Source organism: Arvicanthis niloticus, chromosome 1 (genome assembly GCF_011762505.2).
Source record: "Arvicanthis niloticus isolate mArvNil1 chromosome 1, mArvNil1.pat.X, whole genome shotgun sequence".
Lineage (NCBI taxonomy): Eukaryota > Metazoa > Chordata > Mammalia > Rodentia > Muridae > Arvicanthis > Arvicanthis niloticus.
In genome coordinates this window covers 72,991,042-73,047,602 of record NC_047658.1, presented here as the reverse complement: position 1 = coordinate 73,047,602, position 56,561 = coordinate 72,991,042, and the positions used below count along the sequence as shown (strand labels likewise).

General features: G+C 35.4%; 5 protein-coding genes across 8 annotated transcripts; 4 read left to right on the top strand and 1 right to left on the bottom strand.

Annotated features, from left to right (window-relative positions):
- Positions 1 to 10,849: 10,849 nt before the first annotated feature.
- On the bottom strand, positions 10,850 to 11,869 carry LOC117723671 (olfactory receptor 52A5-like). Its single transcript, XM_034523236.2, has one exon. The coding sequence runs from the start codon at positions 11,798 to 11,800 to the stop codon at positions 10,850 to 10,852; it is 951 nt and encodes a 316-aa protein (XP_034379127.1). The 5' UTR covers positions 11,801 to 11,869.
- A 7,983-nt stretch (positions 11,870 to 19,852) lies between these two features.
- On the top strand, positions 19,853 to 24,708 carry LOC117696327 (olfactory receptor 52P1-like). The gene is made up of 2 exons (XM_034487142.2): positions 19,853 to 20,257; positions 22,624 to 24,708. Exon 2 carries the CDS (start codon positions 22,813 to 22,815, stop codon positions 23,764 to 23,766), a length of 954 nt encoding a protein of 317 aa, XP_034343033.1. The 5' UTR covers positions 19,853 to 20,257; positions 22,624 to 22,812; the 3' UTR covers positions 23,767 to 24,708.
- Positions 24,709 to 28,286: 3,578 nt separating this feature from the next.
- Positions 28,287 to 31,338, top strand: LOC117697801 (olfactory receptor 51V1-like). Its single transcript, XM_076913129.1, is given in 1 exon segment — positions 28,287 to 31,338. A coding segment is annotated over 1 exon segment (939 nt). The 5' UTR covers positions 28,287 to 28,455; the 3' UTR covers positions 29,395 to 31,338.
- A 4,459-nt stretch (positions 31,339 to 35,797) lies between these two features.
- On the top strand, positions 35,798 to 37,560 carry LOC117693807 (olfactory receptor 51B6-like). Its single transcript, XM_034484565.2, has one exon. It carries the CDS (start codon positions 36,418 to 36,420, stop codon positions 37,369 to 37,371), a length of 954 nt encoding a protein of 317 aa, XP_034340456.1. The 5' UTR covers positions 35,798 to 36,417; the 3' UTR covers positions 37,372 to 37,560.
- An 8,746-nt stretch (positions 37,561 to 46,306) lies between these two features.
- On the top strand, positions 46,307 to 52,837 carry LOC117694673 (olfactory receptor 52P1-like). Of its 4 annotated transcripts, none has more exons than XM_076913034.1 (3): positions 46,307 to 46,609; positions 48,961 to 49,041; positions 50,401 to 52,837. In XM_076913034.1, the coding sequence occupies exons 1-3, from the start codon at positions 46,560 to 46,562 to the stop codon at positions 51,221 to 51,223; spliced, it is 954 nt and encodes a 317-aa protein (XP_076769149.1). In that variant the 5' UTR covers positions 46,307 to 46,559; the 3' UTR covers positions 51,224 to 52,837. The 4 variants fall into 4 exon arrangements, with proteins under 4 accessions (XP_076769149.1, XP_076769134.1, XP_076769162.1 ...); XM_076913019.1 differs by having other exon boundaries at positions 50,219 to 52,837; XM_076913047.1 differs by having other exon boundaries at positions 46,307 to 47,361.
- The last annotated feature ends 3,724 nt before the right edge of the window (positions 52,838 to 56,561 follow it).

The following is a 56,561-nucleotide window of genomic DNA, read 5'->3' as shown; positions in this document are numbered from 1 at the left end:
GACACCATCAATAGGACAAAACTGCCATTTACAGAGTTGGAGAAGATCTTCACTAACCCTACCTATATCTGACAGAGGGTTAATCAAAATACATAAAGAACTCAAGAAATTGCACACCAACAAACCACATAACCCAATTAAAAATGATATACAGATCTAATCAAAGAATTCTCAGCAGAGGAATCTCTAATAGCTGGGAAGTCTTTTTTTTTTCTTCAGTGTTTTGCATTCTTTTTCTTTTAAAATTTACAATCCAGCCATTTCTTGAATGCAGCAAAACGTTACATCCTGCTTGCGTATCCAATGTGTTAGCTTATGTATTTTTATTGGAGAATTGAGTCTGTTGATGTTGAGAGATATTAAAGACCAATGATTGCTACTTCCTGTTATATTTGATGTTGGAGGTGGCATAATATGTATGTTATTCTCTCCTTTGGGTTTGTCGTAAGATGATTAATTTCTTATTTTTAATGTGGTGTAAATACTCTCCCTGTGTTGGAACTTTTCTTTCTAGGATCCTCTGTAGGGATGGATTAGTAAATATATATTGTTTAAATTTGGTTTTGTCATGGAATATTTTGGTTTCTCTGTGCCCTTCCCAAGCCTTGACCAGGCTGGAAAGACCTTGTTTACCACAATAGACCTATATAATAGGACTAGGTAGAGCCATCCATCCTGGCTGCTCCCGCAACTTCCTACAGGAACTTAGAGGAATAGACTGCCCACTGAGCTTCCTCGCTGAAACAAAGGATGGGTTAGGTAAGTGTTTTTCTATATATATATATACAAGTGCTGAATATTAAACTTTGAGCCTTGATCAGAGAACTTTGTCTTGGCTTCATGCTTCTTTCACCCCTCTGTCCCTTTTTCATTTCCAGCCCTCCTTTCAGGTGAACCCAGTTCGTCCATGGCCACTGGTGGCTACATTTCTCCATCTGTAAGTGAGAGTTTTGCTGGATATAGTAGCCTGGGCTGGCATTTATGTTCTCTTAGGATCTGCATGACCTCTGTCCAGGATTTTCTGGCTTTTAGAGTCTCTGTTGAGAAGGACTGTCTTTATATGTTACTTGGCCTTATTCCTTACAGCTTTTAATATTCTTTCTTCATTCTGTGCATTTAATGTTTGATTATCATGTAACAGGAGGATTTTCTTTTCTGGTCCAATGTATTTTGTGTTCTGTAGGCTTCTTGTTCTTTAATGGCCATCTCTTTCTTTAAGTTGGGGAAGTTTTCTTCTACGATTTTATAGAAGATGTTTTCTGGGCCTTTGATCTAGGAATCTTTTCTCTCTTCTAAACTTATTTTTTTAAATTGTCTCCTGGATTTCTTGAATGTTTTGGGTTAGTAGTTTTTTATTCTTTATAATTTTCTGACCACTGTGTAAATATTTTCTATGGAATATTTTATGTTTGACAGTCTCTCTTCTATTTCTTGTATTCTGTTGGTCATGCTTGCATCTGTAGCTCCTGACCTCTTTCCTATGTTTTCCACTTCCAGAGTTGCCTCTATTTGTGATTTCTTTATTGTTTCTATTTCCATTTTTAGGTCTTGGACTGCTCTTTTCAATTCCTTCAACTGTTTGTGTTTTCCTGTATTTCTTTGAGGGATTTATTTGTTCTTTCTTTAAGGGCTTCTATTTATTTAGCTATGTTTTCCTGTATTCTTTAAGAGGATTATTTGTGTCCTCTCTAAAGGTCTTTATTATCCTCATGAGGTGAAATTTTTGTATAGTGCCATGCTTTTCAGGTGTGTTGGGTTTATCCAGGGCTTGCTGTGGTGGGAGAGCTGGGTTTTGATGGCATCAAAGTATATTTGCTACTGTTGCTTATGATCTTGCATTTACCTCTTGTCATCTGGTTATCTCGAAGATTAGCTGCCCTGACTGTTAGCATTTTGCCTCCTGGGAGATACTAGATGTCTCTGTCTGGAGCTTGCCTCCTGTATCCCTTGGTTGCAGCAGATCTCCTAGGAGATCTATGGCCCTAGTTACAGCAGATCTCCTGGGAGACCTGTAGACTGTTGGGTGTTAAGAAGGGCAGACACACAAATTGCCCTGGTGAAGGAGGTGCAGACCAGAAGGAAGATAGGGTTCTTGCAAGGGGGAGGGGGCTTATGTCTGCCCGGCTCTTGGGGTTCCCAACTGCTGTGGTTATTTGAGTGGTTGTCCTACCTGATGCCCTGGATGCAGTAGTTCTCTTAAGAAACCTGCAAATTTATGGTGTTGAGAGAGAGGGGCAGACATGCCGATCTGTGATCTGTCCTGGTGTAGGTGCAGACCAGAAGGTGGTCAGCATTCTTAGTCATCAGAGAAATACAAATCAAAAGGACTTTGAGATTTCATCTTACAACAGTCATAATGGATTGCTAAGATTAAAAATTCAAGTGGCAGTTAATGCTGATGAGGATGTGGAGCAAGGGGATGGTGGGAGTAAAACTTGTACATCTACTTTGGAAATTAAGTAAAAACTTGGCAATCTACTTTGGTGGTTTCTTGGAAGATTGGGGAACCTTTCTTCCTCTAGACCCATCTATACTATTCCTGGGAATATACCCAAAAGATGCTCTGCCCTACCATAAGAAAACTTGCTTAAATATTTCATAGAAGTTTTATTCGTAATAACTTTAAACAACCTAAATTCCTTTCATTTCTTAATGAAAGTATTCATTCTTATGGATTTGTAATACATTTATAGAATAGAATATTACTCATCTATTAAAACAAAGACATCATGAAATTCTCAGGCAAATGGATGGAACTAAAAAACTTCATCATCCTGAGTGTTAAATAACCCATATACAGTGATATCTTGTGGACCAAAAATTCTTGTATCAACTTCCAATGTATATAGATTCACTTCATTATATTTTAACAGATCCTAAATCAGTGGAAACACTCTGATGAGCCAGATTTGACTTTACAGGCCTATTTGCTGAAGGATAAGGGCATATTTTATTAATATTAAAGAGGCTGGCCAAGAATCTCACTTCATAGAACAGTTATTGTGTCATAGGTCAGATAACAAAATTTATTATCCACACCTTGCATTGTTTCTCATTTGTCAGTCTCTGGAAATAACCTCTTTACCATTTTCCAAATATAAATGATACCATGAAAGTGTAGCCCTTCTGTATCTAGTTTATTTTACCTAGCATAACAAAGTGTCTTTCCTTCATGCTCTCATCAATACCAAAATTTTCAACTTTTCAGGGCTAAGTAACATTTCTTTTGAAGTGCATTACAATTTCATTATCTATGAAAGTACTATGTACAATAGTTTGTAAACCTTTACTATTGTGAATGTGGGTCTATTACATATGTAGGTAAATGTTTCTTTTTGAAATTTATTATTTGCCTTTGTTAAGACTTAAATCTTATGGTACTGGAAAATAGCTCATTAAGTAAAGCGCTATTCTTACAAGCATGAAAACCTGAGTTTGAGCCCAGATAAATAAAATTAGGGAATCGTTCCATGCTTTTAAAATTCTACAGCTGAGAAACAAGCACCTACTGAGAGCATTTTTGTGGCCGATTTTGTAAGTTTTCAGCAAAAAAAATAGACTATAACATACAAACAGACACACACACAAACACACACATGTTATTATATAAACATATATATGTGCATGTGTCTTCATGTGGGTCCCCCAACAACTGAATCAAGGACTGTCCCTGACTCTCTTGCCTACCTATGGATCCTATTCTCCTAACTGGGCTGCTCTGTCTAGCCCATGTGGGAGAGAATGTGCCCAGTCCTTCAGTGAATGTATGTGCCAGGTCAGTTGGTAACCAGGAGACCCACTTTCTTCTCAGAGGAGAAGGAGAAAAGAAGGGGGAGGGAACATTTGAGGGGGACTGGGAGGAAGGGGACTTTAATTAGGATAGAAAGTAAATAAATTAATTAGTGGGGAAAAGGACTTGTACCTTCATTTGTATCTCTCTTTAAAATCAATGTATCACAATTTATGCCCAAGGCATGTTTTTCCTTTGTTAGTTTATCATATTGATATCTACATATTGCCTCAATATCACTAGTTCTTTGAACAGTGGGATATTCATTACATAATGAAAAATAAAATCAATATTTTAGCTATGTTCCTTTCTGATTGACTCTCTTCACATAGATTTGTGTCTTTGATCTGTGTTAATTTCTATATCTCAGAAGCATTGCTCTGTAACTTCTTCTAAGGCCAGAATTCTATTTCAGTTCAATTCATACTGACTGTAATTCTGTTTCTTCTCCCTACATTTTGGAGCAGCAATTCCCATGTAACTTCATTTCTTTGATGAATGGAGAAAAGTTGTTGATTTTTTATTTGTTTTTTATTTTTTACATTTTCATAAGGTTATTGTTGATATTTTACAGATTTTAATATACTACAATAAAAATTATCATTACTACATTTATTTTGCTCTGAAATAGCTGATAAATAGACATTCATCTATATTTATAGACATAGAGCAATAAACAAGAAGATAGATAGCAATAGATAAATGTACCAGACATGATGTCACACACCTTGAGTCTCAGCACTTGAAAAGCAGAAGCAAATGGATCTCTGCAAGTTGAAACTCACTCATGTCTACATAACAAGACCCTGTCTCAAAATAGAAACCAGAACTGTGAAATTTGAAAATTCCCAATGAAATATTAACTAATTCTATCAGCAATTTTAATAAAATTAAATATTAAAAAAATACTAAAATATGATTTTATGTACAATATAATATCTTTTATTTAAGAGCATTTTGAGGGCACAGTGGCAGCTAAAGCTAGTACATTACTACTGTGAAAACCACATTCTTCCAACAAAAGTTGTGTCAAAATGTTTTAATATTCAAAATTTTTGTTTTTGAGAAAATAAGACTTATCACTCAGTCATGAATCAATTTGGTCTTAGCACCAAATACCAAGGGATTGACTGTGGGAGACACTATCAGGTAAAGAGTGTATGAGATTATATAGATACTTGGATTCACATTTTTGCCAAAACAGTGAGTTAGGAAACTGAACAATGCAGGTGTGTAGAAGGCAAGAATGGTGCACACGTGGGCAACACAGGTGCCCAATGCTTTAGAGTGAGCATTCTGGGATGAGAGTCAGAATACTCCCTGGAGAATTTTTATATAGGATGTGGCTATGAGCTTGAGGTCAAATAATGTCACTGTAAGGAACACTGAGATTCAGTATATGCTGTTCACACAGGTGCTAACATTATCCATGTTGAACATGGCATAAGCTCACAATAGGCATGAGTGATATATTTGGTGTGCTTCCACAGCCTTTTAATGAGAAGGATATATGACATAATCATAAGTACAGCTTGGCTTAGGTCAATTGGACCTATTTTAATCACTGTGTGTATTGTTAGGATTGATATGAAACACAGTGGATATAAATAGCCACAAAGTGATCAAAAGCCATGGTTACAAGGATGGCTGACCCCATTGTGTTACCCCCCTCATCTTCTTCTCTAGGAGGGGGATGATCCCTTGGGAACTAACCCTCTCTGACATATCAGTCACTCCAGGACTAGGTACATCCTCTTGTCCTGAGGCCACACAAGGCTCTTCAAGTAAGGAAACAGGATCCATAGGCAGACAACAGAGTTAGAGGTAACCTTGCTCCAGTAGTTGTGGGACTAACATGAAGACCAAGTTGCACTTCTGATACAAATGTGTGTGTGGGAGGGGCAGGTCTTTAGTTGGTAGTTCAATCTCCCCACTGACTGCTGCTGATTTTCATTTGTTTTTCCTAACTAACCCTATATCTGGTTCCCTGCTCTGTTCCCCTCTCCATCTCTTTTCCCACCATTCAAGTCTCCCCATCTATCAACCTCTGTGTCTATTTTATTTCCAGCTTGAAAAGATTCCAACATCCTCCCTTGGGCTTTTCCTTATTATTTGTCTTCTTTGAGTCTGTAGATTGAAGTGTGGTTATCCTATACTATATGGCTAATATCCACTTATATATGAGTACATATATGCATGTCATTTTGGGTCTGGGTTACTTTACTCAGGATGTTATTGTCTAGTTCCACCCATTTGTATGCAAAATTCACAGTGCTCTTTAAAAAAATAGCTGAGCAGTATTCCATTGTGTAAATGAACCACATTTCCTTTATCTATCCTTCAGTTGAGACAGACAGAGAGAGAGAGAGAGAGAGAGAGAGAGAGAGAGTTCAGCGGTGCCCTGCAGGGTAGATGAGACTCTCGGTCCGGCAATTCGCTTGTCAGGGTCATGCATGGCTGGCTCGGCCAGCCTGCTTGAGTTGGTGGGCTCCATGGCTGGAACGCAGAGAGATCCTTCAGAGGGAGATTAGGCAGCAGCTCATTGGTTGAAGGCCCCCTCTATGGTTCTCCATGACAGGCCCAAAGACAAGAGGAAGTCCATGGTTTTAAAACGTTTCTTGTCTAGGTGGAAAGTGGATGAAACTGTACCCTGTGTCCTCAGGGCAGGCATGAGGTTAAATATCTTTACCAGGAGGAGGGTCTGGGAAGGAATGCTTAATTGGCAATGCCCTCTGATCTTTAGGTAACTCATGAATATAGATATCTCTTGAGGTCTGTAGTCATGCCCTCTACCTGTGCTATGTGACCTAAGGCCACAAACCTTTCTTTGGGAGGGGCTGTGGATAAGTGAAAGGAACCAGGCCCCAGGAGCAAGGCTGAACGCCTACATCTCTTTAGGGTATCTGAGGCCTAGGCTCGACCAAGTACCCAGCTGCCTCTCATAGCCCACTGCCCCACAGAGAGTTTTTATATTACCAACTTAAAAATACACTGGAAATCTGAAGAGAACAAAAATGAAGCAAACACACCCAAGAAGAGTAGATGGTGGGAAATAATTAAACTCAGAACTGAAATCAATAAATTAGAAACAAAGGGAGCAATACAAAAAAATCAACAAAACCAAGAGCTGGTTCTTCGAGAAAATCAACAAAATAGACTCTTAGCCAAACTAAAGTGTAGAGAGACAGTATCCAAATTTGCAAAATAAGAAAGAAAAAAGGAGACATAAGAACTGACACTGAGGAGGTTCAGATAATTGTTAGGTCTTACTTCCAAAGCTTGTACTTCACAAAAAAGTAATATCTAAGTGAAATGGATTATTTTCTGGACAGATATTACTTATCAAAATTAAATCAAAATCAGGCCAACTGCCTTAGTCTTTAGTAACCAGTAAGTTTGTATGAATCCAAAAATCTGTGTTAAAATAAATTTCTTCATGATTTATTACATTAATGTTTAATTAGTAAACTTATTATAGATACCTATGTGAAGGTAGACAGAAAGTACTTGAGAGTAAAAGGTTAACCAATACAAAACATTAAGAAGTGCTGCTCTATGGGATAACTATAACCAACTTACAGTCTTTTGAGATACGCTCAGAATTCAAGTGAAGAACTTGGTGTGGTTTTAATGGTAGACTACGAGCCCTTCATACAGCCCTGTGACACAGGATGGAAATCTGCACAGTAGAGTTCTTAAACACCTGGTGCTGTAATGTTGACAGTGTAAGTCATCAACAAATCATGAATGGGCCACCAAGGACTGTAATTACACACAGATTAAGCAGATCTTACCCCAGTGCAAGACAGTTTCTATTTAGAGAAAAATAATATAGACATTAAAATGTGCATACTATGAAGGCCTTATATCTAAAATTGAAAGTAGCCTATATATTACACTCAAGGTCACTGAAGTGGACTTTGAGAAGAGAATTCAGAGTTCAGGTTTTTTCTTCACAGTGGTGTTTACTATGTGGCAGAGAAGGATGTGACATCTTATTTGTGAAGCTGTGAGAGAAATCTCTGGGCAGAAAAGATGGTAAGCATGGGAGTCCACAATTCCACGGCCATTCATAACACAGTAATGCCCACCACACATACAGCATCTGGATTATTTTACTAGATGTTAATTTTTAAAGCATTGCGTATTTATTGATATCTTCCTGGATGCTAATTCCCAGCTACAGGTTTTGTCCTACTTGATGTCTTAACTTCTATTCTGAAAGTGAGATTCAATTTGGAATGGCTGGATTGCATAGGGAAGAGGAGCTGGGTGAAGGGCATGAAGCTCAGGAGCTGGAGAAGTTTATGGTAGCATGCTGGAAAGAGAAGTGCTGAGAAGAGCCAGGATGCTTTGACAGGTACTTGCAATGCTGGGAGCCAGCCAGCATCCACATTGATATGTTAATAAGTCCCTCAGTTAGACATTTGTCTGGATTGCCTCAGGAATTAACAGCTTGAGATACAGTGATGAATTGCTACCTGATTTCCTTTACTCATTTTACAACTGTCAAGTGGACATGGAAAGAATTCTATTTCCTTAAATATTCATTTCATCACCAGCACAGGCAGATTTTATCTATGCACTTCCCCCAAAGATGTCATATTTTAAATTTCTTTTCTCAGTGATAGCTAAGTAGGGAACAACTAAAACAAGCATGAAAGAGTTATTCCAAAGCATTATTTATTAAGTGACACTCCTGAGGGATAAAGTGGGTGACACTAAGTTACAGTACTTTATGCACTTGGATTTCTTCAGATTATAAAATTGTACACAATCTTGATATAACATAGCTTGACTCCAGTATGGAAGACAATAGATGTTGAAGAAAAAAACAAAGCCCCAAAAGAAACATCCTAGGAGAGATGACAACATAAATAAAAATTTAGGTGACTGGAGATAAGATCTCCTTTTTAAGAGTCATGGCTGCTCTTTCAGAGGATTCGTGCTCATACCCCAGCACATGTATTGTGGCTATCAACTGTCTGTAATTCTGGTTTCAGGGACTCTGAATCCTGCGTCTGGCTTCTGTGGGCATCAGGCATGTATGTGACACACAGACATGAATGCATGCTAAAGATGCACACAAAGTAAAAAAAAAAAGATAATTTAAAGAAACTAAACATGTATTCTTAATTTAGTCTTAGAGAATAAGACCATTTCACCAATATCATACCAGGATAAGGAATTCCTGGTAAGGACACACCAGGTGGAGAGTGAATGAAATATAAACATATGAAAACACTTCCTTAAGAGAACAACACTTTCAAATGATGCCCAAGTAGAAAACAGCTTTTCAGCACTCCGAGGGCCACTGAATTTTATTGGATTTAAAGACAGTTTCACTGTAATTCTGAAACAAATAATAAATTAGTTCGGTTAGATTATCATGACCACACCGAAGAACAATAGTTCTCAGGGCTGAAGAGGTTAAGAGTACTTTCTGCTCTTCCAGAGGACTCAGTTTCAAATTCTAGCGTCTAATGGTGGCTTGAAACTATCTTAAACTGATCTCTATGTTGCAGCAGATACTAGTAAGGTACACAAACATACATGCAGGCAAAACACTCACATAGATAAAATAAAGTGAGTTTATAAAAATTAAAATGAAATAACAAATTAAAGGGACAGTCCAAACTTATCACCTCCTGTGTCATGACAAGCATGCATGTTGTATGGCAGCATCTGGAATCCCATAATTTGTATCAATGACTTTGAACATAAACATGGCAAGAAAATACCAAAAGCATAACATAAATGCATCAGAACAAGGAAACAAAGTACAGAATTAGGGCTTCTCTAGTCCACATATTAAATATAATATGTGCTCAAATTTGGTACTAGTTGGCTGTATAATTAGATCATCATCTTTGATGTGCCTGCTCATGTATTTTACATTTAAACCAGGTATTTAGAGTGTATCTGAATCCATTATTCTATCGTGTGCAAAATTATTTGCAGCAAGTCTTACTCGAAGGGAAAAATAATCTAACAAACATATATGTTTCTACTCACTTCTGCAAGTGAGTAGTTATTCCAGATACTAGACCTATAGAAATGTAAAACAATGAAGAAATCATAAACACAAACATAAAACATATCTGACTTTGAGGACCTCTTATTTTATCTGTATCATGAACTATCGGTATAATGTTTATATTAATAATTTGTTATATGTGTGTCTGACATAAGCTATACTAGATATGATCTTGAAAAAAAGGACAATTAAATATTAACATATACTTAAAATTTCATTGTCACATCAGTCTTCAATTCATAAGGATGCAAATAATGAATTATGTTTAATCATCCCTATAGTACTGCGGAAATGGTTAAAAATTATAAAACAAGTGACTATCTTCACTTATAATATAATTCAAGTACATTCACATGAAGTTCATGCATAATGTTATCAATGTCAATTTGTACTTTTAACTAGGATTTCAGATGTTTAGAATGTAGAGTTACATTTTGAAAAGTGTTCATTATTAAAACTTTAATTTAACAGAAATATAATTGGCCTTTATAGTAAATTAAGACTAAATCTGATTAGAATTGTTTTAATTACATCTATAACAGATAGGGAATTAATTAAGAAGCAGTTTTATCATGTGTGAGAGGAAATTTAAACTAAGACTTAGTACCTGTTCAAAGGGAACTAGATTAAACATTCATCAGGAGCAAAGATTTGGGTTGTCAAGATAGCTCAGTCTGTTAAAGGCTTGCTGCTCAAACATGAATTCAAACCTTAGTTAAGAATCTATGTAAAAAGCTGAGTGTAATGACACATGTTTTAGCTCAAGTGTTGGAAAGGTGAATGAACTTCCCTGACAAAACAATCTAATTGAGAATAGCAGGCCATAAGAGTCCAGCTTCAAACAAACAAACAAAAACAAAAGCCAAGGTAGAAAAATAAAATATATCTTGACCTCTGGCTTTCACATGCACTTACACACACACACACACACACACACACACACACACACACACACACACACACACACACACTGGGTATTAAGTGAGATTTGCTATTTGAAACAAAAGTAAATAAATGAAAAATCAAAAAGAATAATTACAATACAAAATTTTAGACACTTGATCTCGAATCTGTTTGGTTTTCACACCATAAACAATAGGATTGAGCAAAGGTGGGACAAGTAGATAAAGGTTGGACAGGAGAATGTGAATGTAGGATGGAATGTGAAAGCCAAACCGATGTGTAAAGAAGGAGAAGAAGGCCAGAAGATAAAACTCTAAAAAGACACAAATGTGGGCGACACAAGTGTTAAAGGCTTTGAGTCTTGCTTCCTTTTGAGGGAGCTTGAAGACAGCTATAAATATTCTAATGTAGGAGAGTGTGATGAAAATAATATCCAGTCCAAGTATACTGAAGGCCACAAACAGACCGTAGATCTTGTTGACATGAACATCTTCTGCTGCCAGCTTCACAATGGCCATGTGCTCACAGTATGAATGGGAAACAACAGTGGTCCAGTAGAATTTCAGCCTGCATTTGATGAGAATGAGACATGGAGCTACAAGCAGGGCTGCTCTGAGTGTGACTCCTACTCCTATCTGAGTGAGGAGCCGCTGGGTAAAGATGGATGCATGTCTTAGAGGATCACAGATTGCCACATAGCGGTCCATTGCCATGGCAAACAAGATGCCTGATTCAATACATTGGAATGTGTGAATCAGCCACATCTGCAAGAGGCAGGCATCAAAGTATATAGTTGGAAGGTGAAACCAGAATATTCCTAGCATTTTTGGTAAGATGCAAGTACTGAGAGCAATGTCTGTTGCTCCAAGCATTGCTAGGAAGAGGTACATGGGTTCATGGAGGCTTCGTTCAACTTTGATGACAACTAGAAGCAGAGAATTCCCTAAAAGTGCGATGATGTACATGATACAGAAAGGAATCCCAATCCAGAACTGCACAGACTCCAAACCAGGAATTCCAGTCAGAGTCAGCACCGAAGGCCTGAAGATGGTGCTGTTGAGATGTGGCATGCTGCCTCAGCCTGCAGACATATGGCTTCTCAACTAGACTGGCAGCTGGTGATGGGAATATTCCTTCTGTGTTCTGCCCTCACCTAGATTCACACAATCAGAGACTGAATGGGATTTACTTCACTTGGCATTTTTCAGATACAGAATTTTACTGATAAGACTGTTGTATGTTGATCTAAGAATGTGTACATAGCGTTTCTATGTATGAATGTTTTATTTCAGAGTTCAGTTTTCAACCTATCTCCCTTACTTCTTCTCTTTGCATGTCTATCTCATCACAAACATATACAATAAATATATACAACAGACACACAAACGTTCCAAATAAAATGTTATTATGCATATCTTTAAAGAAGACATATTTCTATATACTTATAAAAACTATTCAATTGAGAATGAGTTGTTTGCCTGTGATATATATATATATTTGTTTTATATATACATGTGTCCACATATATGCATATGAATATTTGTTGTTATGACTTGTCAAGAAACATTTTTCCATTTAATAAAGATGTGAGAAAAGGGCAATCAAATGTGTATTTACTGTTTCAATAGTATTAGTAAGCACTGAATAAATATTGAATTGTGATGTTTACTATATCTTAGTATTTCATGACACGGATATTCTCCTTTTTCACTTCTCTCCTCTCTAAAGTCCTCTTTTTTTTCAACCTTGAATATATATATATATAGTTTGTGTGTGTGTGAGAGAATATGTCTGTGTATATTATATGTATGTTCTCAATGATATATGCTTTTTATTAATATGAATGTTATTTTAGTCTGCATTCTTATATACTTATTTTAATATGGTGAAATAAATTGCCCTTTAATTTTGGTATATTTCCACTTAAAAAACCATGTATGACAAAATTATTTTTAAAATTATATCTGAATTGAGGAAAGATAAAAGGAGAATGTTGTAATTAATATTCAACCACTTAAATAAATAAAACTACTATATAAAGATAATATTAATATTATAGATGTCATTACTTCAATCATTCTTACATACTTTTAGTGTTTGGGATATTTATTTTTTAATTCTACACCATGTTCATAATAAAACATGTATTCATGCTCTTGCATTTTTTTGTAGTTTTTTAAAAATATTTCTATTTCTTATTTAACTCACGGATCAAACATATTCACTATGAATTCTCTTTGTTTTTAATTAGAAGTTAAATTATTAAGAAGTTAGTATTTCTGAGTTTTCTATGATGGAGTATTTAATGAGTATAATCTTTTATAAACCTCTAAGTTAACTGTAGTTTATTTTTCCTTCAATTGGTTAAGTTTTGAAATAATATATTTTTATACAGATCTACATTATTGCCAGTTGTGCACATGAAGGGAGGACTGGAAGCTCGGATTAGAAAAAAAGACACAGCCAATCTTAAGAAAGCTAAAAATCTTGGTTTCTTTCTGTATAAGCATTGCTGGTTTTCATTACCACCTGCTGCTCTTCTAATGACCAAAATTAACTTACATACCTGTATCCATAAATGACTATGATAAAGGATGGGAGAAATATCTTCTAGACCGAGAAAGATCAGCATTTCCTGTTAACACTCTGCACATCTAGGTCAATGCTATGGGAATCTTTCCTTCCTTTACATCATGTCTAGTCTGAGCTGAAATATAATTAGATGTCACCTCAATTGCAGATGCAATTCCCATAGTCCCTTCACATATTACCTTAATGTTTCTTTTGGAAGCTCAGCGGTTCACATGGGAACACAAACATGTTTAATTTTCCAGCCTCTTTGTGTGAGTTCACATATTAATGATATTGTAGCTTTTCAGAGGCAACTAAGGAACACGATTCATGCCCAGCATGAATTATACTTTTGATGTATAATTTTTATGGTGCTTTCTCTCTTGAGTGCATGTCAGTGAATCTGTGTTGATTATATAACTTATTACCTCAAAGTAGTTACATAATTGTAACTGGGAGTCAATGAATGCATTTGGAGGGGATGTTGTTGAAATGGAACAGTTGATGTGAAATGTAGAAGTTTATACATTTGCATGCATTTATGTGGAGTCTGTCAATGTCCAGCTGTGTGGCTTCATGGAGACTATTAGTCCTATAAAGGTGTTTTCTATTTTAGTTTTGGATATGTGTGGGTGTGTTTATATAGAAAAAAATGGAAGGAGTGAAAGAAGGAGAGGGAAACATGAATGTGTGCTAGCTATGTCCTGGTGAATATATTAGTTATGTCCTGAAGTATGTATGTTATTAATGATGTCATTGTTGTACCTTTACTTAATTTTTGAGATATATGTAAGTTGATATATTGATATACATCTGAATAAGACTGCTGATTTATGCATTTTTATGGTAGGGGGTATATTTATGAATGCCTGATGCCTATCTTTTGGTCATATCTATAGAATGAGAATGTGATATATCCATCTGTGGAACTGGGATGTCTGGTCATTCAGAATATGTACTCTTTGTTTTTTAACATATGCTATTACTATGTCTATACTGCATAGTATTTTAATATAAATATGATTATTGATGTGTGCATGTGTGTGTGTGTGAATCTGTGCTTTGCTGTGATAATTCATTTTGGGGAATATTCCTAGCACGTTTGTTTCAGACACATTGCCCTTTTTGACTGAGTATGGATTATGTGGCTCAAGACTCAGATTGACTTGGAATTTCTGGATTGACAAGAGGTTTCAGTGTGGACATGTGGGTGAAAGTAGAAGGTTGATGAAATCTGGTTGCAAGAATAGTTTCCAATATTGAGACACAAACCTCTAAGACAGTGCCTATACACTCAGGAATTCTCAATTTAACTTCACAGAGCTGAGTCATTTTGTTAAATGACTTTAACAAAGGCTGTCTAAATATCACTGAGACATAGAGCTAAACCCTTTTGCTTTTGCCAACCACTTCTAAAAAACAACTTTGGAAGTCATGGGCTTTAGCTGACAGATGTTAGGCAACCCCAAGAATGTGTAATCAATGAACTTTTCCATATGTGCTGGCTCATGCCCTAGAGGCATTTTCACTGCATAAATAATCAATATGTGTCATTTTTCACAATAGCATTTCTATGAATTGCAATCCTTTTATAGTCACCAATATGCATATTTAAAGCTATGTTCATTATGATATTCTGATGCATAAAAACTTGGGGAATATAGAAGTTAATGTTCTACACAGACAAGGTTGTTAATACATAAATAGTTCATTATAATTTCTGATGGAATATTTCTACAAAATGAATGACTATTATCACCTGTTTAAAACTAATACAATGAATACGAATATCTAAACTCATTGAAATTTTCTTTCTTTCTTTCTTTTTTTTGGTTTTTCGAGACAGGGTTTCTCTGTATAGCCCTGGCTGTCCTGGAACTCACTCTGTAGACCAGGCTGGCCTTGAACTCAGAAATCAGCCTGCCTCTGCCTCCCAAGTGCTGGGATTAAAGGCATGTGCCACCACCACCCAGCCTCATTGAAATTTTCTTAAAGGCAGAGCTCTTATGAACAAGTAATTAACATGTATCTATTTTTCTGTATTTTAATAACCAAAGTGCTCTTGACAACTGCATACATTCAGAGACAGATATACACCTTTTAATCCATTATTTGGTTCTTGATTTGCTAATAAAATGAGAGTAAGTTCTTGAGTTTGAAACTTTTTATTACTGTAACTTTCCACTCTGCATCAGAATATCATAAGGAACACAGCTTTAAATATACACATTGGTGAATATAAAAGGATTACAATTCAGGGAAATACTGTTGTGAAAAATAATACAGCTGTCACATGACTATGGGTGGAAGTCTGCACTAAACCCTCTAAGAGAGGAATGGAGCAGAACATGTAAATGTGCTCCACTGTGAAGGAGAGAAGGGCAGAATGGGGCTGATTCCACAGTGTTTTTCATTCTCATTGATTTTGAATGCAGTTTTTTCATGCAAACCATAATTACTGATACCAACTGAGAAAACAAACAACTGATATTTTTAGATTGAGATTCTGTGTTGGGTGAGAATACCGTAGTTTTAAAGGGGAAACAGCTTTAGAATTAAAGAATGAATGCAATCATAGAGGCTGAAGACTGGCTTTTCTCCATTTTGATAAACGTTTGTATTTCTTAAGGAGCCAAAGCATCAAATAGAAAGTGTGGTTGTTCTTTAATTTTTAAAAATACTTTTATTAATTTTTTGAGAATCTCATAAATTATGCTTTGGTCTTATTTATTTATCTCTTCCATCCTCTCCAGTTAGATATGCCATCATTTTCCCATACCTATTTAACTTTGTGTCTTCATTTTTCATCCTTGAAAAGCCTGTCTAGTCCCTTTAGCTCTTATCATTACTCTTTAGGTATGTGGCATCCACAGGGCCACAACCTTAAAGACAACTCTCTAACTCTCTCTCTCTCTCTCTCTCTCTCTCTCTCTCTCTCTCTCTCTCTCTCTCTCTCTCTCTCACACACACACACACACACACTTTATTTTGTTCTTTTATTTTTTTCATTTTAATTTATTTACTTAATTTATTTACTTAGCACTCCAATCCCACCTTCTCCTCCTTCTCCTCCCACTCGCCTCCTCTCTCTTCCTCTCCCTCTACCCTACTTAACCTTCCTCCTTAGAGGAGGGGATATCAACTTGCCTTCTCACATCAATTTGCCCTAGCACCAGGCACATCTCCTTTTTAGGCTAGACAATGCAATTCAATTAGCCTAAAGGAACACAAATGTAGGTTGCAGTTTCAGACATAGCTTCTACCCCTGCTGCTAGGGGACCTGGCAGAGGCCAGTTCCAGCATTCTGGGTTAATTGTTTTACAGCTTCTCAGAATGTGCTCTAAATTGTAAATGCCTGCTTTCTATCTCAGAAGCAATTAACTTATGACACTTAGAAACTGGCAGAGTTCTCATTGCATCTTTTTTTTTTTTTTTTTATATCAGAAAAGGCTGCTTCCATTGATCAGCCTATCTGTTTTTATGACAGTTTGCATTTTATTACTATTGTTCTGTAAGACAGCTTTAAATCGGGGATGGTGATACTTTCAGAAACTTTTGCATTGTACAGGATTGTTTTTTAGACATTCTGTTTGTTTATTTTTCCATGTGAAATGTATTATTTTTCTTACAAAGTCTGTAAATTTTTATGTTGGAATTTTGATGGAAATTGTGTTTAATATTTAGATTGTGTTTTCATGATGTCTATTTTTAATGTGTTAATCCCAGTGATTCAAAAACATGAAGATCTTTCCATCGTCTGATATCTTCTTCAATTTCTTTCTTCAAATACTTAAAGTTCTTATCACTGTCTTGTTTAGAGGTTAATATCATTTGTGGTTGTTGTGAAGTGTATTGTTACCCTAATTTTTTTCTTAGCCCATTTATTGTTTGTACATAGGAGAGCTACTGGCTTTTTGAGTTAATTTTATATCCAGTCACCTTGATGAAGTTGCTTATCAGCTGTAGCAGTTCCCTGTAGAAATTTTTTGGGTCACTTATTTATATGGTCATATCATCTGTGAATAGGAATACTTTGACTTTTTCTTTTCCAATTTGATTTCCTTTGATCTCCTTTAGTTATTTTATTGCTCTAGTGAAAACTATAATACTGAAGAGATGTGGAAAGAGTGGACAACCTTGTTTTGTGCCCAATTGTCGTGGAATTGCTTATGTTTCCATTTAATTGATGTTGGCTCTTGGCTAGCTGTGTTGTGTTTAGGTTATATGCCTTGTATCCCTGATTTCTCCAAGACAGTTTTCTTAGAAGGGGCATTGTGTTTTCTCAAAGGCTTTTCAGCATCTTAATAAGATGATCATGTGTGTTTTTTTCAGTTTCTGTACATAGGGAATTTCATTGATAGATTTTTATATGTTGAACCATCCTTGCATCCCTGGTATAGAGTCTGCTTGGTCATGATGGATGGTATTTTTTACATGTTCTTGGATTTTGTTTGTGAGTATTTTATTGAGTATTTTTGCATTAATGTTCATGAGGGAACTTGGTCTGAAATTCTTTCTTTGTTGAGTTTCTGTATGGTTTAGGTATCAGGGTGACAGGGGCCTCATAAATTGAAGTGGGCAATGTTCCTTCTGTTTATATATTATGGAATAATTTGTGGTGTATTGGTATTAGCTTTTCTTTGAAAGTCTGGTAGAATTCTATGCTAAAACCATCTGGTCTAGGGCCTTTATTGGTTGGGAGATTTTAAGAACTGCTTCTATTTCTTTAGGTGTTACATGTCTATTTAAATCATTTACCTGATATTGATTTAACTTTGGTAAGTGATATATATATATACATATATATGTATACATATATATGTATGCATACATATATATACATATATGCATGTATACATATATATACATATATATATATATATATATATATATTCTCCTTCCATTTCATCATTTGATTTAGGCTTGATGGAGATTTTCTAATTTTTTGGAAGGTTTTTGAAGTAACACCTAACGATTCTTTGGATTTTCTCAGTGTCTCTTTTTATGTCCCCCTTTTCATTTCTGATTTTGTTAATTTGGATATTCTTTCTCTGCATCTTAGATTTTCTTAAAGAACCAATTCTTTGTTTTCTTGGTCCTTTCTATTGTACTTTTTGTTTTTATTTTATTTTCTTCAGTCCTTAATTTAAGTACTTACTGCCATCTACTACTCTTCGGTGTGTTTGCTTCTTTTTGTTCTAGAGCTATCAGTTATATTGTTAAGTTGCTAGTATGAGATCTCACTAATTTCTTTATAAAAGTACATAGGCCTATTAACTTTCTTCTTGCTATCTGGTAGCATGATTATAAGTCTTATGATAAAACTAGTCTAACAAAATCTGCCCTGTTTTATAATAGTAGCAAAATATTATGTTATATTATTACTATGTTATAGTCATAGGCAATGACATTCTATTAAACTTTAAGATGCAAACTCATAATTGGCACCATTAACTGGGTCAAAAGCTCATGTGTGTGTACCTCATAAGGGAGATTATAATATTATAATTATGCTAAATGTACATAGTTAAAAACTGCCCCCTAATTTCTTTTTTTAAATGACTATAGATTTGTGTATCTTTCTTCCTTCATCAGAGAAGCTTTTTTTAAAGTAGTACTATATTATAAAGTAGTACTATATTATAAAGTAGTACTATACAATTACTATAGAGCCCATAAATGGTCAAGATATAGAGAATAAAGAGACCATTGATTTCTCAGCATTAAATGGGACATCTATATTACATTTCGTCACCAAGGCTCAGGCATCATAATGAAAGAGGGGGAGGAAATATTGCAAGGTAGTGGGAATGAGCGGTAAAACTCTTTGTGGGGCATGACAGGAACACCCAAATATTAGCTCACAGTGTTTAGGACTGATTATGTAAGACGTGCACAAACTAAATCTACTGAGTATTCAAACAAGAATGACGTAGAGGCTCAATCAATGCTACCTCTATCTAAGTGGGAGTCAGTTTCCTTCAGAGATGTGATATAAGAGAAGCTATGTTTTAGAAGATTGTCTTATATCAATGCACACACAGACAGCACTAAATGAAATTCATCGATTTATAAACTAAATTATGGAGTTGGTAAGTGAGGTGGTAGGGGAAGAACTGAGGGAGAGGAAATAGGGGTCTGAATTTGACCAGAACACCTTATATATGAAATTCTCAAACAGCATAAAATATATAATGAAAGGAACTGCAGAGATAACCTGACTTATTCTTAGTCTTTTTACAGATTTCCCCAGAGATCACATTTATTTCTATTTCAGTTATGTAATTTGTCTCAATAGACATTAAAGTTTGTGCTCAGGAGAGAACAAACTCTCAAACTATATTATATCTGTGAAGTGTGTAGGGTTATCATGGCTGTGCTGAGGGACACTACATTGCTGTGTGTTTCACGCTGTCCCAATCCTCTTTCTACCTTAATATTACATCTCCCAAGGGGCTCATCTACCTCTGAATCTGATGGGTCTCCTGAGCATTGGGCTAACATATTAGAAGCCATTGCCAGCAACCTGTTCATGTGATCTCATCTTCATGAAAGAACCTGGTCTCATAGAATATAAGACAATATTAGAGATAAGGAAATAAAAATATCAAATGGGGAAAGGAAGATCCATATAGATTCTAGTTGTGTTACACATCTAGATGAAGCAAATAAGAATTTGATTAAATTGATTTGGTAGTGAGGACCTAAATATTATGGAATAATTTTTCCTCAAGGAAGAATATTGTCCATTTTGTTGCAGCAGTGTATCCAGTTGTGTAAATCATTGTAGAAATAATTTGGACAAAAATCAAGTCCATTCAGGAAATTGAAATGAATGGAGATTAAAATACTTTTGAGCAAACTGTCATCTGTGGAAAGACAAGTGGTTTAAACACAGGGTGGAAAAATCTTTCAAATGCTTATGAGACTGAAGAAGATGTCAGAACTTCTGATCTGTAAGAAATTATTTTCTCTTTATTGGAATCTTATGCAGGCTTTTTGTATATAATTCCTTAATTTCTAATCAATGAGACTAACACCAGATACAAAGTTGAGATCACTTGCAAAATCACAAAGACAGTATGATTAATGAAATGTTTGCATTAAAATAAGTCTATTTTTGAGTATCTTCATGTATGTTATCATAACAAATACGATAAAAAATCGTATTTAAAAGAAAGCTGAGTCAAAGTTCCCAAGTCTTGAATGTGAGCCATCTGCTCCCAAGATGTGAGTTCTAAGCAACAGACTGTGCCTCGGGGTTCAGAAACAAACAATGTCACTGCCCAGGCTCTATGAAAGAATCAGTATTTTCTGAGTTTAGAAAGATGAAAATTCTGTCACCAGAGGTTAGAGGTTAGAGTAGTCCTAAAAACTGCCTGTGTGCTGAAGATTATCTTGCAGGAAATTCTATTCAAAGTGAGCCTGGGAGATGCTATCTATGGGCAAAAGAGATAAGCATAACCCAGTCTCAAGTTTGTAGGCAACTCTGTGCTTCCCAGGCTCTGCCTTGAGGCTTTTCGTAGAGGGAGTAAATTTTCTTTTCTTTTTTTCTTTTTTTTCTTTTTTTTTTGTAGTTAGTCTTCATGAAAGTACCTTACTTAAAACAAGCCAGTAATATTTTAATAACTAGGAAAAATTTTATTCATACCCTTTAGAAAAGCTCCCTTGCTAAATTCTAAGTGATCTTACAGTTACAACTTTCTGGTTAACATGACATCCTGTAAATTTCAATAAGCATTTAGAAGGTTAATTCTTTGAGAATAAAATAAAATAAAAAAAAATAAAACTTTGCTTAGTGCACCTTCCAAGAGAAGTCATTTGAAGATTTACAAATAGTAGATATTAGTTGATTATATAAAATCCTTCTGTAATGGAAAGTTTAATGCATGTGTTTTGCCATAACTTATTATTTCTAAAGCTATAATCTCCATTGGTGTGTGGTAATTCCAGCTCTACATTATAGCTGAATTAATAACTTTTTACCAGTAGGTAAGAATAGAAGCTATAACTTTCCCCCAATACCAGAAACAATTGTGGTTTATGATTAAGAACATTTTGGAAATACATTTGCATCACTCCAGAATAGCAGTTTTTAAAGACAAGTAAGATAAAATAGTCTGTCACTTCAGAACTGACTAAAACACTTAGGAAAAAGACTTTGCAGAGGAATATGTAAATAAAACTGTGCTATGAAAGGTGAGGATAATAGCCCAAATTTTGTTGCTAATTTAAAACTAGATTCCAAGAAAAATGATTCAGAATAACTGTAAACACTAAAGGACATAGTGAGAGGAGAAATACTAAGAAACTAGGTTTGGTGCTGATATGAAAACCTTAAATTGCTGTCTTTCATTCTTCTCCTCACTAGGCAGATTGGGCATGTGCATTAGAGGAAAGGTTAACTCTATAGAGACATGTTGACTGGGTGTATTTTCATCAGAGGCTTACAAGTAACACTTGCAAGTATGTGACTGTGTATTCTTTCTATTTCATCACTTTGTCAATTTCTGTGTTTTTGCCTGTCCATCAAATCATCCTTTTAAAGACTTAATCTTGACAAATAGAAATGATAGGAGAGCATTGTTAGTTAAAGAAATATCTATGAAATTTCCCCAATAGGACAGTTTAGTGCCAGGATCTTTATAGAAGTAAGGTACAGTGTAACTGATGGTAGACACTCTACAATTATTCCATTGAGCTGTCTCTGTGTTGCCTCCTTCACGAAAAGCAACTTTCAAATGACTAACCTAATTTTGTTTCCTTCATTTGTGTTTCTCTCTTTTTAAAAGAATTTTATTTAATCTTTTTTTTTATACTCCAGATTTTATCCCCCTCCCATTCCACCTTCTAACTGTTCTACATTCTATATCTGCTACCCCCAACCCGAATCTGTAAGCCTTTTTCCATCAACCTCTTTTGTTCACTAAAGATTCCTACAATTTTGAAATGGAGAAAATACATTATTTTCCTGTTCTCAATATGAAATATGCTTGTCTTTATTTTTAAAATATTGATAGAGGATTTACATCTAAAATTTATATTCTTTGTTCTTATTAGATCATATTGGAATGATCATATTAAAGATAAAATTATAATTTTACAGTGATAGAATGTTCTTACATCTGCTAAATAAGATGCATTTTTTAGTATTTTCTTATCAATTCCTGTTTTTACTTCATATTGTGAGAGAAACTCACCACCACCAATGAAGATATGCACTATTTTATTACAGATCTACTATTGCAGAAGAAAAATTACTAAAACTGAAGTAAGGTTTCAACCTTAGAAAAAGTAATGCATAAATGTATTTTCTTTTCAGAATGAGATGCTGAGCCTTAAAGCCAAAGTCATTTATCTTGGTATTTTCAGAGGTTTGATAGAGTCAGCACTTCTGTGAAAGTGTTTTCACGTCATCCTCGACCATGGAAAAATTTTCAATGCTATTTTCTGCTTATAGAATATTACCATTGGTATTTTCTACTAAACATACAGTCCATTGGGTTTTTAAATGGCAGAAAATGCTACGTGTCAACACATTACATCTTTCTTCCTGGTCGGTATACCTGGATTGGAAAATTTCCACTGTTGGATTGGCATCCTTGTCTGTCTCCTGTTTGCACTGACACTGCTGGGGAACAGCATAATCCTTGCTACTGTCAAGCTGGAGCCAAGTCTCCACCAGCCTATGTATTTCTTCCTTTGCATGTTGGCAATAAATGACATGTGTCTTTCCTCTTCTGCAGCTCTGAAGATGCTTGGCATCTTCTGGTTTGATGCACATTGGATTGACTTCGATGTCTGTCTAACTCAAATGTATTTTATCCATACACTGTGCATCATGGAGTCAGCCATCCTAGTAGCCATGGCATTTGATCGCTTTGTGGCCATTTGTATCCCTCTTCATTATGCATCAATCCTGACAACATCTATGGTGACTAAACTAGGTCTTGTTTGCCTAATCAGAGGTGTGCTTTTGATTTTTCCATGTCCTTTTCTCATTAAGAGGCTGCCTTACTATACAAAATATGTCATCCCTCATGCCTACTGTGAGCACATGGCTGTGGTGAAGTTGGCAAGTGCCAACACTCTCATTAACAGAGTATATGGAATCTCAGTGGCTCTTTCAGTTATAATAGTGGATGTAGGACTGATAGGGACATCCTATGTAAAAATCCTTCAGTCAGTGTTTCGACTCTCTTCCCTGAATGCCCGCTCTAAAGCCCTGGGCACCTGTGCTGCACATGTCTGCACTATCCTTGTCTCCTATACACCTGCACTGTTTAGCTTCCTAACTCACCGCATTGGCAAGAATGTGCCTCCCAGTGTTCACATCAGTGTTGCCAGCGTGTACCTTTTAGTACCTTCTGCAGTTAATCCAGTGGTGTACGGTGTCAAGACCAAACAGATTCGTGATCGAGTGATAGATCTTTTCTTTACACACAAAAAACTCTCTGAAAAGTAAGACATTTCCAAAGAACTAATTTTTAGCAGATTCTGTTCTATGCAGTCAGGGCATTTTCAACAGGTAACTTCTGTTTTTAAAATTTTATTCTGCTTTAACCAATATTTTTATAGGACATATCTTATGGTATAATGTGCTGGTATATTTACTCAGTTTTATTTTATACAGAATCTTTATAGGAGTATATAATTTATTTAATAAATTTATTAAGTTTGATGGTTTTAGCTTATATTTCTGTAGAAAGATATACTTTCCATACTATCTTTATATTTGACCTTCTCTATAGTAACATTCAGGTCTCTATGAGAGTTTTCCTGACAAAATATATGCAGCATTTACTTTTCATTTCCATTATTTAATATATATTGTAATCATTACTCCTATCCTTAAAGCCAAATCATTAATTCAAAAAAATATTTAAAGATAATGATGCTTCTTTAATTTATCAGAAAAAAATATATTTCAAACTGCTACCACAAAATGTAGAGATCAAAAACACATATGAACTGTAGTAAAGTTGGAATGACAGGAGACAGGCAGACATGAAGCTACATATTTTGTTGCATAAATATTACAAACAGGTTTTTGATGTAATGAAATGTAGGTTTCAGAAATGTTTCATTAGAATGTAGGATCCATGTTTCATTAGAAATAAAATCAAAATAGACTAACTAAAGGTAAAATGTTTAATTTTCCTTATTTTTGTTTAGAATAAAACATTACTCAAAGCATGCCTAATCACAAGAATGTAACTGGATAGGTAATTGGAAATGTATAAGAAGAATGGACTTCCTCAATGTTGTAAAGGATGAGAGACACAATCTCCATCATATGGTACCACCTTTCCCTGTGCTATAGTGTATTGGTATTTGACAATAAACTTAGATTTATTTTATCTGCATGTTAATAATTCCAGGGAAACTATTAAATAATTAAGGGTTAAAATGGAAAACAGATTCTAAATTTCTTTAAAATGTGGGGGTGGGGGTGGGGGAATCCAGAAAACACAAAGAGGAAGGGAAAATTAATAAATTGGTGTGTAGAATCTTGTTCAAATATACCAATAATTATCCAACTATAAGGAAAATCATAGTGAAAGTGAATTGTCTACATATACCTGAAATGACAAGTATATTTTCAGAGTGCATAAAATACAATACAAGTTGTATAGTCTGTGGGAAGAACCCACTTTGTTTTTGACAATTCCGGTTTTAATTTTAAATATTTTTATTAAGCTATTGTAAAACATAAAATGAACAGCACATGTGTCCTAGTAGGAAAGGATACACAGTCTGAACATTCAACATTAAACTCAACTCTTTTTCCCTTAAAAAAGTTTCCATTTTTCAAATTAAATCAACATAGCAAAAAAGTAAGCAATGAAAGAAATTCTGCTTGCCCTACATAGCAATTTAATAATGTTTACAACAGATGTGGTGTAGATGAATGCTCTACAATTTTGCGTTATAGTAACTAATTCAAATCAATTATAATGCTAATCTGAAAATCCCAGAACAAATTTTAAAAGAATATATGATAAATGTAGCATAAAATAACCTACAACACTGGGACCTATGATGTAGCTATTTTGGAGTAGGCAATAGGAGGATCACAATTAAAGGTCTGCTTGGGCTAAGGTTTGCCCAAGGCCAGCCTGGGCAAATGAGTGGACACTTTTCTCAATAAAAAGTTAAAAGAGTGGCAGGCTGTTCACTTAGCAGTTCAGAGCACTTGTTGATCTTGTGGAAGATCTAGGTTCGATTTCCAACATCCACACAGTGGCACACAACCATTACTAATTCTAGAATCATTTTATCTGATATTCTCTTTGGACCTCTGAGGGCATCAAGCACATGTGGTGAATATACAAACATGCAGGCAATATAATCAGACATAAAACAAAATGAAAACATTTAAATTTTTAAGTAAAAGAGATCATCTATACTTAGAGTTATTGATTTAAAGTGTTCATTAATGATTAGTGAATGAGACATTGGCAATTAATTGCTTCAAGAGAAGAAAAGTCAGTCTTTATATGGGTGTAGTCCTTGACAAGTTGACCACTCTCTGGTGGAAGGCCATATATCCAAGGGCATATGCACAGCAGAAACTGTATTTGATGGATTTAAAATGAAAAGGGAATAATGTTCGGTGTGTATAGGTCATCAAGGTGTTGGGATAAAGAAATGAATATGATCAAAATACATTATATGAGCTCTAAAATTACTAAAAATAACAGTTGGTTATATGGCTACATAGATAAAATGCTTCGACCATAGTATGAGGATTTCAGTTTGTATTTGTTTTTAGTACATTTATGGCAGGACAGAAGATGAACATAGGAGAATATTTGGAATCTTGTAGAGCAAGTAGCCTTATGTACAAAGTGGTAAGCAGAAAGAGACCCTCATTTTAAAAAGTGGTAGAAAAGGACTTAAACCAAAGGATGTTTTCTGATGTCCTCTGATACCCATGATAACAAATTATACGTGAACATACACACATACACACACACTTACATTTAAAAACATCTAAAAAGAAGAAGACTGGAGACATAGCTGTGATGTAAAACTTTGCTGGGAATACATAAGATTGTAGGTTCAATCACCAAAAATAGTTTGTATTATATATTATTATTTTGTTTTTATTTAAATTATCCTGGTGCATTTACAATTAATTGTTTAATATAAATAATAAAGTACTTAAAATTTGACATGCAAACTCAATCAGAAATAACACAAAGGCCTTAGAAGAAAAATGAGAAAATACTACTTGGGATTCGTCATAGTGAATGTTAAAGGCAGACTAATCAGTTGACTATGTCGATTATATATATTAAGAAGATTAACATTAGACAACAAAGCTTTAATTAGTAAATTAATAAAGTGTGTAACATAGAGCAATGAAAGCTAAAAAAAAGTGAACCAACATGCAACTCATGAAAAACTAACAAAATAGGATGTTTGTAAAGCAATTATATTAATGACGACAAATATAAACAACCTAAATAATTGAAAAAAAAACCTAAACTTTAGCCTGTTTAACAGAAATATCCTTTAACTGTAAAAACATACATTTTTTTTTACAATATTGAGAATAGAAAAAAAATGTTTACCCTCCTGTCTCCTAAAGATAGCAACAACAATAAACTCAAAGTCGTCATGTTTAATATAAAATGGATTTTTAGATTAAGATGTTTGACAGGGTTATTGTGCAATTTCACAATGAAGAAGGGACCAGTTCATTACATTCCAAACAACTACTCTCCTTAAAGGAAATCTCCACAAGTGCTGCTACAAGAGAAAAGAAATAGAAGAAGCCACAGTTATGAGAATGCTTTTATTACTGCTTATTACTGCTTTCTCAGCACTCAAGAGAACAAGTAGCCAGATTATCAACAAGCATATGTTATTTTGAGCAACACAATTAGCCAACATAAGCTAATTAATATCTATCAAGCACTCTATCCACGAATAATAATAGAATATATGTTGTTCAAGTAAACACAAAATATTTGGAAACTCAAATGTTAAATTTTATTTATTGGTGTGTGTGTGTGTGTGTGTGTGTGTGTGTGTGTGTGTGTGAGTTTGTGTGTGTGACACAAATCACATGAGAGTCAGAGAATAACTTTTGGAGACCTGTTTTCTACCAACATGAGACCCACGAATCAAACACAGGTTGGCAAGCTTGCTCCTGGGGAGGACTGTTTCTCCTGCTCTCAGCAATTTTTTAGTGGTCTGTGGTTCTTTCTAATTTTGTGGTTGTTTTTCAACTCCTATTTAGGTAGTCATGTTAGTGACAGATTGCACATGGTTGATGATTCTTTAACTATGTACTAAGTAAGAAGTTCTCAGAGATACAGTAGTGGGCATAGATTTATAGGGCACAAAGTCCAGATTTGCTTTCTGTATTACTGTTGCACCATCCAGCATGTGCTACAGTCTCAAATGTCCAATTTGTTCAAAATGAACATTACATTGATTAGAAAAATACTAGATATTTTTCAGAATCATAAAATTTAAAATTGTTGTGAATTATTTTATGCTACAAGTGAGGGAATAAAAATTAACAATAATATGTTTTAGTAAAAGACATCTCCCATAGATCGAGAAAAATACAAAGTATAATTTATATTGATGAATAATGCAGACAAGAGCTATGTCCACCAAAATGTTAGGTTCAATATGATTGATTTGATTCTTTTTCTCTAGTAGTTCATATTCTAAAACATATGTGTTACCTCAGCTGGTCTAATTCCACAGGGATTATTTAAGACTTGAAGGCCGTGAATAGTCCCTCTGTAGTACCAATGAGGAAAATTGCCTATGCGTTTCACATACTTCTGAGGAATATAGCAACTATGATATCACTGTGAACAAGCATTCATGTCCCCCAGGACTGACTCTTGGGAGTGCAGTAGACAACCTAAATCTCCTGAGTCTATAGATATTATTGTTTTAACATAAAACTCCCTGCTTTCCTAGTATCTTTTAACACTAGGTCTAAATGGCCTATGTTGATGTCGATACAGGAGGTTTTTGCGATGATACACAGTGAAGGATCAGATCTAATTTTCTCTGCTTATTGAAATTGACATTTTTTCTCAAACAGAAACATATTAGAAAGTAGAATATAGGATATATAATATAGAACAGCCCTCCAGAAAGTAGTTTGTACTTTTTATTAATGTCTATTAACTTGATGTCAAACTTAAGTACCTCTAGATTTGTTCTCACTGGATTTCCTGGCCTGGAAGTCTACTACATCTTGTTTGCCATTCCTTTCTCAGCCATCTATGCAATGGTGTTCCTGGGAAACTGCATGGTACTTCATGTGATCCGAACAGAGCCAAGCCTGCACCAGCCCATGTTCTATTTCCTGGCCATGTTAGCCCTCACAGACTTGTGCATGGGGCTGTCCACGGTGCACACTGTGCTGGGCATCCTTTGGGGCTTCCTTCAAGAGATCAGCCTTGATGCCTGCATTGCACAGTCTTACTTCATTCATGGTCTGTCCTTCATGGAGTCCTCTGTTCTCCTTGCCATGTCCTTTGACCGCTACATTGCCATTTGCAACCCTCTTCGCTATTCCTCCATCTTAACCAATGAGAGAATCATGAAAATCGGAGTGGCCATCTTGTGTAGGAGTTCTATGCTCATTCCTCCAGCTATCATCCGCCTGAAGTTCTTAAATTACTGCAGACCTCACTTCCTCTCCCACTCTTTCTGCCTGCACCAAGACTTGATTTGAATGGCATGTTCAGATATCCGCTTTAACAGTTTCTATGCTCTGGCTCTGGTGATTTGCACCCTGTTGCTGGATGCAGTGCTCATTCTTGCCTCCTACGTGACGATCCTACACACAGTTCTGTCCATTGCATCCCGGGAGGAGAGAATCAAGTCTTTGCAAACATGTGTATCTCACATCTCTGCTGTTTTGGTTTTCTACATCCCCATCATTGGTCTGACCATGGTTCACCGCTTTGGGAAGCATCTCTCTCCGCTGGTTCAGGTACTCATGGGCAACATTTACATCCTCTTCCCACCCTTGATGAACCCCATTATATACAGTATCAAGACTCAACAGATACGAGTGAGAATCCAGAGACTGTTTTCCTTGAATTGAACCTAAGTCCTAAGGTCCACAGTGATTGTATTTAAAAGTAAAGAAGTGCTCTCTTAGAAGAAGACTGCCAGGAACTGAAACGTAAACTCATCTTTTATTGACAATTTGCATTTTACAAATACTTTCTTCTTCTTTTTATCACAGCTATCATGAATAATTTATATCCACTCATATAAAATTCACACACACACACATATATATAAAATCAGATCATGAGCTTATAATGTGCTGACAAAAATATAAGTGGATGTGTTTCATTTACTGGAAAATATTTTACATATTATTGCCAGTGGATATTGGGTGCATTTATTTCTTCCTATTAGGAGAAAATAAATTTTTATGGATATATCTCTTCATGAAATTACTGAATTATATTTTGATTCTTCTTACTCCAGTCAATATATTAAGTTTCCACACCTGATCTCTGATTGGCAGCTTACCCAAATGGCATTATAATATGTGAGTATGGTGAAGAGGTTGTATTTTTTTTTAAAAAGATTTATTATATTTTTAAATTTTGTATATGTGTATTATAGGAGAGGCTTATGTAAATGAAGGTGTCTCCTGAATATCAGATCTGAATTGGATTTATAGGAGGTTCTGAATTGTTAGATGTGAGTCCTTTTTAATAATTTAAAACATAATAAAATAAACACAATAGAAATCTTGCTGTTGATTTGTCTTCAGCAAAATTTCTACCATATTCTATCACATGAATAGTAGTGAAGCGTTGCTGGTAATATAAGCTACTGCTTAAATCAAGCTAATAATAGAGCAGGACATTCGTGATTATCAGCCTTAACATTATGTAATGGTGACATAGTAGTAATTGTAAATAGAGAAAGATTTTTGGTGACTTGGAAAATTTTATCTTTAATTCAATCTTTGTCTTATTTCATTTAAAATTTGAGTGTATTTAAATAAATACTATACTTTTATCATATTTATTTGTTAAATAAATACCATTATTATACTTTATTAGAAATATTTATATGTTCCTAACAACATCTTCCTCAAAGTTCTGATATAGATAATATTCAAATGTTTATACATTTCTAGTGTAATAATATCTCTACTGAGGTTTTGATGTAGATAGTATTTTGTTTAGTACTTAGATTTCTAAGTGCTGAAGGTGTCATAAATGTCATATTTTGGAAAATATTTTATGAGGTTTGTATATGTTATCTGTTTGTTATCATGCAAATTCTGGTTCTTTGCTATCTTCCATTGTCCTTGTTTAATAGAATTTTTAATTGGACAGATGACCAATGTAAAATATAGAGTAAAGAGAACAGAGAGATGGCTCCAAAGTAGAAGGCAGTTGCTGCACTTGCAGTTAACCCTTGTGCATTTCATAGCATTGACATAATGTCTCACATCTTTTGACCCAAGTTCCAGAGTATCCATGTTATACCATGGCCTATATGAGCACTATTCATGTATGAGGCACATTTTTAGAGATGTAAGAAACCATTATCATATAAACAATAAAATTCATGTTAATTAAATAAAATATACTGTTAATAAAACTCAAAAAGACTATATTTTTATAACTTTATTATGAGTTTATTAAGATATGTGTACTCAGTTTAATTGCTAATTGATAATATGCTTATCAAAGCACAATCTACAACTGTGACTCATCCTTGTTAGGTGGAATTGATGCTGTGGTGAACTTTGACAGACAGTTTTAGTGCTGCATTAACTACCTAAATGAAAGTTTAGCATATTCTACCATCGTTGTAAGTCTCTTTGCAGGTAATTTTGGTTCATTAACTCTAATGACCTCAAGCCCCTGACCACCAACTATCTCATTTCTATTCTTGGGTTTGTCATCATGAAGCACCATATAAGTGTATACTGACTAGCTAACTTTACTTGCAGGAAACCTTCTACTCAATAATACTAACAAGATTATTTTTTAATATTGTGTGTATTGTTTTATATTTTAAAAGCCATTTCATTAATATTCTACCTCACTGTTAAAAAATAACATTCTTTTAGTACTCACTGTTATTTTACTTATCATTATGATTTTCAATAAAGATATGTTACATACTGAATCATATGCCTGCAAAATTTCCCCCTAGGTGGTAGACTATATTATTTAGTGTGTACTCATATCTTTCTGTAATGCTGTTGAGACAAGGATTTAACACTCTATCTCTGAAGAAATATGAAAGTAAACATCTTGCCTCAGTTCTGCACACCGCCCAGCCCCAAGTATTAGATGAGATTGATAATACAAAGTTTAATAAGCTTGACTTTGGGCTCTATTCTTTCTTGCTTTTCTGTGTTAGTTTTTATTTTATTTTACTTTATTTTACTATTTTGCTTTAAAAGCCGGTTTTGTTTCTAATGAGAGAAAGAGAGGGGGTGGATCTGCATGAGAGGGGAGATGCAAAATAGCTGGGAGGAGGAGGAGAGGAAGGGGAAACAGTAATCAAGGTATATTGTGTGAGAAAAACTATTTCAATCAAAGAAAACAACACTTAAAACTAGAAAATGAAGTATCTCTTCATCTGTATGGAATTAAACTTTTATATCTATTAGAAAAGCACATAGTGGTGGGTAAAGTTGGGATGGGTGATACAGGATCATCTGTGGTCTGATCACTGATACTTCCTGACCTATGATGGAGTTAGTTATGCCCAATGAATTCATTATAGGTTCAAAGTGAAACTTATTTGAAATGTCTTTAGTTTATATAACCTGCATAACCAGAGAAGCTAGCTCTCCTGTGTGCTCAGAACCTTTCATTAGTGTACTGTTGAACAAAACCACCTTCCTCAAAGCCCATTTTATAACAAAATGTTCAATGTCCCATTTGCCTTCATAATTGCACTGAAAGAAAACTGCCTGACCCAAAAACTATCAATAGAGAAGCATGGCCTTACACGACTAAAAAACATCCTAGGTATAGCAAAGGACACCTTCATTCAAGGAAAAAGTCAGCTTGCAGGAGGGAAAAGTTTTGCCAGCCATATGCCTGATAGAGGGTTGAGATCTACAATATACAAAGTACTTAAAACTTTAAACACTAAGAAATACTTAATTTCCATATCCTTATATATTCATGCATATTTATTTTTCAATATCCTAAGCCATCAGAGAAATGCAAACTGAAACTACATTCGCATTTTATCTTACCTGAATCAGAATGGCTGAAGTTAAAGGAAAAAAAGACATCACATTCTATTTCTTTTCTTTTGGTTGGTAGAATAATGTGTTAGTATTGTTACAAAAAATTACCAATTATGTAGATAGTTACCATTTGTATTTATGTGTGCTCATGTGTGGGTTCATGGGTGTGTGTCTCAAGTCTCATTTAATTAATTAATTAACTTTTCAGCCCAATCCAGTTTTTCCTTCCTCCTTTACTCCCAGCCCCTCTGTCTAAACCCTTCTTCCCTTATGCCCCCTCCCTTTCTCCCCAGGAAAGAGAAGACATCCCATGGCTATCAGCCCTCCTTGGCATATCAGGTTGTAGTAGGACTGGGTGTTTGTCTTCTACTGAGGCTAGACAATACCTCCAAGTTAGAGGAAAGTGGTCTAAAGGCAGCAACAGTCAGAGACAGCCCCTGCTCCTCCTATTAGAGGTCCCACATGAGTACCAAGCTGTATATTCCTTACATATTTGTAGGTGGCCTATGTTCATTCTTTGTGTGTTTTCTGGCTGATGGTTCATCCTCTGAGGCCCTGCAGACCCAGTTTACTTTATTTGGTAGGTTTTCTTGTGGTGTTTCTCATCCTTCTGGCTCCTTCAATATTTCTTCCTCTTCCACAAAATTCCCTAAGTTCTGCCTAATGTTTGGCTGTAGGTCTCTGCATATATTCTCATCAGCTACTGGGTGAAGCCACTCAGATGACTATTATGCTAACCTCCTGTCGGCAAGCCCAGCAGAATATTATTAAGAGATTAAGCTATGTGCTTTCATGGCATAGGACTCAGGTGAGGCAGTCATTGACTGGACATTCCATCACTTTCCACTCCTTTATCTTTGAATGTCATAGTTAGAAATAATTGTGGGTGAAAAGTTTGGTATCTGGATTGATATTCCTATCCCTATCAATGAATGAATGGCCTTTGGTGAGTGTTTATGTTTGGTTAATTAGCAGTAATACAAATATTGGTTGGGTTTTATTATCTTAGGACTCCTGATTCAACAAAACCATTCACTTATTCTCTAATTTATACATATTTCTCATTTTCCATGGATTTCTACAAGGTGGTCGAAAATATACTTTCCCTCAAACTTAGTTGCAGTCCAGACTGCTAACTAGTGTGTTTGTTTTTCATATCTTAATAGATTTAATTTACAATTCTGTCAATAGGCTCCAGTAAAAAACCTGATATAGATAGAGTACTTTGAAATGCTAATAAAAAAAAAAGTCCCAGGATCCCAAGAGTAGAGCACACAAGGGAAGAGACATAGAAGGAAAGGAACAGATAGGGAGGAAAGGAAAGACAACAAGAAAGGAGGGGCAATGAGTGACAAATTACAATTGATCCCTGAGGAGACTCTTCTGAAATAAATGCTCATACCAGCCAGGCTTTTGTGAAGTACCTGAAAATTATGTTATGACCAAATTCTTCACAAAGCTAAATATATGAAACTCATGACAATGCCATTAAAGAATGAACAGAGTCAAATTTCAGGTTTGTGGGGAAATGTAATGTACTTACTCTTTGAGATTTTACAGGTACCAGGACTAAGGAAAATAGGAAACAGGTATCTGACTTTTCACTAAGAGAAAATTAATAGCATTCTCAGCCAAGAATCCATGGGTGATGGATGTGAGTCCTAAAGAGTCTCCTACAACCCTCCAGCCAGACTTCTTTAGGGGTTGTCTATATAATGTCTATATTTAAAAAAAAAAAGACATTAAGTTAGGGCAAGGGAGTTTTGGCCATGGTGTGAATGAAGTTGCTGGGAATAATTAAGAATGTATATTTCATTAGGTACATTATAAAATTCTTAAATAATAATGATAATAAAGATAGTAACAATAGAGTAGCAAAACCAAAACTAAGGTATGTGCAAAGAAGAATGTGAGAACAAACCAGGAGCCATTGAGATGAACTGGGTATTTGTTTCCCTTTGAGTTCCTGTCTGAATTTTTAATTTTCCAACCTTAAGACCTCTAATCCTGTCATTTTCTTCTCTAAAATTATCTGTCTACTTTTCTGACATGTTTAAAAGTTGCTTTCCCCCTATTTTCCTAGTGCCAGGATTAGTGTAATCTACAGAAATGTCATGATTTCTGATTCACCTTTCCTTACTAGCTGTGTCCGTGTGCTGCTCAGTTGGAATCCAGTGAAGTATATTTTCTTAAATTCAAATCTCTCTGTATTATTCATTCTTTTTTTTTCCTTTAGGCTTCATAAGAAAATAGGATCACTTGAAATCTCTCAGTATGAATAATACAGATATGTGTCCACTGAAATTTTTGTAATAAACCATTAAAAATGATGAAATCTCGCTTTAGCCATTCTAATTTACTCTTATACTTTGTGTTAAAAGCAAAATGAAGACAGAAATCATTAATATCCTTTGTAAATGACAACCACAGATCTTAAGTGGCTTCTCAGTTTCAACATAGTTAGATAGAAATAGCTGTGAGATGCCATGCAAATCTTGGAGAGTAAAGTCCAAGGAGAACTTGGAGAAAAGTTCTACTGATGAAAGTAGACCATGTGAATGATGTCTGAAAGTACACTAAGAAACAGTGGGATGAATATTCCACACCAAACAGAAAAGAATATGGCCATATTTCTCTGGGTAATGCTGAAACACAACTACCTTATATATCCAATGGTACCTTAGAATTCTGTGTCCCAAAGATTTTTCAGAATAATTAAATCCCATTTAGCTTTTTAAATGAAACCAACATGCACATATGAAATTTTCAAATAATATGTATATCCATGTGAGCACATCTAACCAGTTTCTATTTGTGCTTCTCTAAGTAGGTGATGTCATAGCCATATATCTCCATATGCCTTAAAGCAATCATCATTTTTTTACTGCATATACATTATGAAATGTTGTATATAATGAAATATGTTATTAAACAATATATATATGATAACATAATTTTCGGGAAAAGAGTTTATGAGAAGCTAGTGTATATGAGAGCAGTGTTCTGCTCAAAACCAAATATTTGTTAAATATAAAAGTGAATACACACATAAAAGTCGGTTTTCTGTCATCTTGTAGCGTCCTCCAAATGCTAGAATTTCATTAACTGAATAATTCTTATGAATACAGTGCGTTTCTCAATGTCTACACTTACCTGTCTTTTATTTATTTGTTTATATGGTTATATTATTTTCCAATTAGCTCTACATACTTGATTCTCAAACAATGCTTAGATGATTTCTGATTTTCTAGGTCACATTTATTCTGGGAAATCATTAGGTCAATTTTCAACACCTTCTGTAAAGATGAATGATATGATGAAAAAAACGTTGTAGGCACCAATATGTCAGAATAACTTGTTTTATTTGGAGTATTGGATTAAAAAAGACTTCATCTCCATCAATATTTTGCAACCTTCCTATTGCTGTGACACTTTAATACAGTTTGTCTTGTTATGGACCCCCAACCACAAAATTATTTTTGTTGCTATTTCATAACTGTAATTTTGCTATTGCTATGAATCATGATATAAATATCTGGTATGCAGGATATCTGACATAAGACTCCTTTGAGAATGTCATGAAACTCCTACAGGGATAAGAACCCACAGTTTGAGAACATCTGATCTAGAGCTATTCTTTATACAGAGCTTATTTATAATGTGCACTTCAGCAATCTTATAGTAGTCTTGAAATAATGTATGAAGCTGTTCATTACATATCTTGGTTTTCAATATCTACAAAGTTCCCAGGAATGATTATTACAATTGTTGTTGAAAAATAGTACCTCTGAACAACCACCCAGCAGGTAACGTCTTCAAGAGGCCAACCTAAAGGAACTGTTTCTTATCATTTTACCTGAGAGGAATTTTGTTTCTGCAATGCTTGTTATTTGGCTCAACACCTCAACCCACCCATTTCTGCTCACTGGCTTCCCAGGTCTGGAGAAAGCCCATCACCTGATCTCCCTCCCAATACTTATGGCCTATATCTCCATACTGCTTGGCAACGGCACCCTTCTTTTCCTCATTAAGGATGACCATAACCTCCATGAGCCCATGTATTATTTTTTAGGTATGTTGGCAGCTACGGATCTTGCAATAACATTGACCACCATGCCCACAGTGCTGGGTGTACTATGGTTAAATCACAGGGAAATTGGCCATGGAGTCTGCTTCTTTCAGGCCTACCTTATCCACAGTCTCTCTATTGTGGAGTCTGGGATCTTACTTGCCATGGCCTATGACCGTTTCATTGCCATTCGCAACCCATTAAGATATACCACCATCCTTACTGATACTAGGGTAATAAAAATCGGCATAGGTATAGTGATGAGGGCGGGTCTGTCAATCATGCCAATAATCATTCGCCTGCATTGGTTTCCATATTGTCGATCCCATGTACTCTCCCATGCTTTCTGTCTACACCAAGATGTCATCAAGCTAGCCTGTGCTGACATCACATTCAATCGTCTCTATCCAGTTGTGGTTGTATTTTGCATGGGACTTTTGGATTTTTTGGTTATTTGTTTCTCCTACATTTTGATACTCAAGACTGTCATGGGCATTGCTTCTACAGATGAGAGGGCTAAGGCTCTCAACACATGTGTCTCCCACATCTGTTGCATCTTGGTTCTCTATGTCACTGTGGTTTGTTTGACATTTATTCACAGGTTTGGAAAGAATATCCCTCATGTTGTTCACATCACAATGAGTTACATCAGCTTCCTCTTCCCCCCTTTTATGAACCCTGTCATCTTCAGCATTAAGACCAAACAGATTCAGATTAGTTTGCTTCGCTTGTTCTCACTGCCTTATTCCAGAACTCGACTCTGATTACTCTCTGAGAACTATTCCTGAAATTTGATCAAGTTGACAACGGTTTAGGCAGGAGAAACCAACCAAAATATTTCAGTCAAAAACTACTAATGTCCTTGATAGCTGAATGTTATGTATTACTGTTAGCATAGTGTGTTCATTACATGAAGCACTATGTAAAGATCTCACATTGGTGGTAATTGAATCTCTAAGGTAAGTTACTTGGTTGGTGAGCTTATGGCCCCTGACATATATATATATATATATATATATATATATATATATATATATATATATATATATATATGTAGTCTTTGAAATTATATTATACAAGTATTTGAATCAAAACAATAATTTTCCGTACAGGCTATCACTTACCTAGTGCTAAATCTTTCTATATTTTTGCTCAAATGGAGCAAGTTGCTCTTTCTAGAAACCTGCTGAAAGTCAAATGATCTGGAGCAGCCCTCAATTCACAAAGACTATTCTAGGAAAAGTATGTCCATGAAATGTCTGCCCAGGCACAATAATGTCAAAAATTTATCAAATAATAAAATCAACAATAGAAAATTAAGCCAGAAATAATTGTAGTGCAGACAACCACTATTTTAAGTTTTATTCTAGATACTGCTGAGAAGACTCTGGCATTTTTATGCAGTAAAATGATATAGAGTCCTATGTGGGGGAACAGCACTGGTAATTTTCAGAAATTTTGGTACACAGAGTTTCAGACATTGGCATGTTTGATCATTTTTTTGCATGGTGAGAAGGAGTTAGGATGGAGTCAATAGTTGTAAATAAAAGATAATCTTTTTTTTTTTCACTCCAAATTCATTTGAAGTTCATTTTGCCCACTGTTTTGGTATGAGTAAAGGTTGTTGGTTATTCCATAGCCCCTTAAAGAGCAAAAACTTGCTCAGTGATAGTCATACTAGCAAAGTGTTGAAAAATTAAAACCTAAACATTCTATAAGAGATGAACTCAGAAGGAAGATGAGACAACAAACCTAATGGTGAAACTACTCAACTGTAAATAAAAATAAAATAATGGAATTTGAAGATAAATGAATGGACCTTGAAAAGATTATAATGAGTGAGAAAACCCATATCCAGAAATACAAACTGGGCTTATTATCTCTTCTGTGATCCCTAATCCAAATTCTCAGATATAGTATAATAGTGTAGTATAGTTACCACCCATCATCAAAGAATCTCTTCTCCTTACATCAAGTGGAGACTATCATAGAAAACCTCAGCTGGACACTTTGTTGAGATTAATAATTCATCAGGAACTCAGCCACAGTGCACACAGCTACATTACTTCTTGTACATCTATGTCCAGGGAGCATCCCAGAAAAGAAAGTAGGAATATTTTAAGAGACTGGATACAGGAAATTTTGCTTTGAAAATCTGTTAGAAATGGCTGTATAAACAAGATTCAAGCAATAGCTATATAGAGACATATTAACATAGAAGTGGAAGTTTTTTCAGGGTCTCACCTAAGATGTTAAACTACAGGAACTTAATGACTGTTGGTAGAAGGAGAATTAGCTTCTCTTAGGGAGGAACTAACCTGCTGTTGTCCAATCCAGAGTGGTCTGTCTTGAAATCATATAGATACAAACAAAAAAATGGACTGAATAAGAAAAAAATGTGACTCAAATATACATACACATATATATAATATATATACATATAAATTTGTGTATATATTTGTGTGTGTGTGAATGTGTGTATACACACACACATACAAGAAATATAATAAAACAGAGATGATCAGCTAGATAGTAAAGAGCATGAGGAGCATGAGAGGGTTTGTGGGAAGATAACTGGAAAGTTCTGGAGGGAGGAAAGGAGGCAGTGATGGAATTTATTTCAATTAAAAACACAAAAATGAACCTGCATTTGTTATTCAGATAATTTTAAAACTTACTAAATATATACTTTTTAGTAACATAAACTACTAGGATCTTACAGATATTAAGTGGTGGCTCATTCAATTCTCATATCCCTGAATTTTATCTCTGGATTGATGGCCAGGCTTGGCCATGTCACAATATTGTGATAATTTTATAGATCTTCTGAAATTTATGAGTAACTTAGAACAAAAACAAAACTAACTGTGCTGACGCTTTTATGGCAACATATTATCTGAGTTCTCTGAAAGGAGAGATTCCTTAATAAGATCTTTATTAATTAGTGTTTGACAATGGAGGGAACATCTCATTTTGAGTGGTGCAATTCTTGGTGTGTGGTCCTGAGTTCTAAGGAAGGATGAGCAAACCATAAGGAGCAAGCCACGTAAGCAGGACCCATCTATGGCCTCTGCATCAGCTCCTTTCTCCAGGTTCCTACCCTTTTAAAGCTCCTGTCCTGCCTTTCATTGATAAATAACAATGATTTCAAAATGAAACTCAAATGAACCCCTTCCTCCCCAAGTTGTTTTGATCATGGTGTTTTACCACAGCAATAGGAACCCTAATTAAAACACAAACCACCAAGAAAAAAACCCACAGAAAAATCAAAAAACACCAACAACCAAGCCAAACAAATGATAAAAACACATATCATACCTGGAAGTCTGTAATGGACTACTTCCTATTTTTTTCTGTTTTTTTTTTTTTTTCTGTAAATCAGCTATATATTTGGATTTCATGTAAAAAAATTTATATATTGTAACTTGCTCTTTACACAAGATAAGCTGATAAAACTTTCACTATTATATTATAGGATTTGCCACATATATTATTTTTAATAAGATATAATTTTGACATTTTGATGGTTGAAGTTTGAAGAGCCTTGGATATCACTGTGTGCATTCTTTGTTATGGTAACTTTGTCTCTTTTATTTTATAATGTTTCCTAAGGTAGGGAAAACGTAAACTGTAATGTTATCTAATAATGGCTAAGATGTAGCTCAGTCAGGCAAGTGCTCCCTAGCATGTACAAGCCCTTACTTCAACGCTCATATTTTATGAAACTTGGTATAGTGTTGCACACCTGCAATCCCATCAACTGAGATGTGGAAGTGGGAGGATCAGGAGTTCAAGATCATGCTCATCTATGTAGCAAGATTGAGGTATGCCTAGAATCCATGAGATGCTGTCTCAAAAATTCTCTTATCTAAGGACAAGCTCTCAGAATACTAAAACATAGCATGTGAGCACCAAAAGAAGGGAAATAATCATGTACCTACCCTACTATGGCATCTATCAACCATAATTTTGACCAGTATGGCACTATAACTCTAAGGGTGCAATAGTGACATTGATATCTTGGAGGTAAATAACAGCTCTCTACTTGAACTTGAGACTCATCTGACAGGAGGTAAGTCATTTCTGGTTTTAGAAATTTAGCCAACTAACCAGGACTTTTTGAGGAGAACTTGTCACACAACCTTTCTATGACAGCACAACAGAAAACCACACACACAACTAGAAAAGTATAATTCTCACCCCTTATTCAGGAAATTTTTCTTTGTATCAACAGATGGAGACCATTATAGAAAACCATAACAGATCAAAATTAAGATTTATGGAACTCAGTTGTAACTGATAGGTACATCCACAACATGGCTTTTGCTGCTATGGCTTTGGTATCATAGGGAAGACTGAGAGAAATAGGTATTTTGTTATGAGATTGAGTTTCTTAGAAGTGTCAAAAGCTGTGCCCATGATGTGTTACCAGTATAGCTACCTAAATATGTCCTCAACAAGGGTTACACAAAGAGACAAATTAATGTTGAGTGATGGGGAGCTCATGAGTCCTCAACCCTACAAGCAGCTATGGAATGCTGAAAGCTGAGGAAATAGTCTTCCCCAGGAAAGGATATACCGTATGATTATCCAACACCAAATGGACATTTCTGAAAAACATACTTGTAAGTGACACTATATTGACCAAATAGGTGATATATATATATATGTGTGTGTGTGTATCTATATACACACACATATATACATATATCAATTAAATTAAAGAAAAGGATTCATAAATTTGAAGGAGAATGAGGCTATATGGGAGTTTAGGGGAGAAGTAAAATTTAAATGATGCAATTATATTATTAACTCAAACATAAATTATTTTTAAAAATTAAAAAACTTTCTTAACAGCTAGATATTTTTCTTTCTTAAAATAATTCAGGGAATTAATCCAACATCAAAGGGAACATTTCCATACTCTTGTACATAAACTGATATGAAAGTATGCTTCTAATATTAGGGATATTGAGATAATAGTACTTTAAAATAATATTTTCAATAATACTTTGAGAATTTCATAGAATACATTTTGGTGTTTTCATTTCCAACCTTCTCCCTGATTCACTATTTTATACTACTTCAACTTTGTCTTCTCTTTATTTTTTAAATAATTTCTTTTAGCTTTTGAGATTTTAATACAATTATGTCATTTTGCCTTACCTTTCCTACCTCCAAACACTTTTTTGTACCCTCCTTTCTCTTTTTATAAAACCATGGACTTTTTCTCATTACTTTGCATACATATATGCATATATCATTCTTTTGCACCTGCCAAGTCCAATTTGTGTTGACTAAATAGGTCCAGTATACTCCAAGGCAGGAAAACTGCATTTTTGAAATATATACAAATTGTTATACATATGCTGGGCAATACCCAAATTATTTTTTTTCCATTTTATCCTCTCTCATATTGAAGAGAGAAAGAGAGAATGAATAAATTATAAAAACATATAAGAGGAAAAAAGAGACATGGATTCAGATATTCTTATGGAACCTTGTTATGTGTGACATAACAGGCTCTGGTCCATCATGGACTCTGAAAACTTCCTCAGTAGTAGATAGGGCCAAAAGGCACAGTATAATGAAACTTACAAAAGGATCTTTCTTGTGGATCCTGTGTTCTCTTCAACTTGGCTTGAAGTAATTGGTCCTGGACATTCTCTAAAGTGCTAGACTAAAAAGCCACCTTCTTTACTCTCTCTTTCCTAATTCTATGTGATGTTTAGAATTAAATAATTTTCTTTTAGTAAAGATAGTTCTTAAACCAGCATGTAGAAGAGCTTGGCAACTATTATTTTACAATTCCAGACCCTTAAGTCTGTAGAGTTAGAATCTAGAAGAAGTGGAATTGGACCTTAAGTAAGGAACTCCTGAAAGAAGAATTCATCATTGATTGATTCTGTGTCTGACCTGAAGTAACAATGTTTGACTCAAAATATTCTGCAGTCATATAAGTGGCAGCATTGTGCAAAAGACTGATGACAAGGTCAACAAGTGGCAGCAATGGAACTTGAACTGCATGCTTATTACGGGCAAAAGGGATTGGCACAGCAGACTGGAGCACAGGTAGTGATATATTGTTAGAGGTTAATAGAAAGAGGTAGTAGCATGTCATCAAGGGACATGGGACATACAAATATATCTTATGACTCTCTAAAACTCCTCTGAATATTTTCTTTCTTCAAATGCTAAGATGAGGCAAAAATCCAATTCTATTTTTCCATTTGGTCCCCAGCTCAGAGGACCAATCCAGACATGGTAGACTACCTGAAGGAACAGTGCTTCCTAACAATGAATCTATCACCAAATTGAGACAGAAAGGGGAAAGTTGGCTCCCACTTTTATCTGCAGGTATTTATATATTGGTGCCTAGCCTAATAATCACCAGAGTGGCTGCCACCAGAAGATAAGGGGAGCAGATGAAGAGAACCACAGCCAAACATTTGGCAGAGATAGACAACCCATATTGGAGATCCCCAATGGGACCCTCCCCTTTGAGCTCATAGAATCCCATAGAAGAGGGTGAAGAAAGATTGTAGGAGCCAGAGGGTTCAAGTACACTGGGTGAACAAGGCCCACAGATTCAAATAAGTTGGGTCATAGGAACTCACAGAGACTGAAACAGCAATTCCAGAGCCTACATAGTCTGTGTTAGATTCTCTGGATATGTGTTTTGGTTTTTAGCATGGTGTTTTTGTGGGATCCCTAATAGTGGGAGTAGAGCGTCTCTGACTTGTTCCGTATTCTTGAACACTTTTCTTTCTACTAGGTTGATATGAGGTCTTGTGCCCAGTCTTATTTTGTCTTGTTATAGATTGTTCAGTAGACATCTCTGTGAAGCCTGTTCTTTTCTGAAGGCAGAGGAAGAGAGGCTTTGGGGGAGCTGGTGTGGTCTGGGTGGAATGGAGGGATGGAAACGTGATGTTGACATATATTGAAAGCAAAACAAGCAAACATACAAGGACAAATGCCAAGCAACAACAACAACAACAAACTTGTCAGATGATTGTGACAAATTCTGAGAATAAAAACAATTATTATGAAGCTCATTATTCTGTATGTAGTTTTAAAAGTCCACACATAGCTTTGGAAAACAGAAACATGATTCATGGAAAATTAAAATATGAAATAATGATTATCATCCCCACTGGAGAGTGTCTATTGGGGTAGGTAGGATGGGTAGTTATATATTTCTACTGATGCAAAATGTATGGAGATCAGAATAGCAGAAATAAGAGAGAAGAGTGTAAGGAAGGCAGAAATTGGAGGCAGAGATTTAAAAAGAAGGTTAAGAGTAAAAGGAAAGGTTTGTTTGTTTGTTTGTTTGTTTAATGTCAATGCATGCATGATATTCCCTCTAAGGAAGATATTTAAGAGTAGGAAGAGACTCAGAACATCCAAGTTTTAGAAACAGAATGATTACTTCAGGAAAGTCATCTGTTGTCAATACAGCATCTCAAGAACTCTCCAAGAATGAACTCCTGTAAGTGACCAGACATAGTTTCCTAAATCAAATGCTGATTGTTTTCAGGTAGCTTTTCATATGTAAAACAATTAAACAGGACCTGCATCATACACATCATACACAAAATGCAACATAAATGCATTAGAGCTGTAAATATAAGATCTGAAAGTCTGAAATTGTGTGGGTCGAATAGAGTTTTGACCCTGATAATTGTGGGCCAATACCTCTCCCAGATACCATATTTCTTTTTCAAATAAAAGCCCAGTTGCAAGTACAGAATATATATTTTTGAATTTTTGGTAAATGTGTCTTATAGACATACCTCATTATTACCCACTGTTCCCATTGCTCTTGACTACCCCCAACCTTGATAGTAAGATCTTTTGATATAGACACTAAGTACATGAGACATAAGACACAGAGAAATGTAACTGGTATTTACCTGGGGGTATTTTCTCTATGAAAGTTTCACAAAGCTACAAAGTTCTATACATGATAATATAGGGACAATATAATAAAAAGTTTTATGAAGCTATGAATGCTTCAGACCATGATAAATCTCGCCTGGCTAGATATGCCCACTGTACAACAGTAGCATAAACATTAAGTTAGTAGTTGACTACTTTCTATTTGAATTTTAGATGAAAACACAAGCTGACACCATTAACTGGGCCAAAAGCTCATGGGTATGTAAGTCATAAGAGAGAGTATAACATTACAATTTTGCTACATGAATATAGTTTAAAACTACCACCTAATTTCTTTTTTTATTGAATCTTTTGTGATTTTTATTTTTTTACCCTCTAGATTTTATTCCCCTCCCAGTCTACCCACTGACTCTTCTATATCCCATACTTCCTCCCCACCCTTCTGTCTCCACAAGGATTCCCCCACCACCCACCACTCACCCCAGCAGACCTCTAAAGTTCCTGAGGCCTCTAGTCTCTTGAGGGTTAGGTGCATTTTCTCTGACTAAACCCAGACCCAACAGTCCTCTGCTGTATATGTGTTGGGGGCCTCATATCAGCTGGTGTATGCTGCCTGGCTGATGGTCCAGTGTTTGACAGATTTTGGGGGGGTCTAGGTTAATTGAGATTGCTGGTTCTCCTACAGGGTTGTCCTACTCTTCAGCTTCTTCTAGCTTTTTTTCTAATTCTACCACAGGGGTCAGAAGCTTCTGTTCATTGGTCGGGTGCAATATCTGCATCTGACTCTTTCAGCTGTTTGTTGGGTCTTTTGGAAGACAGCCATGAGAGGTCCCTTTTTGTGAGCACTCCATAGTCTTAGTAATAGTGCCAGGACTACTTTCTTATCATTATAACTATAAATTAGTATATCTCTCAACACTCATCAGAGAAGCTTCTTTTCACAGCACATGGCAATTACTATAGAGTTCCATGAATGATCAAGAAATAGAGAATTAAAGAGACCTTGGACTCCTTAGCATTAAATGCAACACTTATATTATATTCCTTTACCCAGTCTCAGACATTATCATGAAGGGGGAGGGGCTAGAAAATATTGTAAGGTAGTTGGCAGGGTATGAACAGTAAAACTGTGTTTGTTGGGAACAACAGCCACAACATATGTGGACCCACAGTGGTTGGGAATGCTTGTGTAAGAACTGCACAAAACAAAATCATGGATGAGGTAGAGGCTGAAGCAATATTACTTTTCTCTAAGTGAGATCAGTTTTCTTCACAGATGTGATCTAAGAGAGGAGATGTTCTAGAAGACTGTCTTACATAAATGCACACACAGATAGCATCAAATGGACTCCATGGATTTATAAGGTACATGGTGTTGGTAGGTAAAGTGGTCAAGTTAGGGGGAGAACTGAGTGAGAAAACCTAGGGGTCTGAATTTGATTAGAACACCTTATATATGAAATTCTCAAACAGCATAAAATACATAATAAAAAGAGATGACTTGAAGTATTCTTTTCATAAATTTTCCCAGAGATCACATTTGTTTCCATTTCAGTTATGTGATTTGTCTCAATATACACTAAAGTTTGTGCTGAGAAAAAGACAACTCAAACTATACCATATCTGTGAAGAATTCAGAGTTAACATGGCAGTGCTGAGAGACCTTACATTGCTGTGTACTTCAGGCTCTCCCAATCCTCTTTTCACCTTAATGTTACATCTCCCAAGGGCTCATCTACCTCTGAATCAGATGGTCCTCTTGAGCATCAGGCAAACACATTAGCAGCCATTACCACCAACATGACCATGTGCTCTCACCTGCAAGAAACAACCTGGTCTCATAGAATATAAGACAGTGTTGGAGATACAAAGACAAAAATTCAAAAAGGGAAGGAAGATCCATACAGCTTCCAGTGGTATTACATTTCTAGAGTTAAGAATTGGGAATTTGATTAATTTGATTTGGTAGCGAGGACACAAATATTATGGAATGTTTTACTGCTTGAGGATGGATTTTGACAATTTTGTTGCAGGAGAATATCTATTTGTGTAAATGAGTGTAGAAATTATGTGGACCCAACCCAGTTTACAGAGAAAAGTGAAGTGAGTAAAGATTGAAATATCTTTGAGTAAATCGTATTTGTGGAAAGACAGGTGGTTCAGACACAAAGTGGAAATTCTTTTTCCAACGCTTCTGAGGCTGAAGATGATAGAACTTCTGCTCTGTAAGAATTTATTGCACCTTTATTGAAATTTTATAAATTCCTTTTGTAGTTAATTATTGATGAGAGAATAACACCTGACACAAAATTAAAAACACTTGCAGAATCACAAAGTTAGCTATGATTGATGATGTGTTGGCATTAAAATAAATCCAGTTTAGAGATTCATCATGTGTGTTATCATAACACATTAAGATAAAATGGGCAGTCTAAAATGGACTGTGCATCAAAGTTCCACAGTCTTTTATGTGAGTCATGGGCTCTCAAGGCGAGAGTACTAGGCAATGGACTGTGCCCAAGGATTCAGAAACAAATAATGTCACTGCTCAGGCTCTATGAAAGAATCAGTATTTTCTAAGTTTAGAAAGATGAAAATTCTGTCACCAGATGTTAGAGGTCAGAGTAGTCCTTACAACTGCTTGTGTGTTGAAGACTATACTGCAAGGTGTTCCGTACAAAGTGAGCCTGGGTGAGAGAGGTTATCTACGGACCAAAGACATACGCAGATCCCACTTCTAGTGTTGTCTGCAAATCTGTGCCTCAACTCTGCCAAGAAGCTTTTGGTAGAGGGAGTAAATTTTCCTCTTTTTCCAATGCAGATTTCATAGAAGCAAATTTGCTGAAAAGGAAATGGTAAGATTTTAAAAACCAGGAAGAATTTTATTTAAACACTTTGGAAAAGTCCCCTTGCCAAATTCTAGGTGATCTTACAGTTACAACTTTCAGCTTAACATGGTGACCTATAAACTCCAATCAATCTTTTATAAGGTTAATTTTTTTCAGAATCAGATCAAGAACAGAACTTTGCTTAATGTCTCTTCCAAAAGAAGTCTTACAAATAGCAGATGTTTGGTAAATACATAAAGCCCTCTGTCACTGAAGGTTTAATGTTCATATTTTGCCTTAATTTATTATCCTTAAGGCAATAATCTTTAATTGTGCACAGTAATTTCAACTCTAAGTTACAGCTTGCTGGTAAAAATTTAAGCTATAATTTTCTCTCAGTAAGAGAAACAATTTTGTTTTTTTATTAAGAATGTTTAAAATATATTTGTATCACCCCAGAATAGCAGTTTTTGGTGATAAGTAAGAAAAAATATTTTTTCTCTTCAAAGTCTTATTTAAACTTTATGGCAAGAAAGAATTTGCTGAGAAAGATTGATATAAAACTGTGTCATGAAGGGTACGAATGGTGGTCCAAGATTTTGGTGCTAGATTAAAGCTAGACTCCAACAAGAATGATTCAGGATAATTGTAAACACTGAAAGATACAGTGAGAGGAGAAATCCTAGATTCTAGGCTTGCTGCTAATATGAAAACCCTGACTTGGTGAGTATTTCAGTCTTCTCACCACCAGGAAGGGAAGAATGCTGCATTAAGAGAAGGGCTCAGCCTACAGACCTGTGGCTTGCCAAGAGTATATTTCTATATCATAGGTTACATGAAACAATGTTTTACTGTGTATTCTTTTTATTTCTTCATTTTGTGTGCATGCATTCACCTGTTAACAATCCCTTCTCTTAATCTTGGCAAATAGAAATAATAATAAGATATTGGTTTTTCAAACAATTTATGAAATTTTTCAAAAAGGACAGTTTCAAGTGACAGGATCCTTACACAAGTAAGGTAGTCTCTAACTGATGGTAGATACACAGTGTTTATTCCATTGATTTGTGTCTCTGTTGCCACCTTCAGGAAAAGCAACTCTGAAATGACCGACTTGCCTTTGCTTTCCTCATTTGTATTTGAAGCCCCTTTCTGTCAACCTCTTCTGCTCAAGGGATTTTTTTTTTTTTTAATATCATACCAAAGAGTCACAGAATTTTGAGATGAAATATGTGTGATTTTCCTGTTGGCAGTATGAAATGTGCTCTAGTTTATTTTTAAGAATGATAAAGGATTTATGTCTATGATTTATATTCTTTGTTTTTATCAGATCCTAAGACAGCTATTTTTGTTAATCATTCAGCAAAAAAAATGTTATTAATATGTTGAGTAAATAAGAGGATTTAGGTAGATGTTTGGAACAATGGATTGATGCTCAAAGTCCTGGAAGGAGGTTCAGAGTTTAAGAGTAAGGAGCCATCTTGAGTGTCATGCCAAATACCAGTAGATTTGTGTTACTTCTAAAATTTACAACGATAATCATTATAATTAGGAAAAAGTTTAAAGACACTTGCAGAATATTTCGCTTAATTCTAACACCTCTCTGGATGTTTTAACTTTGCATAGTGAGATTATGAATTTCAAGAATGCTGCTTTCCTGAGCTTTGACGCTGCAGATCCTGCTGATAACATTATCCATGGCCTGAGGTCAGTATTTCCATTTTGGTCAAGCTTCAAGAATGGCATATATAGCTTGACATGCTAGGCCTTCCTTCTCTCCCCCCCCCCCCCCAGGAATACTTTCATTTCTGCCCATTGTGTTAAAGCTTGTTTTTAACATCAATATGTTAGCAGCCAAAGTACATGGCTTGAAACTGAAAATGGATCCCAAGACAGAGTTATTAATTTAACAGGCTGACAATCCAAGGATGCTCAAGATTCTACACAGAGCCTTACCAACCAAAGACAGAATTGCTTTTGATAATTCATATTTCATGACGGGTCTGGAAGGTATTCTTGTCAGAATGACCTAGGACAGACTCAGTCTTGTCAATGAAATAAAATGGGGAGATGTGGAGAGCTTTGGGGGCTTCTTTGCAGGAATCTGACATTGGCCAAGGACAAGGAAGTGGGTTTCAGGCAGGAATCTGACATTAGGCTGGTATAAAGAAATAATTTCAGGCAGGAAGCTAAATCTTAGACTAGAACAAAGAAATAGGCTTCAGGCATGAAAATGACTTTGGGCTAGGACAGGGAAGTAGGATGAGATATTTTGGTCTTCCTAATAAGCCATTAAAAACAGTGATCATGGGAGTGTTTACGGGACTTTGTTTATTGCCTTGCTTGTTCTTCGACTATTTGTGTTTATTATCTTGCTTATTCCTTGACTATTTGCATCTACTGTATTGTTAGCTCCTCATTCTAAAACTGACCTTAATACTTGCATGTAATTAAAATGGTATAAAACAGATTGGAAAAATAGAATAACTAAATGTTTAATTATACTCAGGACAAAATTATTATTTTAAAATGATAGAATATTCTTATATCCATTAAATAATTGGCATATGAGAGTATTTTCATATCATTCCTGAATTTGATTTTGTTTCTTGAGAAGAAAATAACCAGCAACAACAATGATATACACTATCTTACTACAGATTTAGTACTATACAAGGAGAATGACTAAAGTAAGCTTTCATGCTCAGAAAAAAAAAATAAGGAAGCAATATATTTCCTTTTCAGGATGAAATGCCAAACCTTAAAGCATAAATCTATTTATTTTAGTATTTTCAGAAGTTTGGTTGAGTCAGCCCTTCTTGGAAAGTGTTTTCAAGTGAACCTGTACCATGGAATAATTTACAGTGTTATTTTCTGTTTATAGAATATTACCGTGGGTATTTTCTACCAAATATACAGCAAGTTGGATTTTAACATGGTAGGCAATGTTACTCATCAACACATTGCATCTTTTTTCCTGGTTGGCATACCTGGATTGGAAAATGTTCACTGTTGGATTGGCGTCCCTGTTTGTCTCCTGTTTGTCCTGACACTGCTGGGAAACAGCCTAATTCTTGCTACTATCAAGCTCGAGCCAAGTCTCCACCAGCCTATGTATTTCTTCCTTTGCATGCTGGCAACAAATGACATGTGTCTTGCCTCTTCTGCAGCTCTGAAGATGCTTGGCATCTTTTGGTTTGATGCACATTGGATTGACTTTGATGCCTGTCTAACTCAAATGTATTTTATCCACACACTGTGTATCATGGAGTCTGCCATCCTAGTTGCCATGGCATTTGATCGCTTTGTGGCCATTTGTATCCCTCTTCATTATGTATCAATCCTGACAACATCTTTGGTAACTAAACTAGGACTAGTTGGCCTGATGAGAGGTATGCTCATGGTTTTGCCATGCCCTCTTCTCATTAAGAGGCTGCCTTACTATACAAAATATGTCATTCCTCATGTCTACTGTGAGCACATGGCTGTGGTGAAGTTGGCAAGTGCCAACACTCTCATTAACAGAGCATATGGAATCTCAGTAGCCCTTTCAGTGATAACAGTGGACCTAGGACTCATAGCAACATCTTATATAAAAATTCTCCAGTCAGTGTTTAGGCTCTCTTCACAGAATGCCCGCTCTAAAGCCCTGGGCACCTGTGCTGCACATGTCTGCACTATCCTTGTCTCCTATACACCTGCACTGTTTAGCTTCCTATCTCACCGAATTGGTAAGAAGGTACCTCCAAGTGTTCACATCATTTTTGCAAGCGTTTACCTTTTAGTACCTTGTGCAGTTAATCCAGTGGTGTATGGTGTCAAGACCAAACAGATTCGTGATCGAGTGATAGATCTTTTCTTTACATACAAGAAGTTTAATGAAAAGTAAAAATTACAAAAAACTTTAATTTAGCAGATTATTTTTTGTGCAGCCAGAGTACATCAGCAATAATTCCGTTTTCAAATTTTTGTTTTTTAAACTAATATTTCTAAAGGATATATTTTATGATGTAATATGCTGGTGTATTCTCAACTTTATTTTATATAAAAATATTTATAGAATTGTATAATGTATTTCAAAAATTTAACAAGTTTCACAATTTTAGCTTAAATTGATTTAGAACTATATACTTTCCATATTATCTCTATATCTAAACTTCTCTATTGGAATATTCAGCTCTCTAATGAGAACTTTCCTGCCAAAATATACACAGCACTGAAATCATTACTCCTATCCTTAACCCTAAAATTTCAATTTGAAAAATTTCTAAAGCTAATGAATGATGTTCTTTATTTTACCAGAAAAAAAAATGGTTTAAATTGCTACCACAAAACATAGGGATAAGAAATACAAAAAAAAGTCATAGTTAACTTGAAACGACATGAGACAGGAAGATCTGAAGCTGAATGTTTTCTGAATAAATGATATAAACAGTTTTCCAACATAAGAAACTGTACATTTCAAAAGCATGGAGCCAGGTTTAGTTACAAATAAAATAAAAATAGGCTAATCCAGAATAAGGTTTGATTTTACTACTTAATTTAGAGTGTAACACACCATTCAATGCAGTCCTAGTCATAAGATATAAGTAATAAGATATGGATATGAAGGATGAATATCATCAATGCTGTAAAAGATGAGAGAGAGGACCTCCATCTTATAGTACCTCCTGTGTTACAGTCTGGTGGTATATGACTATAGACTTAGTGATTTTTATCTGTATGTTAAAAACACCAGGGCAACCATTAAATATTTTAAAGCTTACAAATGGTATTCAAATGCTAAATGTTAAAAATGTGCAAAAATTCCTAAAACACAAAAAGAAAGGGAAAATTAATAAATTAGTATATAGTAACATGTTTCAAATGTGGTAGTAATTATTCAACTCTCAGGACACCCACAGGTAAGAAAGAATTATCTAAATATAGCTGAAAAGACAAGTATATTTTCAGAGTATATAAATTCAATAAAAGTTGTATTGTCTATAGGAAGAACCCACTTTGTTTCTGAAAACTCCAGCCTTATTTTTAAATGTTTTTGTGAAACATAAAATGAACAGCATGTGTGTCCTAGTAGAGAAGGATACACATTTTGTGCATTTATCATTAAACTCAATACTTTGTCTCTTAAATGATTCCCATTTTTCCAAATCAAAGGTTTTGTGAATCAACATGGTAAAATAAGCAATGAAAGAAATTCTGCTTTCCCTTCAAAACAACTTGATAATGTCTGAGGCAGATGTTGCTTAGACAAATGCTCTACAATTTTGCATTATAGCAATTAATTCAAATCAGATGTACATGCTAATTTGAAAATAATAGAACAATTTAAAAATAATATATGGTAAATGTAGCATAAAATAACCTATGAAATTGGGACCCATCATGTATCTATTTGGGAGTATGTGATAGGAAGTTTACAAGTCCAAGATTTGTTTGGGCTACGTAGTGTGTTCAAAGGGCAGCCTGGGCAAATGAGTGAAAACTTTTCTCAATAAACAGTTAAAAGTCTGGATGAATTATGGACTTAGCAGTTAAGAGCACTTGTTGATCTTGCTGAGGATCCAGGTTCGAGTTCTAACATAGTGGCACACAGCCATTAGTAATTTCAATGCCAGGGAATCTGATACTCTCATTGGAATTCTTAGAGCATTATGTACACGTGGTAACATACATGCAGGCAAAATATTCATATATAAAGCAAAATGAATCAATCTAAATGTTTAAGAAAAGAGATAATTGATAATCAGTTATTATTTTGAAATGTTCATTAATTCCTCGGTAAGGAGTGATTGGCAATTAATAGCTTCAAGAGAAAAAGAGTCAGTCTTCATATTGGTTTGGTCCTAAGAAAGGTGACCACGCTTGGTGGAAGGCCATATATCTAAGAGTATATGCATACCACAAACTGTACCCAATGGGTTTAAAATGAAAAGGGGATTAATTGGGTGACTATGGATCTGTGAGGAGTTGTGGTAAGGAAGTAAATATGATCAAAATGCATTGTATGAGTTCTCAATGAAATAAAAATAAACGTAAAATGTAGAGGGCATGGGGATATGGGTACATAGGTAAAAGTTTTTGCTAAAGTATGAACATGTCAGTTCATGTGTATCTGATTCAAGTATGTCTACAGAGGAATAAGAGATGAACAGACGAGAATCTCTAGAGTCTTATAGTCCTGAGAGCTTGATGCATACACTCTTAAGCAGCAAGAGATCCTGTCTTAAACAAAGGAGTAGAAAAGGGAAGAAACCAAACATCCTCTTATGTCCTGTGATACACATGGGCACACAATTACACACAGAAGTATGCATATACATACACACTAACATTTAAATCATCTAAAAAGAACAAAGCAGGAAAAATAGCTGCGGAGAAAAACTTAGCTATAATATTCAAGATTCTAAGTTCAATCGTCAATAATAGTTTATATTTTCTTTCATTATTTTATTTTTATTTGAACTCCCTAAATGTTCAATTAAATGTTGAGTTGTAAATAATATAATTATCTTGGAATTTATAATGTAAACTCACCTACAAAGTACAGAAAGAGGTCTTGAAAAGAGAAATGAGAGACTACTACTTTGGATGCATCATAATATAAATTAATGGAAAACTGGGAACTTGAATATATATACATATAATGCAGGCTAATAACATTAAGCAACAAAGTTATAATTTATAAGCTAAAAAATTGGGCAACAGCTTACTAAAGCAAGAAAGAAGAACAAAAATAGAACATATTGAAACACAACAGAAATAAGAATTTGTAAAGCAATTATATTTATGACCACAACTTTTTTTTTATTTTGAAATTGATTTTTTACTAGATATTTTACTTATATTTCAGATGTTATCCCCTTTTCCAATTCCCACCACAGAAAGCCCCTATCCCATCCCTCCCTCCACCTGCTTCTATGAGAATGTGCCCCTACCCACTCCCTCCCTCCCACCTCCCTGCCCTCAAATTCCCCCACATTGTGGCATTCAGCCTTCATGGGACCAAAAGCCTCCTCCCCCACTTATGTCCAACAAAGCCATCCTCCCTCACATATACAGTTGGAGTAAATGTACCACATTTTTTGTATCCATTCCTCTGGTGAATGACGTCTGGGTTCTTTCCAGCTTCTGGTTATCATAAATAAGGCTGCAACAAACATAGTGGAGCATTGTCCTTGTTATATGTTTGAGCTCCTTCTGGGTATATGCCCAGGAGTGGTATAGCTGGGCCCTCAGGTAATACTATGTCCAATTTTCTGAGGAACCACCATACTGATTTCCAGAGTGGTTGTACCAGCTTGCAATCCCACCAACAATGGAGGAGTGTTCCTCTTTCTCCACATCCTCACCAGCATCTTCTATCACCTGAGTTTTGATATTAGCCATTCTGACTGGTGTGAGGTGGAATCTCAGGGTTGTTTTGATTTGCATTTCCCTGATGACTAAGGATGTTGAACACTTCTTTAAGTGCATCTCAGCCATTTGAGTTTCCTCAGTTGAGAATTTTTTGTTTAGCTCTCTACCCCATTTTTAATAAGGTTATTTGGTTGTCTAGAGTGTATTTTTTTTTAGTTCTTTGTATATACTGGTTATTAGCCCTTCATTGGATGTAGGATTGGTAAAAAATTTTTCCCAATCTGTTGATTACTGTTTTGCCCTATTGACAGTGTCCTTTGCCTTACAGAAGTTTTGCAATTTTATGAAGTCCCATTTGTCAATTCTTGATCTTAGAGCATAAGCCATTGGTGTTCTGTTCAGGAACTTTTCCCAGGTGCCCATGTATTCAAGGAGCTTCCCCACTTTCTCTTCTACTAGTTTCAGTGTATCTGGTTTTATGGGAAGGTCCTTTATCCACTTGGACTTCAGCTTCGTACAAAGAGATTCAAGGGCTGGGAGATGGGAGTGGGTGGTTGGAGGCACATTCTCATAGAGGCAGGAGGAGAGGGGATGATATAGGGGGTTCTGGGTTGGTGGGAATAGGAAAAGGAAATAACATATGTAATGTAAATATAATATCCAAGAATAAAAAGAAAAGAAATTGATTGATTTAGATACTTCTACATGCTGACATCCAGTTGAAACGGCATCGTTTGTTGAAAATGCTGTCCGTTTTGCACTGGAAGGTTTTAGCTCCTTTATCAAAGATCAAGTGACCATAGGTGAGTGGGTTCATTTCTATTTCTTCAGTTCTATTCCATTGATCTTCCTGCCTGTCTTTGTACCAATACCATGCAGTTTTTATCACTATTGCTCAGTAGTACAGCTTGAGGTCAGGGATGGTGATTCTCCCAGAAGTTTTTTTATTGTTGAGAATAGTTCCTGGGTATTTTGTTATTCCAATGAATTTGCAAATTGCTCTTTTACCTCTATTAAGAATTGATTTGGAATTTTGATGGGGATTGCATTGAATCTGTAGACTGCTTTTGGTAAGATGGCCATTTTTACTATATTAATCCTGACATACCATGAGCATGGGAGATCTTTCTATCTTCTGAGATCTTCTTAGATTTCTTTTAGGGATTTTTGTGTTTCCTCTTTAAGGGCTTCTACCTCTTTACCTATGTTTTCCTGTATTTCTTTAAGGGAGTTATTTATGTCCTTCTTAAAGTCCTCTATCATCCTCATGAGAAGTGATTTTAAATCTGAATCCCGCTTTTCTGGTGTGATGGGGTGTCCAGGACTTGCTATGGTGGAGAACTGGGTAGTGATGATATCAGGTAAACTTGGTTTCTCTTGCTTATGTTCTTGTGCTTGCCTTTTGCCATTTTTTTTTTTTTTTTTTTATCTCTAGTGCTACCTACATTCACTGTCTCTGACTAGAGCCTGTTTCTCCGGTTATCTTTCTTGTGTCAGAACTCTTCAGAGTCCAGCTGTCTCTGTGAAGCTGTGATCCTGAGATTCTGAGATGCTTGGTGGAAGCGCTTCTGGGATTCAGGCTGCCTTGGGGATCCTGAAATCCTATAATCCTGGGTGTGTTAGAGCTCCTGGGAGTCCAGCACCCTCAACTGCTCTGAGTAAAGGGGATTTTCTGCTGCTCTGTGTACAGTGATTCCTTCAGAATCTATCAGGATATGGTGTCTTCACAGGAGCAGACCGGCCTGGAGTTGGCCTCAGCAACAAGGACCAAGCAGAGGGGGAAAAAGGAGAGTGGTATTTCGGGGTGGAGGGAGTGTGGGGTTTTGGTCATTGATGAGTCCTGAGTGACTCAAGCTCCCAGCAGCAGC

Excerpts from the sequence above, each read along its gene's own strand:
- LOC117723671 (XM_034523236.2), bottom strand. The coding sequence starts at position 11,800 with ATGCCACATCTCAACAGCACCATCTTCAGGCCTTCGGTGCTGACTCTG.
- LOC117694673 (XM_076913034.1), top strand. The coding sequence starts at position 46,560 with ATGAGTGTAGAAATTATGTGGACCCAACCCAGTTTACAGAGAAAAGTG. Across the intron at positions 46,610-48,960 it reads AGTTTACAGAGAAAAGTGAA|TGAGATTATGAATTTCAAGA; the intron begins GTGAGTAAAGAT and ends AACTTTGCATAG. Across the intron at positions 49,042-50,400 it reads AACATTATCCATGGCCTGAG|CCTAATTCTTGCTACTATCA; the intron begins GTCAGTATTTCC and ends GCTGGGAAACAG.
- LOC117693807 (XM_034484565.2), top strand. The coding sequence starts at position 36,418 with ATGCTTGTTATTTGGCTCAACACCTCAACCCACCCATTTCTGCTCACT.
- LOC117696327 (XM_034487142.2), top strand. The coding sequence starts at position 22,813 with ATGGCAGAAAATGCTACGTGTCAACACATTACATCTTTCTTCCTGGTC.